This window comes from Ictidomys tridecemlineatus, chromosome 5 (assembly GCF_052094955.1).
Source record: "Ictidomys tridecemlineatus isolate mIctTri1 chromosome 5, mIctTri1.hap1, whole genome shotgun sequence".
Lineage (NCBI taxonomy): Eukaryota > Metazoa > Chordata > Mammalia > Rodentia > Sciuridae > Ictidomys > Ictidomys tridecemlineatus.
In genome coordinates, this window is record NC_135481.1 from 49905462 (window position 1) to 49977550 (window position 72089).

Sequence of the window (72089 nt, forward strand, 5' to 3'; positions counted from 1 at the left end):
GGTGGAATATAGACTCTCAAGTCAAGGAACTACAGTGAGGGGATATTCCTGATATTAAACATGTGGTTAATTATATAAGAATGATGAATGTTATGAATAATAAAATGCAGGGGACTATGGGAATGAAGAATAAGGGAATTTAATCTTGCCTGGGATGAAAAAAATAGCGTCAAAAGCAGAAGTATATGGAAAAACCAAGGCGTGATATTTACCATCAAAGCCAAACCAGGTATCACCTCCAGGAAATTGACCCCAAAATTGGGTTGGTTTCTTCTCCTGTGTACTCCCATAATACCTGTGGGTTTAGTCCTTTTCAAATCTGAAGACTTTTTCATAAATTCAGCTAGTGTTATATTCCAAAGATCAATCACCAACAAAATGAATATTTCTGAATTAAAGCATTTAAGAATTTGTCTTTCCTAGTAAGTAAAGATCCTAAACAAGGCTTATTTGCTTTATTTCCATTGTATATAGAAAAAATATGTATATATTATATGTAACATAAAGAAATGCCACACACCAAAAAAGAATATGTTTATATTGGCAGGGCAAGAGCCATGGAGTCACCATGACTAATTGGGGACACTGAAGTGGGACTTCAAGGAGGTGGTCCTTATGGACAGTATATTGACTACTTAAAGAGGGATTGAGCATATCAGTAAATATACTGAGGTCATTAAAACCAAATTCTTTCATTAAAGAAAGGGTTTACCAATATGGAAAGAAGGAATACTAAGAACTGCTCATGTATAAACTCATGGATTTTGAGATTTATAGAGATAGATATTGAAACAATGTAGATTCATGTAAAGGTTGTGTGTAAATGTGTGTGTGTGTGTGTGAAAGAGAAAGCAGGTGAGAGAGAGAGAGCAAGCGAGAGAGTTCAGGAGTGTCCTGTCTGTAACTTACTTTCAGTTGATTCGGAAGCATACAGGCAGGGAGAGAAAGAGGTTGTAAAAAATTTTTAATTGGGGAATCTGGGTGAAAAGTGTACTGAGTTTCTTTATATTAATCCTGCAATTTTTTGTAAGTTTGCACTTAAAAATTTTTATAGAAGCTTATCTTTAAAATGTGATTACTGACAACTAGTGATGATTTTAAAACATGTGTTTAAAGATTTTGCTTTCGAGAGCTTTTAATTTTTTATGTTATTGGATCATACCTTAGTACAATGTACAAAAGGCATAAGTTTTTTAAAAAAATATAAAACTAATAATTTATTAAAAGCTTAAAACAGTTACTTAACTTTACCAACATAGATTCAATATTGTCACTTAGTTGATAGAAGAATCTAAACCACAGTTAAGAAGTGGGTATTGTAGGAAGGTTGAATCCTAAAGTTAAGCCGTTATTTAGGAAGAGCGTGAGGCAGCCTGTAAATATCAATAAATATGATTTCATAATTTAGGAGTAGAAAGACTGTGGCAATAACAAGAGAAATAGAAAATGTGGCATTTTTCCACATAGAGCTTACAATCTAATCCTGAGCCAGCTCAAGTACCTTGACTACAACTGCTAAAGGGCTTCAAGACCAGTATAAATTCCAGATGTGCAAACTGAAACCTCCCACATGAGGGGATGTGGGGCAAGAGTGCACTGAGCTAGGTGGGGCTAATTCGTTCAAGACATTTTTATTAAGAACAAACTAAGCTCAGACCTTTCTTCCAGCCGTGGGATACGGCAGTGAACAAGAGAGAGACAGCCCTCCTGTACTTCAGGCTTGGGACAAAACAGAAGTTATGAAATGCACAGTGACCCCCTAAATTATTTAGTGATGCTTGGAGTGTCACAAGTCAGAGCACTGTGAGGCTGTAGTAGGACACTTAGGAAAGAGTTCTCAGAGGACTTGAGTTTCCATCTTTGACAAAAAAACAAACAGGAATTGATCCAATTAAAGAAGGGAGAAGCTTGATATCTTTCCACAGAGGGAGACTCCATGAGGAAAGGAAATTGACACCTTTGAATTGGAAGGATAGTGTGTTGGTGCATGGTGGGTTAGAAGAGAATGGAACAAGATATACCGGATTATGCGGACTCTGTTGCATCCTAGAAATACTGGAGAGGGGATTGTAGGAGAGGAAGAATGGGAACCAGAGTGGAAAAAATCCACAGTTGAAAAATGTTATGGATGCCCAGCCATCAGTCAGTAATAAATGCTTCTGGAGTATTAGTAGAGAAGACATGCAGAGATAAGGATGCAGATACATTCATTGTCAAGGTAGAATCCATCAAGTGATTACATGTGGGAGATGATGGAAAAGGATAATCCCAGATGACCCCAGAATTTTGATTTGAATGTGTAGGAAAGTGGTCAAATCATTTATCTGTGGAGGAAGGAAGGGTTGGGTTTAAGACCAAGATCATGAGTTAACCAAGGATACTTCTCGAAGGAAATGAGAACGCCCTCCATAAATGTTAGGCAGGAAAGTGGGAAGGCAGAAAGGCCACCAGCAGACCTAGAGAAGCGAATAGAGAGAAGGTCTCTGTTGAAATAAAAGGAAGTAGAAGACAATATCAAAGGAGAAGCAAATATATTTAAATTCAACCTGTTGCATTTCAGAAGAGATGGTAATGAGAGGGACTATGTAGAAGTTAAGTTAAAAATTATCATGATATCTTTGCTCAGGATGGCCCATGGTGGCAAAGGCAGGAGAAAGTCACCTCTAATGTGACACCCAGAAGAGATTCAATAGTGATAAAAGTAACAACTACTCTTGGGCATTCAGCCCTGCTGAAATATTAGGGTGGCAAAGGGATTATAAACAGGGAGAAAAGGACCCCAGATATCAGAAATCCTATAGAAGCTTGTCTGACAAAAAGAATAACAGCAACAATGAAAACAACAACTACAACCACGACCCATTGTGCCTTTAACTTGTGCTCACAAAGCTCTTACCTTGCTTGATCTCATTTAATTTGTGCAATCACTTTTGTGTTGAATTTCTATTTCGCAGTTGGAAAACAGAGATAGATTTAGCTTACCAAGCATGAAGCAATTAGGATGCAGAAGTTACAGATCTACATTTGATTAACTCTAAATTCCTTGTTTTTGAACCACTAATCCTTCCAAATCATTTTTGGCCTAGAGAAACCTTGGGAGGCCCAGGTTTATATCTGTTCCAGGGAGAATCTGGAACTGCCTCTGGAAGCCCCTTCATACTGTTTTTCTATCTCCATTTGGAGTCCCGTTGCACTGGAAGGTACTACCTAGAAGAAAGGCTGGATGTGAGCATAGGAATCAAAGAGTTCACTTCCCTCCCTGTGACCTTAGTTGCCTGGCTAAAATTCACTGCTTTGTTTTCTTTTTGCAAATTCCTAAAATAGGAAAGATCCCTTGTCTAGGCAGCAATTCTCCCCACTCTGTATGCCTGCTGAGGAGTGGTTTTGCTAGGTTTGGAACCCAAGTGTGGGAGATCACCCAGGTACATGGGCTTCTCACACACCAGTGACACAGCCCTTCTCGGGCTGAGGTAAGTCTGCCAAGAGGCCTCTGAACTCAAATGTTTGGAGACAGTGGCTTTCAAGGAGGGCTGTGACTGGAATCTACAAATTTAGAACTTAAAATGGCACTTCACTGGCCACGATTGGTAAATGACCTCAGCTCCTTCCTTCTCTATGGAAATCCAGCTTATAGGTTCTGTCACAAGAATTTCAAGAATCACCATTTCATACTCTCAGCTATTTCATAGTCTCAGTTATGTCATTGTTAAAAGCCACGTACCAAAGTATAGGATAGTCATGATGTGGCAGAGGACGGGTTTCACCAAGTTTAAATCGACTGAACATTTTGTCTTAGAAAATCTTGAGTTTTAAACCAATTCTACTCCTTGGGAATTTGGATTCACATGCCTTTGCAACACACAGCTTCCTGCCACTATGGGAAAAGGCATCTAGAAGACTTACAAGACTTCACAGACTTCAAATAAGTCTTATGAAACAACATGTTCACGTGTTAAGTGTAAATGAGTCAGAAACATAAGGATTAAATTTCCCTTAAAATACACAGGGGTTTGAAAATGAAGGGAAAAATGCTGAGGGCAAAACGTGTTTTGGATTTTGGAAAACCCAAAACATTTGAAAAAAAAAAAGGTTTGATGTTTGATGAACCCTAAACAGAAGAATTTACTCATCTTTCATTGTGATGAAGACCAATAGACCATTTTTGTGTGAAAACAGAGAATCCCACTGGAACTTCCTGTGGACCCCTTACTACTGTAGAACTTGACTGATTTTCATGTCACTAATTCACAAGATTTCTTACTCACATGGTGGTTGGTAGTCTCCCTCACAAGAGTTCTCAGGAAAGACATAATGAGAGAATACTGGAGATGACGTCTGGGATTACTAAGATGTCATTAGTCTTATAAAATGCACTTCAGGGCATGACCACGGTACAATAAAACATTAACATAAATCATTAAAATGAAACCATGCCTTGTCAAGATAAATAAGAGGTGTGTGTTTTATGTGGCATCATACTTATTTCTTTAAATTGGTTTGTTCACTTGCTAATTTGCAAAACTGAACAATCAGACATTCTGTGGTATGAATTGAAGCAGTGAGATTCCTCCATTCATAGATTTCCCATCAATGGTCTAGATTCCAACTGCAGTTTCTAAAGTCATAAAGATGGGAATAGACTCTGGCAGGTGTTGTAAGGGATATGACAGTGTTAGGAGGTGGAAAAAAAGGGGGCAATACTTTTTTCTTCTGGAACTGCTTTCTGAGGAACTATGTGAGATCAGAACTCAAAATGACATTTTTATCCCTCCTGTCTTAGATCTCTCATTGTGTGCAAATGGTGGCTTTCTCCTTAAAACTCTTCTCTCTGAATTAGTTGGGTTGACCTTTGATTTCAGCTGAACTTATTTTACCTTTAAAATGCTCTGGTCACTAGCCACTCTTTAAAAGACTCTTTCATAAAAATATGTGTACCAAGAAAGGTTTCAAAGACATAAACTTCTTGAGGAATTGCCAAATTGTTTCCCAAAGTGACTATGCCATTTTACAATCCCCTAGCAACGTGTGGAAGTTTCAAATTTGCCACATTTTTTATTCTTCTTCTTCTTCTTATTATTATTATTATTGTTATTATCGTCATTATAGCCATCCTAGTATATATGATGTGGAAACTCACTGTGGTTTTGATTTGCATGAACCTAATGACCAATGACGGAGAATACATTTGCATGTGCTTAGTGGTATTCATATATCTTCTTTAAGGAAATGTCTGCTCAAATCCTTGGCCTATTGTTTAATTATTTGTCTTTTTATTGTCTATTTGTAATAACTCTTTACATGTTCTGAATATTACACCCTCATTAGATATTTTATTTGCAAATTTTTTCCCCATTCTGTTGGTTATAAGTTTTAGTTTTCTTGAAATTCAATCTATTATTTTTTTCTTCCCATTGGTTGCTTATACTTTTGAATATCTAAGAAATCTTTGCCTAATCAAAGTGTATGGATATGTACATCTGTTTTCTCCTAAGAATTTTACACAATTGGCATTTATATTTGGGTCATTAATACATTTTGAGTTGATTTTTGTATATAGTAATATTTGTATATATATAGTTAATTTTTGTACATAGGGGTCTACTTTTTTTCTCTTTTACATGAATAACTAGTTGTCCCAGCACTATTTGTTGAAAAAATTATTCTTGCCCTCATTGAATTGTCTTGGCCCCTTGTTGCAAAGTCACTGGCCATTGATTATGGGGGTTCACCCTGATGTTCTTAAGTAGAATAATTCCACAGTCTACAGCACTTACCTCCAAACTTAGTTCTAGATGTTCCTCTACACTTGTAAAATTTAGCTGAAGTGTGAAAATACTGTTCATAATTGTGCCTATGATTAAAGTCTTAGACAAAAAAATAACTTCCAACATTCTGGAAATGAGGAGTGAAGAATGGTTTGACCTTCCCATTACACAAGAATTAGTAATACAATATAACAGGCAAAAAGATAATGGTGTGATTTTGTTTCATAATTTGAACTCTCTGAGCCTCAGGGTTACTTTCTATAGTATATATCTCATACTAGTATTTTCACGTAGAAGTTCCTTTCCAGAATTTCTTAGGAAATTGTGCTTTCCTGAATTTTGTATGCCATTAAAAAAAACTCAGTGAAGAGATCAGGATGACTTATCACAAATCTCCCCTGATAATTAAAATTTATTAATCAACCAAAAAGTTATAAGCTTTAAGATGCTTCCAGATGTCACATTGAAAGCAAGAACAGGAGATGCAGAGTGAAAGTTAATGCAGACATTTCTGGGATAGGAAAGGACTCTGCGAGGGGAGGGTAGCTGCAGTTCTATCCTGTTCAATCCTCTGTATCGTGGATGGTTCCTGAGTGCTTGAAATGTGGTTAGCTTGAATGAGATGTGCTCTACATGTAAAGTATGTGTCAGATTTTAAAAATTTTGCTTTTTGGGAAAAAAAGGTTAAGATATCTGATTACATATTGAAATGATAACATTGGGGATATGCTGAGTTACATAAAATACATTATAAAAATTTATCGAGTACTTTTTCCTTTTTAAATGTGTCTCCTAAAACATTGCTATCATACAAGTGGCCAACATTTGTGGCTATGGTCGTGGCAAAGTTGGGGGAGGCAAACTTCTAAGATGACCTTGAGATTCCAGGCCTCCTCCGACAACACACAGACCTTCCTTCAGTTATTCCATCAAACACTAATCTGTGTACTGCTGTAAAGGGATTTGGGGGCTGTAAACAATGAACCAAATCAATTGACTGATTTGATTAGGATAGGGAGTTTATTTATATGGACCTGGTCAGGTGAGCCTTTTAAAAGCTGAGAGTTTTCTCTTGCTGATCACACTCCAACTTGCCTAGGAAAAGATAAAAAGTACCCAGGTTGCGAACTGACTGTGGAAGCCATCTGGCAAGGAACTGTGGGAAGACTCTAGTTGCTGAGCCAGGTCTCCAGCCAATAGCTGGAGGGAAAATGGGAACCTGAGTCCTGCCTCCAAAGAATGTGTTATTCTTCCAACAGCCAATGAGCTTGGAGAAGCTCCTGAGCCCTTCATGGGTACTGTGGCCTCAGCTGACATTTAGATTTTGGTCCAGTGGCCCCTGACCTACAGAAACTATGACATAATACGTTTTTTTGTTGTTTTAAATGGCTAAATTTGTGGCCATTTGTTACACAGTAATAGAAAACTAATAAACCATGTTACAAGCACTTGTTTGTGATCCTCTCTGTGACTAATGGTGAGTTGTTCTTGTGAGTAAAATAAATTTCAGCAAGTCTGTATGGATGGTGTACTTTACACAAAGCCCACGAGTGGTGTTCCAAGACATAACATGTTTAGATGCAAAATAACTCCTTAAATTAGCCATCTGACACACGGTTCTGTGTATTATTGTTAATTTTGCTGAAGATCCAAATGTTAGATTTTCTAGCATTATCCAATAATTTTTGCTGGCAGTTACCAGTTTTTGAATATTTGCTATAGTCCAAAGTTCTTTGTAAATACTACTAAAACACTAAAAAAGCAGCAAACAACTACAACACCCCCCTACACACAAACACACACACATATAACACACATAAAACATCCAACCCACTAAACCAAACAACTACTAAAATACCAACTACTATATTTTCCTTGGTAAATACTAGAAAATACAAAATAACCAATGATTTGGAAAATTCCCAAGAGCTCCTAGGAATTCTGATTTCTTGTTTCCAATTCCCAAAGATTGAAATCTATTGGGAAATTGGAAACCCTGGTTAGTGTTGCTATAAGGATTAAATAAATTTATGCATGTAAAGGACTTGGTCCAGGGGCCACAGTCTGGCAAGTTAACAGCAGAGCTTGACATCGTCGTTAATCTCTAGTTTTTAATACATAAGTAACTGGAACATCAGGTTGACAGTGAGCATTTGTGGACTTGATTAAGTTTAAGTTTTATTCTGAATTTATACAGCCTAGATCAGAGGACTGAGAGGAATTTTTTTTTGAAAAATCAAAATAGGAAGAGATTAGTCTTAAAGGCAAGTTAGCCACCTGAAGATTTTTTTGACTTGTGAATTATTTTTGTCTATTAAAGAATTTATTGAAAGGAATAATCAAGCTATGTAGTAAAGGCACTTACTGGGATGCAAAGAAAGATTAAAAAATATATAAAAGCAATTGGTAAACTTTTCCCTAAACCCAAATCTATTTTCTTATATTATAAGAATTCAAGTTGGGTTTGAACAGTTTGATCTGATTTGGCTTGCTTGTAACTAACAGAAATATTTTGCAGTACCTAACAAACCACGTGATTTCTTTGAATTCACTACTGAAGCAATATCTGTTCTTCCTCCACTTACTAGGAAGATGGGTTTGGGTTGAAATTAAGGCTAAAGAAACAAAACAAGAAGAGAAAATGGATTTGAATTCATTGCCTTAACCTCCTTTGTTTTCATAGGAATGGCTTCCCTGTTCTATCCACTGGTGATGTTACACTCTCAAATCAGCTTAAACCTCAAGATTCCCTGGAAAAGTTGTTCCTGATCAATTCTTTCATGTATTGTCAATTTCAACTCACCCTACTCAGTCTCTGTCTTTCAGCTGTGTTTGGGTCTGGAATAACCACCTTTGAGATCTCCTGTATTCCTTTGCTCTATGGGTGCTATTTTACACCCATTAAATTATGAAGTCCTCATGGCAGAATAGCAAGGCAAGTATTTTTTGTCCCTTTATTTTAAATTCACATTATTCTATACCCAAGGTATATTTAAGAGGTGTTATGGTTTTGATTTTAAATGTCCCCCAAAGGCCATGTGCTAAAGGGCTGATCCCCAGGTGATGGTACTATTGGGAGTTGGCAGAAACATTAGGAGGTAGGGCCTACTTGTTGGAAGGAGGTCACTGGTGGAATGCATGTCTTTGAGGGGTTTATTTTGTCCCCTGCTCCTTGTTTGTGCCCCGTCTCTCTCTCTCTCTCTCTCTCTCTCTCTCTCTCTCTCTCTCTCTCTCTCTCTCTCTCTCCCCCTCTCTCTGCTTCCTGTTTGTCACAAGGTGAGTAGCTTTGCCTAACCATATGCTCCCTCTGAAACAGTGATCTAAAATGAATCTTTCCTTTTTTAAGTTGATTTTCTCAGGAATTTTGTCATAGTTATGGAAAGCTGACCGACACAGGTGGAGAATGTCAAGTAACTATAAATGTATCACAAATGAGGGATAATGATACATTGTAAAATGTTAATTTAACAGATGGGGAACCCTCATTTTCTGTTAGGTCAAGATTCTCAATCACTATGAAACATCCACTTTTCTAAGCATTTTCAAGTAAGATGTCTTTCTTCGGTAGCCTAAATCTTTGCTGTTTGGTCTTAGATTCTCAATCCTTCATTACTCCTTATATTCTTAATACAAATGAAAGCTTGATAAGAACATAAGTTGATCAGAGATATTTCAACCTTTGTTTTAAGAAATAAAATAGTTGTCATATGTTACTGAGTAGATGATGGACTCAAGAAATTTGAAAAATTCTTTTAACATCTAAGCCTGTTTTAAATTTTGGAATATGCTACCTCCTGCTGATTATTATTTGAATTTTAGAATATCCTAGCTACTGCCAAATTATTAACTGGATGAAGTTCACTATCTTAGGAGCTTGAAGTCCCAGTATTCATTATTATTCTCTGCTATTCTTGAATCCTTGTCAGTGTAGGACACACTGTGTACATTTTGGCAGGAGCTGGCAAGTGCCAAATGTGTGATGTTTTCTCCCAATCCTTTATATGAACAAGAAGACTTTCTATTCCTATTAATTCAGTCTTGAACTTAGTTTACAAGCAGCTAGGAAGAACCACATTTATCTTTGTCCTTATATAAGTGACCAAGAATTAAGGAGATCATATGGTTAGATGGTGGCTGAAAAGACCCAGTTCATTAGAGATGAGCAAACTTTGAAAGGGTTGGTTTGATTCTGAGAGGGCCCCTGAAGTTTGGCTCTTTCCCTGAAGGGTAATCAAATTAATGACCTGTACATGGTGGCACAGGATCTCCCAGGAGGCTATTGCCTCGTGAGGTTGTCATCCCTTTGCATGTGATTGTCTTTCCCAGTGAGGGATCCGTCATGGGAGAATTCAGACTTAATAGCATTATGCTGTGACCCTGCCAGGCTCCTTCCCCAACTCCATCCCCCTGTTCTTTTTCAGAAATGATGGGGTGGGCCCTTTGAAACAGAGAAAAATTCAGGACTGGAAAATTCAGAAGAGCGTCAAATCTTTATTGTTGTATTACGGAGATGGTCCTATGCTGAGTTTGTATAAGTAATAAAAGTAATAATCATTATATAATGATGATGACGATGATGATGATTGCTTTTTTGGAAAAAAAAAACATCTGGATTTTAGAACAAAGAATTAGGCATGGTCTCTGGTGAATGGATTTTCTAAGCCTATGACTGGTGATAATTTCAAAGTGAGGTCTGTGCACAGAGGGAGGCCTTGAGAACATGGAACACAAAGTGTTATATGACCTCAAATGTTTCTCCAGCTTGCTTTCCTTTTCTCTTTCTCCTCAGAGCCAGACATGTAGTTTTTTGAGAGTCAGATCCATCAAGGGAATTCCATAACCAGTGAATTATCCTATTATTTGAAAAAAAAACTGTATTTCAATATGATCTACAACCATCTGTTTCATTCACTCAACATGAGTTCAGAGTGGGCAGGAGCCAGGATGTGACAGCACCCGCCACTTAGTCTGACTTTGTCACCTAGAATGCAGATATTTTCTTCCTCTTGTTAAAAGAGAAGTCAAGGTGACTGTCTTTTAGATATAATTTTTTTTTTTTTTGGTTTGCTGGTGGGCTTTATTCTGTTTATTTACCTAAGTCTTTGGATGCATAGCCGTTTGGGACCAGGAGACTACAAGTCAGATTATTTTGAAATTTGGTACCCTTTGAAATAAAGGAAATGAAAACAACAACAATGAAAACATTGTCCCATTCTAATCACAATGAAAATATTCCTCAGTAATTATGTTTGCAGGAAACGAAAAGTATTATCAACAGAATATGCTTTTCAAAAATTTATAATCCTTTAAATGGGCAAATCCTTTCTCCGGGATTAATAGCATGGTTTGTGTCCTAGGAGCCAAATCCTATTCTCTGATTCAATCCTCAAATCCTTTTTAACAGTGACTATATTGATTTCAGACCCAATTTTGTTTAGGACTCTGAGAAATTAGTCTTGTGTGTAGAGATCCTTAATAAGGATTTTTTTTTTTGAAAAGTGTAGTTTATCTAAGACTTAACCTCTAGTTCCAAAACTTGAATTCTGACGACTCAATGAGTGTAACAGATGTGCTTATTTCTTGGCCATCCTTTGTTTCAACCATACCTAGAGCAACTCACACTGCCCCATTCTGGAAGAAGAACCAGTCAGGTTAGTGCTGATCCCCAAAGTTTACTGGTGACTCCAGGTATTTCCTTAATTCCAAATATTGGCCCTAAATGAATATAGTCAATTTCCCTTCTGTAATTTTTAGGGTTCTAGTGACTTTACCTTTTTGAACTCAATGTTCATGTGAATCTGTGTTTATATACTGGTCTCTACAGAAGTCAGATGTTCTCTGTTAGGAGGAGTATAACTGGTGTTCTGCACTTCTATGGGAAGATGAAAGCAAATGCCTATAAAGATGATGCCTAGATAATGAGCACAGTAAATATCCTAAATTGACCTTTCAAATTACTAAAGAGTGCTCAAATGTGTTCTATTCAATATTAGCTATTTGAGAAATGATTATCTGTATTGTGCGTATTCGTAGTTTTCTATAAAACAGAATGTTTAACTTGAACCCAACGTTTCCTACCTAGGGGAGGTAAATTTGCTATACTTTACCTCCCAAAGTTTTATCTGAGAAACAAACTAATATATTAAAAAAAGTTGTCTGAAATGTAATCTAGGTTCCATTAACTCAAGAAACCCGAGAGCAAAGAGGTGGTAGGAGGATAATCAAAACATGGCTGCAGCATAAATGCCTAGGTAGAATAGAATTTTAAAAAGAAAGTTAACAACATCACACTATGGCTAACCATTCTGTGTATGTGATTTGTATAGTAAGAACATTATTGAGTGTGTATTATAAGCCAAAAATGGAACAAAAATATGTATAGGAATTGTGTTGTTTAATTCTCAGAACAATCTTATTGAAATAGGTACTATTGTCATTATCTTTGATACCCAATGAAAATGAAAATTAATGAGAAATAATTTATCCAAGCCCACACAATTAACCAACGCAGCGTGGATTTCAACTCATTTGTGCCAAGCTCCAAACCCCTTCTTCCTAACCCAATTCCTTGGGCCTCCATTACTCCCATCCCAGCCTTGTCTCTCAGAAATGTGTTCTTTGCATTCCTTCTTCCCTGTTTTGCCATCCATTTCTAACAGTCTTCTAATGGACAAATTCAACAGTGACTTGTTGGTGTCAATCTTCCTTGAATGCTATACTCTCTTTCCTGAAATGTAATAAAGATAATTCATGCACATGAGGCTGTATTTGCAAAAAAACAATTGCAATAGTATGAAGATGGTTTCAGAAATAACCTTGTTATTAAAGTGGGAAGCTGTCCAGGGTCAATGTACAAGCTCAGGCTATATGACCTTGGATAAGTTGTTTCACACAGCTATGCCTCATTTTCTTCAACTATGAGGTATCAACCATAGTACTTGTCTCATTGGGTTGTTGAGAAGCTTTAACAGGGCAGCGCCTGAGAAGCTGTCAGCACTGTGCTTGTTCATAACTAGCATCCAATAGTTGTTATTATATATTTTTGCATATTTAGAAAAATTATTATTTATAAACATACCATGTCAATTCTTCCTTCTTTATTAAACGCTTACTTCTTGATCTACATGATATGGCTGTATTTTGTCTTTCTACCTTTCTAAGGGTTCTCTCTCTGAGCTTCTCTAACTTTTTTCCTTCCTTTCCTTTTGTACATTTTTCAAGACTTACTCTGCCGTGCCTTTCCCTCTGCCACCTCAAGGATCTTACACTCCCTGAATGTTCTGATAATAATGTCCTGTCACTCCACCCTATGCCCACCAAGCCACTGTATGTCTTCACCATACCCTCTAGTTACTCATTCTGTACCTGTTCCCCAAATCTGCCAACACCTCTCTCTGTATTTTATTGATTCCCAGACTGGGAAAATCTTTTAGGATGAAAATCCTTTCCCTCCATACTTAGCTCTTCCAAGCTTGTGATTCCTATGTGTAACATAGCAAACGATTCTGGAAAATGGATTATTATTGGAAATACTGGAAATCACAAATCCTTGCCACCTGAATTCAGTTGTATGTCCAGGTTTAATTGGATATCCTTTTATTCATGTTGAGCTAATGCCATATCATATTCCCCACAGTAGCAGTTCTAAACTTTTCCATGTTCCTTAAATGCCCAAAGATCCTTCCATAATCCTGATTCTTTCTACTCTTTCCCAGGAAAACCAAGAGCATCTGATTTGAGTCCTCATGTGCTTTCTGTTCCACTTCACGGTTCCTATGTCAGAGTTCTCAATTTCACCCTCTTTCGCCTGCTCTTTGATCTTCATCAATTATATACTTGTTTTCTACGTATTTTCAATTTCTCTTCCTCCAGTGCCTTCTTTATAATCACTTGGGTGTCTCTGTTGTAGAGACTTTTTTTTTTTTTACTTTGCTAGCATCTCCATGTTTCATCGTACATGTTTCCTACCCTTGGCCTTCCAATTTCCCCAGAGAGCAGTCTCTTTAACCTCCAGTCATCTGGGTTCCCTGATCCTCCCACTGAGTTTGTTCTTTTGAAGACCACCAGGGTCACCCAACCCATCACAGTATGGTCCTGCTCTTTGTTTGCACCCTCATTAACTCTCCTAAAGCAGATGGACTTGTTCTATGCCCTGCTTTCTTTACTGTTTCTCCCATGGCACAGCACGATTCTGTCTTCTTAACTTGTTTTTCAATCTAATTCTATTCAATCAACATTTAATCATCATTCACTCATTTCAACTGAGGTTTGTTTTTAAAAAAATTTTTTTTTGCTATTGTTTTATTTTTCTGTATGGGGTATGGGAAAGGAGCTACAACATTATTAGCTTTCCTTTCTCTCTAATTGACTAAAATAATAAATTATGTCCTGTTCAACAGCTGGACTTGAAGATTTGGTTGATGGTGATGATGAAATTTCTTTGAAATAACCTTACAAAAGGCTCGTTGTGCCATGTTTTATCCCTAGAGCCTAGAATAGTGCCTGGTATTTTAATATAACAGACACTATATAACATGTGCCAGGCAAGATTTCAAGTGCTTTACAAATCCTAACTCACGGGATCTGAAAACCACCCCTATCATGTTGAATATTTTGATTAATACTATTTTACAGATGAGAAAATTGAGGGACAATTAAAAACAAATCCAAGATCATATAGCCAATAAGTGACGGCTAGGATTTGAATCCAGGTGATGTGACTGTAGGTGTGGTGCTGCATAGGTTCTCAGTAAATGATTATTGAAGGAAAAACACTTGAAGTTCTTTTCTGACTAGCTTCAAAAGCTAATCCAAGATCTTTGCCCTCATTTAGTTTATTTCCAGTACTCTACACATCTATGCTACTTCTTACCATCACTCGAGAAGAAAATATTGTTCTTAAAATTTAAATATTGAAATGTGTACATGAGACAATGTCATTGGATTTCCAGATAAAAGACCATGTCAGAATTCCCCTCAGTATGCTGGCTCTTAAACAGACATACTAACAGGGTTCAGCCCATAAATTGACCTCCCTGTAGGCAGGAGTGAGTCTTTGGTGGCAGGAGGTCTTATGCCATTGGCACTACTATCTATAAAGTAGAGGGGGAAGACATTCTTATCAAGCAGTTATTTTTTAAACATGAATTAGCTATTGTTCTATTTTTCCACCAAAGTGCTTGTCTGTGGCTACAAAGACTCAACTCTGTGGCTCATTCACCATCTTTCTGTTGATCATTCGTTATTTTTACATTATTCTGCCCTAGGATTTCTTTCAGAGTGCACGTGTTAAAAGGGCATCTGATCCTTGTGATGTCTTAAATCATTGGATGCATCTTCATGTTTGTTCCATGGACAATGAGCTTTATGCAGCGCTATTCTTCCCTGATTTTCCCATTACGTAAATATTTCCCTGTTTAGATTTTATTTCAGTGATTACTGTTTGAAATTCCTCAGAACCTAGATAAGGAGAAACCTAGGTGAAATTCATTATTAATGCTAAATGTTGTCAAATTTAAAAATAAGACTGATGATTGTTTCTGCTTGTCTAAATATCCATTGTATTAGATGTAGATGAATCACATTTGTGTGAAGAGTCTATTAACTCAGGAAAAGTTTTCTACTAGTGCATTATATTTTTACATAAAGATTAGAATTATAACAAACCTAATCTCTATTATCTGCCACTATTAATAATTGTTTATTAACGTATAAGTTTGAGAAGATGTAATTTCTCCCTAATTTACTAGAAAATGAATTTTAACAGGTATGTTATCTATCACACTCTATTTATAGCCATTAGAAAGTTATAAAATTAACTTTACAAAAATTACTAGCTATTATAGACAGAATCAGTAAAGCATTTTAATTTTGTCACAAGTATGTTTTATATACTAACTATACCAATTAATGTATGTATATATTAACATAGTATCAGTCAATTTAAATAGACTAGTACTGTATACTAACATTGATTATAAAAGTACAATGCTTTACTAATTAATTTTAAAGCAAAATTGTTATGTGTTACTAGCACATAAAGCAAATATCTTTTGAACTATGGTGATATTTAGAGTACTCATCCATATTTGAAAGTGAATATTGAGATGTTAAAAGTAAGTCTGATTAGGTCTTATCTACTTTTTGGTGTCAAAATATCCTTTTATGAAATGAAAGGATTGTAAAAGAAATGAAAGTAAATGTTTGTCCTTTCTAATGTATTTGCTTAGCAAAATTTTAAAAAATGTTAACTCTATTAAAAAAAATCTGAATCACATACCTTCATCAGCTTACTAGGGTGTTGTGCTCACTAGATATGATTTTAACCTACACAATCACAGAATTGCTGATCATTTACAGTTTCAGGACCCTAAACAGTGATACTAAAGTAGAAACTCAGCTATTTGGCTTTCTAGGAATCAAGGTGGATGCCAGATACTTGATTTAGTCTACATCTGAGGTTTAGTGCATATCTAAAATTTATCTCCCACCCCAGAATCCATGGCTTCCATCTTCTAGGTCTTGAGTTCTTTGGCATCTTCATTCTTTAGTGATTTCTTCTGTAGATCTTTTATGAGGTCCTATTCATTTGACATATAATCATTATTTTTTTTTTTTTGGTAATAGTTCTTGGTTCATGCCTTGCATGGACATTTAATTTTGGTATGCATACTTCTGTTATCTCCAGCTTGATATTGGACTGGTTAAGGATGGGGTGAACTTTATTTTCTTTAGATCCTGTAGACCATACCTCAGTGTGCCTGAGAACTTCATAAAGAACTCACACTTTGTGAATGAAAAAAAAAATGAATGACACAGTTCAACATACATTAAGCATCCAGAGAGGAAATAGCTGTTGGATCCTGAAGGAGGAAGTCTTAGTGCTAAATAGATGTCCCAGGCTCGGTGCCCATGGCTTAGCATGATATGACAAACTGGCTGAGAGCTGAGTTGCCCATGTCACGTTCTTACAATGTTGATCTTGTGACATGGAAAATACACAAGTATTAGATCACAAATTCAGCTTTGTGAATGCTAGATCCATGAATGTATAAATACTCCATATTTCAGATATCTCTTGATCAAGAAGATGTACCTGGACTTATATAGCCCAAGAATATAACATAAGTGACATAACCAAGATTTGCACTTCACCAAACTGCTCCAAATTTCCAGTTTTTATTTGCTACACTCTGTTGCATCTCCATGATGTAAGCACAGAATCAGAGAAAGCGTCTTGTAGCCCTCATGGGACCTATTAGCTAAGAGAGAGGGTCAACCTAATGTCCTAGTCAGTGCCACAGCACTCTTCCAGGGGCCAGACTCTTGTTTTCTAGACCACCAAAATCTAGTCCCGAAGGGAAGATGATGTAAAGTCTCTAACTGAAGTTCTAGAAGAAACTGAGGTGCCCTCAGTGAGGTGCTGAAGTGGTTGAGACAGTTGGAAAGGTCAGTGGGAAGGCCATATCATTTGCCGTCCAAAGCAATATGCTCCTGAGAGTAACAGGAAACTCAATACAGAAATCCTCTCATATCCATGACTTCATTTTCCATGGTTACCTGTGATCAGTCGCCATCCAAAATATTAAATTGAAAATTCCAGGAATAAACAATTTATTGGTTTTCAATGGTGGGCTTAGTAGTGTGATGAAATCTCAAACTATCCTGTTCTGTTCAGTTGGGTTGTGAATTAACTCTTTGTCCAGCATCTTCATGCTGTATGCACTATCTACCTGTTGGTCACTCAGCTATCTCAGTTATGAGATTGACTATTAAAATGTTGAAGGGCTTGTGTTTAAGAAACCCACATTGTTTTTATTATTAGCTACAAAGTACAAGAGTAGTGATGCAGGAAATTTCATTATCATCTATTTTTATAATTGTTCTACTTTATTGCTAATTACTGTTGTTACTTTTTCACTGTGCCTAATTTATAAATTAAACCTAATCATGGTATATAGATATAGAAAACAATACATATGTATATAGGTTCAGTACTATTCATGGTTACAGACATCCACTGGGGGTCTTTAAAAGTACTACTGTAATAATTATGCTGAGACTATAAATCTAAGCTGGAATAACCCCAGCAGTGTTAGGTGGCTGAGCATGCTAAAACCTCCAAGAAAAAAATTAGTAAGAAAACTTAACAAATTTTGTCTGAAAATTAAAAGAAAATTAAGTTGGGACAAGGACAACATACCTAAGGACAGAATGTAGTTAATGATGGTCATAAAAGAATCAGGCAAGCATATTTGGCAGAAAGAAGCAAAATATTTACTTAGATACATGGAGCTCTGGGAAAGTTGCTCACCTGTGAGAGTCAGGGAAAAAAGTCAAGAGTGCATTTCCAATAACTCTGCTCATGGCAGGAAATCTGTTTGGGGAAGAATTCAGTGAGGCTGTATGACAGGAAGAGACCCAAGATTCAAATTCAAGATGAATGTGAGTTAGGAGTACATTTCCAGTTCCAGAGTGTCAGAAAGGTACATGAACATTTGAAAAGAAATCGTTGGCTGTTCTAAGAAAGCTGAGGAAGTTATAAAAGTAGGATGTACACTTCTGATCTATCCACCATAAAAATTACACAAAGAATTAGAGTTCAAAAAAAGAATGACCAGAAATATCATCATTCGGGGAGCACAGATTCTCATGAAATTTGGTGGAGACAGAGAATTGTTTATTTGTTTTCAAGTATCACGAAGAATATGATGTTCATTATTTTGCTTCTTCACAATAAATAAGATAGTCAAAACAGGCGGATGCTGCAGCAAGAGAGATGTTAGTAATGCTTATGGAAGAGTTTCATGACTGAAAACTGAAGCAAAGAAGTGCCCAAATCTCTGACCCTATAATCTCTTTATGATAGATTGAAACATCACTAGTCCTGCAAGATACTCAATATAAGAGCTATGGGGAGTGAGTAGAGGAATTTGAGAGAGAGCCAGGGTATCTTTTCACAAGTCTGAAGGTTATAACTGGTTGGAGGGGGAAGGGAAAGTCAAAGTTCATTAATCATTAAGAACAACGAAGCCAATCTCTATCCCTGGGTCTTGGGCATGATGAGATGGTTCCTCACATGAGGAGGACTGTTCCTCCCTTCTGAATCCAGGTGATGACACTCTACCCCTTTCCTCTGACTTCACCAAAGTCATTCCTAATTATTCAACCCTATTCCCAGGTGACTCACCTGGGTGGGGACCCTGCCTTGGCTCTTGAGGACGCAGCTGTGATTTAAGCATCACTTGTCCCTTTGGAGCTGGGAGGAGCAGCTTCTACAGCTGTCCCACCCAGAAACTCCACGCAGCTTCCTCAAGCCTCAGAGGTTTGGCTTTGTCTGGCCAGAAACCTAGGACAGATGCCTAGTGTGGTCTAGAATGGTACAGAGTTCTATTAAGAGAGAAGAGACCCCTTTCAGCAGGTAGCAGCCAGTATCAAATCAGCATCAGTTAAAGTCTAAGCTGTTGTAATGGTACTCTTGGAGTTTTTCTTGCTGTCAGAGAGTTCGCATAGGGTGCAGCATCCTGAGTGTCTCAGTCTGGTGCACCAAACTGAACTTCTCTTTCCTCAGATCTTGAAACTCAGAATCTGCAGATCCAGAGCTGCACAGCTGTCCTCAGCATTGAAGTGCTGCTCTCCTTCACTGCACAGGCTTTTTTTCTAATTATGAGACAGAATAAACACACAAGCTAAAGATTCGCAGCTTGTCACCAAGACAGAGAAGTTCTGTAGAAGAGAAAAGATGCACAAACCTACCCATGAGTCCATGCATAATCACTCAGACCTTTGCTCCAAAAACACTAAATTGAGTAAGAAAGGGGAACTGGAACATTAAGAGCAATTTCTCTGCTCCTGGAAATGACAAAGAAACTCTACTACTTTTCCATTCTAAGACTTTGTTTTTGTCTCTTTGTTATTGAGAGTCCTAGATTTCTTGAATTTATTCACTGAGTTGCTCTTACATTGGCACTGGAGATCCAATAATGAATAAGATAGAGAATGTCTCACTTTCATGGGGTTCATACTTAGTGAGGGTAGACTGATTATATACAGTGAGCACATGAGAAAATGTCAGATTGTGCTAGGTGATAATAAATCCTGGTTGATGAAAACTTAGTGCTGGGGTGAGGAAAAGAGATGCTGGAGATGCTGGGAACAGGCTCACTGAAGACGTAATTGAAAAGGTGAACCAGCAACTTGAATGACAAAAAAGAGCCAACGAGGTTCTGATGCAGGGACTGTCCATGCTAGCAGAGCAAATCACCCACGGAAAGATGCTAAGTTGGTGTGATCTTGGTGTTTTGGAGTGAACAGAAGGAGGTCCATGAGGTTGGAGCTGAGTCCATAAGGAGCCCGCGGATATGAGATGAGGGTGAAGAGTCTGTTAAGGGTCTTATGGACCAGGGATATAGTGAATCCAACATGGTCTAAGACAGTTGGATTAGACTCCTACTCATAGGGCATTAAGTCATATACTTTGCCCTTCTCACTTAAAAAATAAGGAACTAGAGCCTGGATAGGTGAATTTTGTCACTAAATTTGAGCCTGCCAACTGGGGTAATGCTATGACTGGAAATAAGATATTTTGACCATGCTGTCCATGTCAGTTTCCACTAAACTCTTCCTTAATGCTGAGAAACATTGGACTCCTTCATGTATTTGAACTTAATGTCTTTTAACTCTTCATGTTAGAGACTGGTCTTTTAGAACATGCCACAGACCATCTTTTTGACTCATATTCTGTAACTAGAAAATAATGAAGGTGAAGTCAATTTTGTAATGTAGGTTTTTATTTTCCATAGAGAGGAGTGGTTTGAATATTCTGATTAAGAATTAAATATTTTTTCAAGAAAACATTTTCCACTAAACTCCTCTGTTCAAGTACCATATCTGCCAAGAAAACCCTTCATCATCAGACCCACACTTCAGACCTCTTGGGTTTGACCCATAGGCTTGGGTAGGACCTGAAGAATAAGTGTTGTGCATTCTTGTGTATATATCCAATGGGAGGAGAGCAGGGGAGAAGTATGGGTATGAGGAAAGCATGGGTATGGGTTAGTGCATTTGGGCAGCATGGCATAGTGACCAAGCATACAGATTGTGGCACTGGACAGCATGGATCTGAATCAGCCTGACCATTGATTAGCTGTGTCAATTTGGACAAAAACCTAATCTGTTCTTCTGCTTCTTTACCTTTAAAATAGAGTGGTAATAATATCCTCCTCATAGGGAATTAAATTAAGGGTAGTAAAAGCATCTAAAATAATACTTGCTGTATAATAAATATTAAAGAAGTGTTTTGAAGATTAAAAAAACCACTAATAAAAAGTGTAGAATTATTTTTCACCACCCCCACCCCTTCTAAGAAAAAAAAAAAAAGGACTAGTAAATACCTTTACAAACCAGTTTTACCTTGTCTCAATGCTGAGGGCTTAGTTTGGCCATTTAATGTCAGAAACCAAATGCAACCTCTTTATTCTGGGATTAGGTCACCTTCCTAATTAGGTCACTATAGGACACATAACACAGCTTCTATGTCTAGGAGGAGTTAACATTCCACAGTATGTACAAACATTCAGTATAGAAATTTGTGTTGTTAAGTTATGTGCACATATGATGTGTATGTATACATCTTAATTTTTAAATACCAATAACATTGCCAGAGGGAGCAATAGCTTTCCCATCCTCCTGAGTTAAAAAGAAGGGTTTATTGAAGAAACATATGGAGGGAGATTAATTTTGGAATCACTGAGATCTTTAGTTATAAAAGGATTGGGGGCTGGCTTGTTAAGTATGACCCATATCAAGGGATGTGCTGGTAAAATAATAGCATATGGCCACTGATCTGACCCTTGTTCAGGATTTACAGCCCAAAGATCTGCCACTATTAAGAGAGAGTAGCAAATTCTGTCCTCATTTCCTGCCCTGTGTCTGTCCCAGGTTTTGTGCTGCTGCCCTTTAGGCCTCCTTGTGATTCTCTTCGTTAACGGACAGGTGGACTTGGAGGTATTATTTATTTTTTCTCTTCTATGTTCTTCCCCTTTGCGATGGTTCAGATATGAAGTGCTACCCACAAGCTCATTTGTGAGGGAAATAAGAAAGTTTAGAAGTGAAAGTTTAGGGTTATGAAAGTTTTAGCCTAATCAATGCATTAATCTACTGATATAAATAAACTGGGCGGTAATTATAGGCAGGTAGCAGATAACTGGAAGAGAAAGGTCACTGGAGGCATGCCTTTGAGGTTTATATTTTGTCCTGGGTGGGTGGAGCGCTCTCGCACTCTCTCTCTCTCTCTCTCTCTCTCTCTCTCTCTCTCTCTCTCTCTCTCTCTCTGACGAGCGCGCTCTCTCCCCCTTTTTTTTAGGGGGGGGCGTTACCAGGGATTGAACTCAGGGACACTCAACCACTGAGCCTCACCCTCAGCCCTATTCTGTATTTTATTTAGAGACAGGGTCTCACTGAGTTGCTTAGCGCCTCACTTTTGCTGAGGCTGGCTTTAAACTCTTGATCCTCTTGCCTCAGCCTCCTGAGCTGCTAGGGTTATAGGCCTGCACCACTATGCCAAACCTCTCTTTGCTTCTTTGTCCTGATCTGCTTTCCTTTGCCAGGCCCTTCCACCATGATGTTCCACCTCACCTCAGGCTCAGAGCTATGGAGCTGGCCATCTATGGACTGAGACCTCTGAAGCCATGAGCTTCAAATAAATTTTACTCCCTCTACATTGTTCTTGTCAGGACTTTTGGTCACAGTAATGAAAATTTTGGCTAAAACACCCTTTCTCACTCTCTCTGGGTGAGAATGTAAGGGAGGAGGGTCCCACTCCTTCTATGGAGATCTTGAATGGACAGGAAAAGCATCTTCCTGTCTTTATCTAGGGTGGATGAAAGGGTAAATGAATTGATGGCCCAGAGTCAAGGATAGTAGGACTGAAAGGAACCTTGGAATCCACCGGAAGACCTCCTTACTGTTCAGTTTTCATGGTGTGAGTGAAAAAGGGAATATTTATATACAGTGCACAAAGGGAAATGCAGGCAATTGCACCCTAGCTACCCAGGATCTTGCCTTGTCACCCTGAGGGCTAAGGGGTCCCAGGTTTAACCAAAGCTTTGTGTCCTTCAAAGGCCACAGAGGCATCAAAGTCCAGCTAATGGTGAAGGAAATCAAGTATGGTGGACCATCTAGGAGGTTTTATGATCCAGGCCTGTTTGCAAAGTATTCATTTGACTTTGGTCCATATTCCTTTAGCTAGAAAACTTATGGAGTGTCACAGTGAAGATAATGGTTTTGGAAAAGCTACTGGGGACAAGAAAGGGGCATGGCAGAATGAGTCAATGATAGGAGCCAATGATTTTAGAACCTGTTTAAAATTCAGTCTTTTTTAGGGTTGGGAGTAGAGCTCAGCAGTAGAATACTTGCCTAGCATGCTCCAGGTCCTAGGTCCAACCACAAGTACTGCAAAATGGCTATGGAGTGCCCCGTCCAATTAGAATCAAAAATAGTCTTCATGTGGAAAAAAACACAGACTGTTTAATATGATTCCAGTGGACTATAAGTCAATGCTACGCATAGGAAAGGCTTGTTGGGTAACATGTAGGAATTGCACAAAAGAAGAGTCAGCCTTGCCTCCCAAACGACAGAGAATTTCCCCTGTACCTTGAACTCTGTTAAAAAAAAAAAAAAAAAAGTCAGCATCCAAATCCTAAGCCTTGCTTTTTCTTGCTTCAGTCCTTTCCCACTTGGTTGCTTCCTGAGGACCAGGGGGGCTGGATGAGGGTGACTGCACGGTTCACTGCTAACACCTGTCTCTCAGTTTTACCTCAGCGTTTGATTCAGATGTTTGCACTTCCTCCCCTTCTTACATTTGGCCCTTTGGTCTCTGTCCTCTGAGCTGACTTTCATCATCCAATTAGAAATAACACCTTCCTCTTGCTACCATTTCTCTGGGAACTGTAGGGAGTAAACCCCAAGCCTCCTGCACTCCCCACGGGGCCAGTAGTGCTTCAAAGGAGTGTGTTGGCGGCACCACCTCACGGCTGGGCTTCTTTTCTGTTTGAACAGCTTCCATTGCTCACTGCTGATCAGTAACTCAATGATTCATTAAACACACAAACAATGAGTGAATCTGTTCCATTAGCGAGGCCACCTGTTGATCTCAGACATTCTCAGCTGAACCCAGCGGATGCGAACAACAGAATGCCTACATCAGTGGAGTGCCCCGTCCGTATTTGATGGCATGTTAGAGCAGGAAAAGCAGAGTCCAGGCTTTGGTGATGCTTTTATGCTTTTCCTTTTATCTGGTGGCAGGGCTGCAAGACTCTAATGTAGAGCACAATCCACCTCTCTATAATCAAGTGGAAAACTCCAAGGGCCTGGTCATCATTGCCGTCTTAGTTTTACAGAATTAGAGAAAGAGGAGAGCACCCTTTTTCTTGTAGGTGCAAAGACAACAGAATACACCAAGCTCTGGGAGAAAAAAAAAAACAAGAAAAACAAAAACTAACACACACACACACACACACACACAAACAAACAACAACAATAATAATAATAATAAGGAAAATTGTAAAAGAAATACCATCAAGTGCAATGACAGCTTCTCTGCCCTGGGTATAAGACAATCTCTTTGCTTTGTAATCTCTGGTTCTTGCAGCTGCTCCAGGCCCTTAAAAACTGGTTGAATAGTGTTTACAAGATGTTTATAAGTCAAGACTGCTAAAAAGCATATGAATCTGATTGAATTAAGCTTTTGATGTTGGTATCACAGTCAACAAAAGTTAATATTTTAAAAACAGCATTTTTTTCTCTTATGTATAACTCCGCATAATGTTAGAATAAAGAGGAGAACTTTTGTCAAGTGAGCAGGGTTTGCTTGAACCATGAAAGCTGTACTTTACCAGGAATAATGAGATATTTAATCTCTTCTCAGTTGAATATTAAATTGCCTCTTTAGGATGAATTTAATACTTGAACACACATGTTCGGTAGGATTTGTTCTGCCTACATCATTGTTAGGTTTAAATTATTTGATTAGATAGCTCCACTTTTATGTTTGTGATAGATTTATTCTAGAATATCAGTAAAAATAACTGCTGTACATTCTTTTAAGAAAAGGAAGATGAAGAGGTAGAAGAAAGTAATTCTTCAGGAAAAACTAAATTGTCTAGTAGTTTATCATAAAAATCATGACTTTTAAATTCCCTGACAGATTTCAGAGTTTCCTTCTGAGAGTAGTCAGTTTACTTTCAAGTTTGTAGCACTGGACGTGACAGAATGCCAGGTGACAAATTCAATTTGTGCTTCTTTCCCGGATATAGTTTTGCTTTTGGAGGATGGGCTTAGAGCTACACACTTCCAGAATGAACCAGGTAAACAGTCTGAGGCAGACAGACCCTGCTCTTTGGATTCTCTATGCAGGTGTGAGAGTATCTCCCTCATCTAATATATAAAACATCACATGTATTTTCAAAGGGATTTCTGCAATCCTGGTCTTTTGACAACCACTGCTACGTTTTGATTGCCAAATGCAGGTGGTTGTGCAGCTGCCCAGTTGTACAATCAAAAGAATCTTCAGATTCCTCTGTACAAAAGAAGAATGCGGCAAGAAGTGACTTTTAAAAAAGACAATGAAATCAACAATTAGGTGGAAGACTACTAGCTATACGCTCAGGGGCAAGATTAGTATTGTCCAACAGAACTTTCTCAGTGATGCCTATACTGTCCAATATGATAGTCACTAACGACATGTGGCTGTTGAGCATCCGCAATAGGGTTAGTGTGACTGGGAAAATAAATTTTGATCTTAGGTCATTTAAAGAGGCACATGAATTTAAAGGTCTTCATTGCAATATTCCTAGTACCTAGGTTGGTATCTTACTTGTATTTTAAGTTCTTAGTAAATATTTCTCATATAAAAAAATGTAAATGTGATCCTAGTTCATCTCCCCTAATACTCTGAGGTACTTCTAGCAGAGGGCTCCAACTTCTAGCAGGTCCTGCCATCTGTATCCTCTGCTCCAGTGCATTCAAAAGATGTTTCTCCATCTTTTGACTTCCTATCTCTGTGCTCTTTCAGGTGCAGTTCTCTTTGTCTGGAATGCTCTCTGCATGCCTGTCCACCTCAGCAGACCTGAGCTTATCTCTCCTCCTGGAAATATGACTTTCTTTGGGAAGTCTTCCCAATTACCCCCAATAGATCCGTTAGTCACTGCCTTCCCTTGGTTCCCATGGTGGCGCGGCATAAAAGCAGGGCAGCAATGTCTTAGGGCAACCCTCAGATCTGTGTGTAAGAATTTACAAGGAAATTCCCAAGGGAAAGTAGGAAATTATCGGGTGGGGGCCAGAGAGCAGAGAGGGGAGGAAGCAGGATGTGTGCAGTCACAGGCAAAGTCACTCAAAGGGTAGCTTTTGCCCAATTTACAGGGAAACTTATTAACTCTATAAATCAAACCTCACAATTGTCCTTCTCTAAGACAAAGGAACTGGAGTTTTCCTGTTCCCACATTCAGCAGGCATTGGTTAAGGACTGTCCCGAGGGACAATGGAGACTCACGAGCTACTTCTCCAAGAAAGAGTGCAGGTGCTGGCTGGCAGTAAGGAGTACTGGTGGAGTGGGGCAGGTAGCACAGAAGTGGTAACAAGGACCCTAAAGGATCTGGGAAGAATGCAGCCACTACTCACAGCCATTACCCACTAAGGAGGGAGTGTTAAAATTGAGTCTATCTGGGTTGCAAATCCAGGTCTATTGTTTCCCAGAAAAAAATAATTATCTTCAGACTTTGAGTTTCCTCCTCTATAAAATTTAGAAATGAATTATAGATATACCTTTCAGGCTGAAAGTGAAAAGTAGGTAAGCTAATGCCTGTAAAGTAGCATAGTGTGGAATTTCTAGTAAAAACCTCTTTAAAAGGAAGCTATTATTTTAAAATGTCATTTTAATATGATGGCATCTCCCACTTCCCAGAGATTCTCCAGGACAGTGACCTACTGCATTGGTGTTCGGATTACTGGGGCCCAAGCCAATGCCTGACCCAGAGTAGATGTCCAACCAATATTTCTTGAATCACTGAGTGATTCTCCACTTGGAACAGAGGTCACCTCTGTTACCAACTTTCATGATATGCTACATTGAAATTTGTGTCTGTTTGGCCCATTGAACTGGATCATAAGGTAGTTTTTTTAATTATTATTCTTCTTCTTTGATTTCCTTAAATGTAGAGCAGTCTGGTACATGGCAGTTGCTAAATAATTGTTGGTTGGGTAGATTTAGAATAGTCCAATGGCAAGTCTGTTAGAAATTCTGAGGGCTGTTATCTCTTTTTCAGGGTCTGTTTGCAGATGGTGATCTCAGATCACCTATGGTTCAGTGTTGGAAATCAGAAACTACTCCAGGCTTTTCAAGAAGAATGTGATTTAATAGAAGACATTGGGTGCTATGGGAGCAGAATTTCAAAACGGCCTTCCAGGTTCAGATGTTTCACTCTAATTCCAGAAGCTGGGAATATGCTGGTACATGGCTCCTGTGATTATGTGAGATTATATGGCACAGTCTGTTTTAAGGAAGAGCTATTATCTGGGAGAGCCTGATTTAATCGTACAAGTCCTTAAAAGCAGGGAACTTTCTGTGGCTGAAAACAGAAAAACAATTCGAGTTGCAATGTGAGCAGGATTGACTTGAAGGGTCCGGCTGCTGGCTGTGATGTTATGACAAGGCTCATTGTGCTGTCACTGACTTGAAGAAGGGAGAGGTCACATGTGAAGAAATGTGAATGGCTTTAAGAGGCTGAGAGAGGTCCCTGGTTGGCAGCCAGCTAGGAAATGGGAACCTCAGTCATGATACTAGAAATAAATGGGTTCCACACACAACTGAGGTAAGCTTGGAAGCTGATGCTTCCCAGAGACTCCAGATATGCACCCACCCTTTCTGACCCCTTGATTTCAGCTTCATGAATCCCTGAACACAGAACCCAGCTGAGCTCACCTGACCTCCAGAAGAGCAAGATGACAAATGGGCATTGTTTTAAGACACTATGTGATTTACTATCCAGCAAAAGAAAACTAATGCAAGTGCTTACTACATGGAAAAGACTGGAATCAAGAAAGTAAGGTGGGCTATTCCTAGCTTTAAGATTATGGTGCCCAGGCTGCCACCTGAGATCAGGAAGCTGGAAGAAATGACAGCTGGCCCCCACTGCTGCAGCTGGGCCCTGGAGGGGAAGTATGGAGATCAGTGAGCTGTGACACTGGTCATATGTGTGGAAGGCCACACTCAGCCACCATCACCACCATTGACAGAGGAAGCAGGGCCTCTTGCTCCCAGCCACCTTAAAAATATCCCACAAATGAATCTCATTGTCAAACATAAGTCATATCTAAAACCTTGGCAGAAAGCAAGACTAGGATCCACAGTTCCCCAGTTTCTAGTGCCTGAGATAAAAATAGAACAGATAGAAGGAGCTATGGATAAAGCTGATTGACAGTGAGTTATACCCCATATGAATGGCTCTCCAAATTGTCAGGATGCCATTACATCGTCCACCTTCTCATCAAAGTTATTTTGATATTACAGATGCAAAAACTGATTAAGTACCTTGCCTAAAGTCTCAATAATAACATGTGATAAAATTAAGATTAGAACCTAGGCTTGCTTCTCCCCAAGCTGACATTTTCAGCTTCTGCAGCTGATGCTGGGGATGAAGTTCGTATCATGGGATGACAGTTGGTCTTACAGGCTCCTGTGGACTCAACTAAGAAGGGAACAGAGGTTGCAGCAATTTCATTTTATTTTTTTTTTAAAGTTTTCCTCAGGATCCTGGTAAAGGGCTGCTCCTAGACTCTTGCTGGAACCCTGTCTGGCTTTCTCCTCTCCTCTCCTGTCATCCAAGTCTCCTCCTGGCTTATATCCTTTGACTTTGGACCCAGACTTGCAATGTGTGCTCTGATTTCTGGGTTTCTTTTGGTGAAGGGTCCTGCCCTCTTTCATGGGGCAGCCCCTGCTATTCTTTTAAATCTTGTAAGTACCCAGGATCAGCCCTTACCCTCTGTGCTCAGGTTTTCCTGCTTCTTCCCAGGTGGAGGCTGGTGCTGGGTGGATGAGTAGTGGGAGGAGAATTGGCTCCTAAAGGGAGTCCTGTAGCATTTCCTCCGGGAGGTTCTATCTTCCCTGCATACCGATCCACTTACAAAATAATTGGCCCACGGGCTCAAGCACAAGAGCAATTTGGCCTTCTCTCTTCTTTTTTTTCTGACAGTTGTAAACCTGCTTCGTTTAAAAACTCAACTCTGGAGGGGAGATTTTAGCCCTTAAGCCTTAGACAGGTGGGACTGTATCATCCCAAATATTGAGGTACAAAGAAACTCAGAGGAGAGAGAGGGAGAGAACATGACTCAGCTCTGGCTCTCTGGTTTCCTTTCTCCCTGACTGGCCACCCCTTTCTCCCCTGGACTTTGCCTCAGTGATGACGAATTCATTCCTAGGTTTCTGGAGGGGAAAGAAGAATGTTTTGACTGTCTTTCGTAGGCTTAAAAGAAAAAATGTTTATGAAAAATATGCTCATAGTTTTATATACCTGAACTCACATAAAAGAAGGGTCTCTGTGTGGGTTGATGGATAGGCGATCCCGTATTTAGTAAGCCCAGGATGGGAGTAGTGGGATCAGCCAGGCTTTCTTTTTCTCCCAGGGAATCCCAACAGGAAAGTTATCAAGGGGTAGATGCATGAAAGAATCTACTTCTTCTGCGTCTTCAAAAGTCTGTATTTAAACACAGTTGAAATCCATGCTCCCAACTCAACTAGAAAGCAAAAGAAGCAAAGTGAAGTTGTATATGTAGGGCTTTTCTTTTCTTTTTTTTTTTTTTTAGGGTTTTTCTTTTAACCAAAAATTTCTAACTCCTGGTTTTCTTGAAGGCTAATAATTCTGGGTTGTATATTGACATTGACTGAGTAAAGTGTGATCCATTTGTGACCTTTCTTTCCTTTGTCTCTTTGAAGGAAATATTAGTTGTCATTTTCAATCACCACAGCAACCACACTGGGCAGGTGAGGGCCCACAGTGAGTTTCTGTCTCTTTTGAATGAGATGCCCACCTGGCAGTGAGCCTGAGGCAACTTCCTTTTCTCACTCTGGGTCCTCGTGGAAGAGCCTCCTCCACATAAAGCATGACTTTCCAGCATCCTCTTCTTCTCAAAAAGGTGTCTCAGGTAGTTTTCAGAGTGATTCAGAATCACTGAGATGCCTACAAAAGCATAAATCAGAGAATGGATCAAAGATAAATACTCTGCAAAGACTGGGGGACACATTGGTGACTTGGGGAGATGTCCTCTGGTGGGGAAAGTAGACAGATACAGGTTGAGTAGTGGACAGATGCAGGCACTTGGAAGAAGTGCTGGGATGGGGAGAGACGCCACAGGTGCACAAAGAAGGAATATGCAACCTGACTTAGCAGGAAGACCTCCTAGAAGAAATGGCCACTGGATGTGAGAATGCTAATGACATTGCTATAGACTCTGTTATGAGGTCCAGAGACTGACTTGCATAGAGATACAGGAAACTTGTCTGAGGAGCATCTCCATTAGGTCTACTTGGTAAGACAGCCTGGTGGTCCTGCCAATGGATTCTGCAGTTTCATTTTGATGACCTTTGACTCTCTATCACTAAGTTATTCAAGGGGACAGGGCTACTCCTCCTTTATTTCCTGTCCCTCTTAACAACAGCTGTGTAACTCAGTGCCCCTTCATGAGGAAGTGTTAAACAGTAGATGATAATCCCTGGAGGTATGTGGGTGAGTAGGGTGAGCCTGGCACTTTCCTGTACTCAGTATGGCACCTGCCTCACCTCATCTGAGCTCTCAGCCCTCAGGTCATGATGAAAAGGAAGATGCTGGAATCATCCTGTCCAACTGTCAACTTGGAGGGGTGGGGGTGGATGGAATATCCACTAGGGATCTTCAAGAAGCCAGAAATCTCATATTTACTTTCAAGTAGGGAAAATTTGAACCTATTTCTCCAGATTTGAAAGTTCAGGATATTAATTCATTGTGACATCTGGTCCTTCTCTTTGATATTTTAAAAATAGGCTAGAAACAGAATTGTGAATCCATGCTCCAAAGGACTATCCTGAGATTCTGGGAAAGAATGCAACTCTGAGTTTATCTTGTTTATCCAGCTAGTGTCTGGTCATTTGTGTAACACAATATTTTATCCATCCAATGCTCTAAACCAATTTCAAGGACAAGGTTCCCATTTTGTTTTAATCATCCATGAAAGCAAAGAATGTGGGAATGTCTGTCTTGCCATTTTCAAGGACTGTGGTGGCATCAGAAGCTGGCTGCTGGCTTCTGGTCTTTGTTGTAGCCACTAGAAAATATGATCTGACTCTCTCAGAACCCTAGAATTTTACAACCAGAAAGAAAATTCAGCAGTCTATACCAAGAACCACAAAAAATGATCATACTTTTTGAGCCAATCAATCCATTCCTATGAATGTCAAGGAAAGTCACTCAAATATACATTTTTAAAGATATTCACTTTAATATTTTTATAAAGATAAAAAATGAGAACCCATCAAACTGTTTAACATTATAGACCTTGTTTTTAAATTAGGACACATTAAGGAATATTATGCAGTTCTAAAATAATTATGGATGTGTGTACTTATGAAATACATAAATGTTCAAATATTTATTGAATGGTATAATAAGAGTATAAAGATTGCAGTATAGAAATTCCTCAGAAAACTTGGAATGGAACCACCATTTCACCCATTTGTCCCACTCCTTGGTATATACCCAAAGGACTTAAAATCAGCATACTACAGTGACACAGCCACATGAGTGTTTATAGCAGCTCAATTCACAATACCTAAACCATGGAACCAGCCTAGGTGCCCTTCAACAGATGGATGGATAAAGAAAATGTGCTATATATACACGATGGAATACTACTCAGCCATAAAGAGAAATGAAAAAGTATAAAAGTAAAAATAAAGGCCAGATGTTCTCTCTGATATGTGGATGCTAACTCACAATAAGGAGGTGGGGTAGGGAAGAATGGAAGTACTTTGGATTAGACAAAAGGGAATGAAGAGAAGGGATGGGGAATGGGAATAAGAAAGATAGAATGAATCTGAATTGGACATTACTTTCCTATGTGAATATATGAATATATTATCAATGTAATTCCACATTACATACAACCAGAAGAATGGGAAGTTATACTCCATATATGTATAATATGTTAAAATACATTCTATAATCATGTATAACTAATAAGAACAAGTACTTTTTTAAAAAAAAGAGTATGCAGATTGCAAGTCTGCATACTCTGTGATGTTACCTATGTTAAAAGTACATGCCAATATCATAAAATTTGCAGAAATGTTATTAGTCCACAGGGTTATGGATAATTTTATTTAAAAATTTGTTACATTGTCCCAAGTGTCAGTGTACATAAGAATATGATAGGTATGTTAGGAGTACAGAAGAAGGTGTTGCTAGCGTTGAGAAATATTTCTCAAGGTTTTTAAGTTTTAAGAGTGATCATGCATTCATTCTGGGTTCATGTTATAGAGCAACTACTATCTACTAGAAAATACAGCAGTGTGAAGACAGAAATGTAATCCTTAAAAGTTTTAGTCAGTGCTTTAATGTTTTATTTAATAAATATTTGGATTAAAACAGTCACCCTTATAATCTATGCTGATTTCCTTCTTTCCAATCTCCTTCTTTTTCTCCTCCTTCCTCCACAAATGTGACACGGGTCGACTTGTCACAGAGTCGGTAAATTGTCTAAGGTCACACATCTTGCTTATAGCAAACCTTATACCAGAATCTGATTGTTTTCCTACTATCTCTTCTCCACCTTTCCCCAATAACCTCCACATCTCTTGCTTATTTGTTGGAATGATAAAGGGGACCAGACAAATTTAGACATTGGCCAGAAAGTAGTGAGTGCTTCTCAAGCTAAGTTGCATATAAAAGTCAAAGAACTTGCTCAGAAGCAGATTTTGATTCTATAACCTGTTGGGATTTATAACCTGCTGTCTTTCTCATAAAATCCTAGGTACTACTCATGTTATCTTTTCTTGAGTTGTAAGAATCTAAAAGATAGAAATTTTGAGCAATGAATAAATAAGAAATTAATTTTTAATCAGTGCTCTCTTTAGTTTTATCTCAGGGAAAGTGTCAGTGTGCATTTTTCACAAAATCTAAATTTTCTTTCACTAAATGATAATGCATATCCTTCCCCATCTTAGCACTTGCTCCAGATCTAGGACTCTTATAATGTGGCCATGAAAGACAGGGACCCATTCTAGACCCACACTACTAAGAGATAAGGGATCATGGACAAGTGCCATGGTTGTCTAACTCCTATGCTCTAGGTCTTACCCACCAGGATGCAATGGCCTCACCCTGCTTCTCCCATCACAAAGGCCAGGTATTTGGAGTCAAGGCCACATCTGAGTTGAAAGTCTAACTAAGCCCTGAAGATGAGGGACAACTTACCTCATTTGTTTGGGTTTGCATTTCCTCATTATAAATGTGGATAATTATACCATCAATCTATTAGAAGTTTGTCTAGATTAAATGAGATCAGGTACGTGAATCACTTAGCTTACTGTCTGGCATAAAGTAAGTGCTCAATAAAGGTAGATATTCATTATATCTAGTTGAGTCTAAACTTTATTCTAAATTCCTGATCTAGAAGGTCATAGCCTAGTGTCTAAAACAGACACAAAATTAAACAATCACATTTACTTTAAATTTAATATTTAATCAAACATACTCTAAATATAAAAGTATAAATTTATGAATAATAAAAAATAATGAAGATATCTAAAGCATATATTTCTAAGAATATATACATATTTCTTTAAATATATTTTAATAGTAGTTAATGTAGCTAACTAATTATCATATTTATCCAATAGCTATAAATGCATAGAAAAATTAGAGAAATGAATAATAACATGTATATTTACATATATACAAGCAGAACAAAAAATGGATATAACAAACATGTGATTTAAATAATTTAAGTGTAAGTATATTAACATAATTAATATATATATTATTTTATATGTCATTACATATGCAGTATATGTCTGGGTGCATGTATGTATGAATATAAATGAATGCAACATTTGCTAATGTACAGGTGTTAATGAATGCTATGGGAACCCAGAAGACAGGGTTACTAGCTTTCTGGGATGAAAAGAGAAAGGGAGCATTTTAAGTGAGTTTCTTTTCTTGACTTTTTTTTTTCTCTCTTTTTTTAAAACTGTAAATGTAATACATGTTTATTGTAAAACATTCAGATAATATAGAGATTATTTTTTTAAAAATTAAGATGATCTGGGACTCACCAACCAATGATTATAACTGACAATACTGATTTATTTTATTTCAGAATTTCTGCCAAAAAGTATGGAATGCTTCACAAATTTGCATGTCATCCTTGCGCAGGGACCATCCTGATTTTTTTGTATCGTTCGATTTGGGGATGTGCTGCCAAAGTGAGCTCTTGAGCTTCCTCTAGAAGGATTAGGTGGATGCGGAAAAGCACCTGGGCTGAGGGTGGTGGAGGAGAAGGGCAGTGGGCAGAGAGACTGTAAGGAGAGTTAGGGCTAGGCTGGAAAAAAACCCAAATCATGAGCTTTGTCTCAGGACTAAGCTAAGAGCTTTGTCTCTGGAAATCTACAGGAAGATGGTTTTAAGCAGACAGGGATGTGATTCACTGAGTACTTTAGCCCGAAACTGTAAGGTGTTTTACTTGGTTAGAAATCCTTTTGCTCTTTGTTTCTTTCAGGAGTCTAAGATGTTTTCCAAGAATTATCAAACCCTGAAATACAGTCTTACAAAACTCTCTAAGCCATTGAAAATTTAAGAGGAAAATGGTTACTGTGTAATAGGGCATTTTCCATTCAGTTTGCCTCTGGGTAGAAAAATTTCACTTTCCATGATGGGGTTTGTGGCAATTTCCTTGAAGAGGAAAAAAAAAGATGAATTGTTGATGTTCAAGGCGTATGGAAGGGAAAAATATCAAAGATTTTTTTAAAAAGAAGCAAATATAGAGAAATGTCTTATTTGTGTTCTTATTGTTAACTACTGACTTCTTCCTCTTAACTTGACCTTGAAAAGAATAAACTGAATATGATTAGATGACAGGTATAGACCCAGGTAAAATGCTGTAAAAATTGAGGGAATTTTTAATTCTTTTCCTTCTTCACTGGCTAACTCATGCAGCTGGAAATTAAAAGAAAGAAGGAAAGAAAGAAAGAAAGAAAGAAAGAAAGAAAGAAAGAAAGAAAGAAAGAAAGAAAGAAAGAAAGAAAGAAAGGAAGGAAGGAAGGAAGGAAGGAAGGAAGGAAGGAAGGAAGGAAGGAAGGAAGGAAAGAAAGAAAAGAAAATAAACTTTCTAAACTTAGAATCTGATGAAACCCTTCATATCTTTTCCACAGGGAATCACTTTATAGGCTGTTTCTTGGCCATCAGAGGCAGAGATCTGCATATCTTTATTGGCCTTTGTCATAGCAATAGCATCTTAAATGCTTGTCCATAACATAGCATGCAAAAATAATTATACTTTACAACTCCTTTCATCTAAGGATTTTAATCTTCTAAACATTAATTAATAAAGACTCAAAAACACCCTGTGAGGTAAGTAAATATTCTTATGCTGTTTTATGGATGGGGAAGATGATTAACAAGGAGATTAAGCAATTTGCCTGCAACAAGGTGAGTTTGTAGATATGGGAGTCAAATTTCTTCCCTCTGAGACAAGCACAGTAATTGCCAAACCAAGATAAAAGCCTTTACTCATTCTTTTAAAATGATCATGCAAAATTGAAGCATGGGTTTCACTTCCAAGTTACCCAAGAATCTAGAGATTCATCCAAAATTTAAAAAGTGATCATGTATTTTTCAAAAAAAGGAGAATTTCAGATTTACCTACATAGATTTTTCTTTATCATTTAACAGAATCTCAGGTCAGAGTTTTGTTCCTTAAAACTTTGTAAGTACATCATCATCTTTTCAAAGAAGGCATGGAATTGTTATTATTTAGAATACCAGCTGAATTCTAACTCTATCCTGTATTTTGATTTATTTCTTGTGGGATGCTCCTAACCTGTCACTTTGCTATTGTGTTAAATGAGAATAATTTCATAACACTTGTTGGAAAGTAGGATTCTTGTGCATTTTCACTAGTAATACAGTTATACTTTATTGAATATTACAGGGCACACACTTTGATAGAAGTTCATCATACTTTGAATTTGTTCCTTTTACAATGTGAAAGGTGTCCCCATTTGATAGGTGAGAAATCTGAAAGGTTACACAGGTTTGAAAACTTGCTCAGTAAAGATAGCACAGCTGGAGGTGATGGAGCTTGGAATCTGTCCCAAGATTGCCTGATCCCAGATGAAAGCACAAACACCAGCTCATGACAGAAAAGTTGCACAGGGTTGGAAATGACTATAGCAAGGCATCAATCTTTAGAATAGTTCTCTGATCCCTGGAGTTCTCATATTTCTTCATAGAATAGGGTCAAAATATTCTGTTGTTCAATAGTATCCTCAATCTCCCCAGCCACACCCAGTGTCTCCCCAAGATACATACTTGTGGTATGGTTGAAAGTTCATTTCATTGTTTCAAAGTCTTTTTCTGTCTGATATTCAATTTTAATTCCTTTCCCTTTTTGACTTCTCCATAAAATTCTGGCAGTCTCTGAAGCTCCGTTCTCTCCTGATGGTGATGACATTCCAACTCTATTACTCTTTACCCCCTTGGTTCCATGGGGGACTTTTCTAAGGATTGTTTGTTTTGCTGGAGGACTGGTAAATGATGTGTTTCAGAAGTGACATTTTGACTTGTAGAGGCCAGGCAATCTGGACATGGAGAGAATTTCTATAAATCCCACATGTTTTTCTGGATTTCAATGCTGTCATCTTAAATGCAGCATCTGTAGCATAAAACTGCCAAAGAGGGTCATATTTTTATTTTTACCAATAATTCTAGGAGACCGGCTATTGCCCAGATCCAACAACTTAAATTATTTACTGACTTTCTATTAAATTGGGCCATTATTTGTGAACACGAAAGATTTGGTGTAGTATAAAATATCTCTTTGGCACTGCCACATAAAAATGTATACACATGCTACGTCCAAAAACAGTCTCCTTGAAGAACAAGATGAAAATATAATGGCAGCTTTAATTTTAACTGAAGACACTTACAATATTACACTAGCAAAAAAGAATTCACCACCAGCTGCACGTCGGAGAGACCAAGGGACTGATCAAATCTATCACATGGACAACATTTAAGTCTTTGAGTGGTAGGTGTGCACTACAGCTTTCAGTAAGTCTGTTACCAGATGAGCCAACTTCAAAGATGTGGTGGGCGGCCCAGAGGATAGTGGGAGGCGGTGAAGCATCAAAAGCTTCAAACAAAATTGAGGTTAGTTTTTTTTTTTTTTTTAAATCTCAAATTCACTGAGCACAAAGATATTTTGAGATATGTTGACAATGACCTAATATTTATTTTCAGTTTTTGTGACGTTAGTATGCAAAGACAGATTAAATAAATAATGCAAATTAATTGCATTTATATTTTAAACAGAAGAGTACTTCAAATGCAAATAGGAGACATCCTGTCTACAAGGATTTTTAGCCAATTGCTTGATACATGTGGCTGTGTAGAGGATTGAGTATTATCCAAGAGACACAGATGGGATGATTTAGGCACAAACAACTTTTATTTTGTTACTTCTGTGCAAACTCTCGACATACCTGACTCTACAAAAATTATAGTTTTGATGTACATATGAAAGCCTTCAATATATATCCAGAAACTATATATAAAACACTTTCTTGGCTAATATCTAAAGTCATTAAACTTTAATATATTACAGATTTATATTGTTTACAGATTTGTTGCGACTTAGACTTAGACAGTTTGAAGTTATGAACCTTTTATTTAAGATTTCGGTTAAAATAACATTTCCCACCTGATTTGAAGCAGCAGTTTCTAGGATTGTTTCTGTTCTTTTTAAAAAATGTCCTGCATATATACTGTGGATGTATGAGAGAATAAGCTTAACAATCTTTAAATACCAAGAAACACATATGTTCGAGATGTTTGTAAAACTTTTTCCTGAGCCCACCAAGTACCCACTCAAGTATTTGCCTCTTCCAAGTGGGCCACTAGGAGCTTAGAGCCAAGTTTGTGGCCCACCTCCAGGAAGGTATAGAATTTCATGACGTACATGTTTGTACACTAGCCTCAATCCTGGCTTGAATTTATTTTCCTACCCCTTTTTCTAAACTTTCTTTAAAATTAACTTTTAAAATCTTAAAATCTTTATGATCTTAAAATTAAATAGTTTTAAACTTTAATCTTATCATACTACGTAAGCCACTTTAAAAATCTTTCTCAAACCAAGTAGGGAAAAATAAATAAATGAAATAAAAAATATGGGATGTTTTGACACCTATAGCTAATTCATGATGTAAATACCAAAACTTCAACTCTGCCTTTTTTGCATGGGTGATGTAGAGTTGTCTGGATTTTTAAGGGTAAAGTGGAATTAGAAATATTATTCTCAATGATGAACTCATCCAGGTCATAATGAGGATAATTATTTTTGTGTATCTTTATCCCTCTGGGATATGCAATAATTGCCTCTGTGCTTTGCCAAGTAACATTTAAATATTGTTATTGGTTGAAACAAAATGCAAACCTTTGTCTGGTCTCATTTGATGTATCCCAAAGCAAAGAAAGATACAGAGAAGGTAACACCCGGATTCGCATTTACTAAGGGATTCCAAATAATGCCCTAAATGACTATTTTGGAGCTCAGTTACATGCAGGTGGTAGAGGATTTATGCTGTGAATGCCTAAAATACTTTCTCCACCGAGAGGAGATTATTAAGTCCTAGCGAGCCTGAGTGTTCAGTGCCAATACTAACCATTAGCTTTTGGCTCTGAGCCATGACTGTCTACTCTGCAGTGGATTCTGCCACCAAGGGGAAGGTCATTAAGGGCTGTTCTTTATTCTCGTTAGTATGTTCCAACATAATTAACAGAAGTTGTTCACCAGATGGCTTCCTTCCTGTCAGCAAGAACCTCCAGCTTAATGGGCTATGCAGGATTCTTTACTTTAAGTGGGTGAGGCGGGAAGCAAATTCAAAATATATCATCTTTGATCCTCCCACTTCTAATTAGTTCTAAAGGTTTTAGATAATAATGTAAAGGAGGCAGGGAAATGAAATCATTCTAAAAATCAAAGCCTCACAGAAACCCAATAGGAGTTTTACACATACCTGGGGGTGTTTCTTCCCTCCCCCCCCCCTGCTTGGTCTCCACCCATCACAGAGAGAAGTGCAGAAACGGTTGTCAGTCTGCCACCAAAAGATATTTCTAGAGCCTTAGAGCTGAAATGGATTAAAAAATCTGATAATATAATTCAATAAGTGCTTACTCAGTTCCCACTGGCTTCAGAAATGGTACTGAGTGCTGGTGATAAAATATTGCCCCTCTTGTCCTGCAAGTTAGAGAGTCTTGAGAGATTCTGAGACATAATAGGCACTGGGCAGTGGAGTTTGGTAAATGCTGTGCCAGACACCACCCTTAGAGCTTTTCCTCTTTATTGAGAAATAAGCCGAGGTCTTCCTTGGGTATGCTGGCTCTTGCACATGGTGTTGGGCACAAGGCAGGTCTGCTCTGAGCTAATCTTAACTGTTCTCTTGCCAGTGTTTGGCTTAACAACTGGACAGATGAGCCATGCTGGCCAATAAATCAGGAGGGACAGTTTACTATAAAGCATTACAAAAAACATCCAAGGGCTCAAATCAAGTGGCTTCTCTATAAGCTTGTTACATTTAGGAAATAATTTTAATATAGCAAAATAATAAAAAGATTTTATTCATGCTCATTATCTCAGTTATTATAAAAACCTTGTAAATCATAGGAGATAAAAACTATTCCCTTTCTACAGAAGGGGAAACTGAGACTTAGAGAGATTAATGTGTTAGGTCTGGATAAAGCTACCGAGCTCTGAAATCAAGTGCTGTTTTGACCACATCTTCTTGTTTCTTACTTAAATAGTCAAGGCAAAACCTTAGTTGCACAGCCAAGAATGCAACATGATCATAAAACCTTTTTTTTTAATGCTTGAAAAATACTAACTGCTTCTTTTGAGCTTGTATCCTGAGGATTTTAAGTTCAGTTGCTTTTTCTTCATGCGTAAAGAAATATTTGGAGTCAAGTAAGGTGAAAAGGCTTTCTGATGTAATAATTATCATTGAAAATCAACATAGGCTACTCATGATTGGTGATTATTTTAAAAGGTGTTTGAGGAACAAGATGAAATGGTCTAGTGTTGAGTGTTGCACACCTGCATTCCACCTAGAAAGGGCTTCAACAGGGATAAAGAGGCTAGTAGTATGCTCCATATAAACACTGGCCAGAGTAGCTATAGGCTTAATCATCATTTGCTATAGCTCAGTTTTGAAGACAAATTGTCTTCATTCATTTACTATCAGTGTTAAGACTCTTTTGTTGTTAAGTGACAGAAAGCCCAACTCCATCAGTTTAAGTGGTTTCTCTATAAGCTTGTTACATTTAGGGAATAGGAGATGTATTGGCTTACAAAATTGAACAATATTCAGCAGGCAGCTCTGTCTTCAGGAAAAACTTGAATTGGGATGTCCAGTCCTTGACACCAGATTCCATGTATAGGCTTTCCTTTCTCTGGAGTGACTCGATTATGACTCTAAATGGTGGTCCCAAATGTTAGACTTACTTCATCATAGCATGCTATTCATTGGAAATAGTGTTTGTTTCTTGGAGAACTCAAATGAAGTCTATAATTGAATCCCACTGCCTAAATTGTATCATTGTGGTAGATTGAGTTATTTATTGGTCTTTGTTATGGCTTCATGGTTGGCAGTGTTCCCTTATCTCCTTGGCCATGACTTGACCATGTGACTTTCTTGGTGAAGGGGATATCAGCAAAAACAATACAAAAAAGGAGCTGGACAGACACAGTTGAGTTTGCCCTCTTGCTGCACCCCTGCCTTTTACTATAAGAACAACATGCCTTGTATAAAAGACAAATTGTGCGAGGCAGATGAAAGACACATGGAGCAGCCCTAGACATTATCATTGGCTTGGAGTTGATACCACGCAAGCCAACTTAATTAGTCAAACCTCAATCATCCGCAGAAAGGTGAGCAAGAAATAAATGCCTTTTGTTCATAAGCCACTGAGTTTTGGAATAATTTGCATGGTATGATTATAACAACAGCCAAATGATATAGTCACTAGCTCACTCTACTCATTCCTATACCAACCACCGAGGCAGGAGGTTGGAATAAATTGGGTAAATCCAGACTATGGAGTCTGCTACTGGAACCCAGTGCTGGATCTGGCTGGCCTTTGGAATAAAGGGTAAAAGTGTAAAGAAATAACACTGCCACTGAGAGGAGATTGTGATGAGCAGAAATGACGGCTGTCTCCTGCATCCACCATCACTAAAACTTACTTTTAAGTGATGGATCATATCAAGGTGCCACACCTTCCATTCTGAGCCATTAGAGTAACTGACAACCTGACAGTATGTGGCAAACTGATCAATGAAAGGGAATTGAAAGGGGAGAAAAACAACCCTCCGAGACTATGTCTTATCTTGCATCCTAGTGCCCAGAACAGAGCAAGTTGGGGGACTTGTTACCATTGTGCTCTTTGGGAAAACCCTCAAATGTTGGGTTTGGTTGTGAGCATCATATTTCAAGAGGCACATTGCTAAATCAAAACTTGTCAAGAGCAATGCAGACATGCTAAAAAGAAAAAGTGGTTGTCTTATTGGCAAGGCAGATGTTGAAGTGAGAATCAGGGTCAGCAAAAGCACAGATGACAATTATTTCTAATATCATAAAGACTGGTGTATGGAAGAGAGATTTTTCTTAGTCTGCATTCCTCCAGAGGCAAACTCTTCTGACATGCAGAAATGTGTTATTTCTGAAAGCATATGGGCTTTGGGACTGCAAAGATAAAATCTAATTCCAATTCTGTTCTTCTACTTTTTAGTGGTATGTGCTTACTAAAAAATTCCCTGTCAATGTCTGCGGCTGCCTCATCTGCAAAAGCAATGTAAGTAGACTTGTAATGTAAATAACAATGTAAATAGATTTCAAAAGTTATTCATGTAAAGCTTGGCCCTTTGTAGAGGCTCAATAAATGTTAGTTATTTTAACATTGATGATACCATTATTATTAGAACTATGATTAGTGCCAATATGCGGAGTTTACAGGGAAACCAATTTTGGTAATATATAAGGTAGTAAGAACACAATGTCCAAAAATAGAATAAATGTCAGAGTGAGTCCCCTGTTCTAGAGACTGTTTCAGCAGAGGCAGGACATCAGGAATGAAGTAGAGAGAACTTTCTGAGAAACTATACTGTATAAATTTCTGGGGTGCCGTATAACTTCAGGATACCAACATTAATTGAACTGGGAGGCAGTTTCATTAACACTAGCCCCCAAATGAGTGAGACTGAACAGTATTATAAAGAGGCTACACATCTGGACCCACTGGGGACAATCTTGGTTTAGACCTATTTGTCCTGGGTGACCCAGTTTGAATGATACCATTATAGGGTCATCCTAATTATAACTAATCCAGCAAGTAGAAGTCAAGAATATTGTTATTTTTTAAAATAAGCTATCCCCTCCCAGAATTTCTACTTGTCCTGAGTTTGTCTTCCCAGGGAAGTGGTATTATCATCTTCAGTAACTCGGCCACACACCTTTAGGAAGCTACTTCAGCATTCTGCCCTCCTCTCTCTCACCTTCAATCAGTTGCCAAACCCTTTTGATCCTGTCTCCTAAACGCCTCCCCTATCTTCCCCTTCTTTCAAGTCTTCCTGCTTTAATTCAGGCTCTTGTTACCTCTTGCCTGGAGCCTTGAAAAATCCTCCTAACAGCTGTGGACCCATCCTATTATCCATAAACCCCACTGCCTCTGGCGTGCACCTTTTAGAGTGTGCCACTGGTCTTGCAGGTTCTTTTCACTCACCTAGAGAAATAGAATCAAGTTTTTGTTGTTTGAGTCTTCCTGCGTTGTGTAAAAATAGATGGGAATATTTTCATCAAACATAAAGGATATGTTTGGGATGGTAGGATTTAAAATGTAGCATTATGGGGACTATGAAATCCCCAGAAGGATCTCAGGAAGGCATCTCAATGGTGTAGGTTGTTAACCTTCTGAGTAGCTGGAAAGAAAGCGCAGGATCCTGCATGAGTCCTCCTGGAAGAGATACAGCTAATAAGGTCAACCATGGACAAAGAAAAAAGAATGGCTTCCAATCAGATCCTAAGTTGAATGTTTAAGGGCAGGTTCTCTAAAGGGCTGATTCTGATTTCATTGGGTATTGATTTTCTTTTTTTTCTTTTTCTTTTTCTTTTTTTTATTGGTTGTTCAAAACATTACAAAGCTCATGACATATCATATTTCATACATTAGATTCAAGTGGGTTATGAACTCCCATTTTTTTCTATGGAGTGCTTTTCTCTTCTATTTTTTGGAGGCGGGTGTAACAGGGATTGAACTCAGGAGCACTCAACCACTGAGCCACACCCCCAGTCCTATTTTGTATTTTATTTAGAGACAGGGTCTCACTGAGTTCCTTAGCACCTTGCTTTTGCTGAGGCTGGCATTGAACTTGTGATCCTCCTGCCTCATTCAGCCTCCCAAGTCTCTGGGATTATAGGAGTAGGCCACTGCACCTGGCTTCCATGGAATTGCTTTTATTGTGTGCAACCTAAGACTGTGTTTGCTGGGGTTACTTACACAAACTTGGTGGATGATTCCCTTGCACAGTACTGAGTGACCAGCTGGGATGGAAAAATTGCCAGATGGGCATTCACTGTCTTCTAACCCGGCCGTTAAGTCTACGACGAAAGCCTATTCTCCAGATACAATGTACAGACCATGTTTTGTCTTTTACATGTGTCTACATTTCCCTTTTTTGACCAGGGTTCAGTTGCCCTCCCCATGTGACGATTCTCCTATCACCTCTAAATGCGGGAATGTTCCTCATGAATCAGGGCTCAGCAGATGGCTCTCCCGTCATAAGATTCTGCCAGATGATGGGGGGGGGCATTCAAAATACCCTCCTACATTACTCTATACTGTTTGTTATCTATGTTTTAAGGTAGCCACTTGCCTAGATATGTGTCTTTTAACGCTTTAGGCCTGCGAGGAGAAATACTGTCTTACTCATCTTGGTATGCTCTGTAGAGATTTTCAGTAAATATGTGTTGAATTAAATAATATTTTCAGAGAGGCTCTAACCATGTTTTAGCCACCTTCTCAGCATTTAGAATTGAAATATATCCTAAAAAGAAGATTATGAATGCCTCACTGTGTCACAGTGAAGATCAGACAGTGGGAAATGTCACAGGTGCAGAAATCGATTTTTTTCCTTTGCAGTTAACAAAGAATAAGAGGATCATATCCACCTTTTTAATCTGAGGATTTAAAATTTTTTGAAAAGTAAATAATACGAGGAAATGTTGCATATAATAGAATAATCCTATTTAAACATTTTTTTTTTGTACAGGAGAATTGAATCCAGAGGTGCTTTGCCACTGAGCTACATCCCCAGCCCTTTCTGTTTTTCATTGTGAGACAGTCTAAATTAACCAGGCTGACCTTAAACTTGCAATCCTCCTGCCTTAGCCTCCCGAGTTGCTGGGGCTATAGGTGTAGCACCACGCCCAGCCCTGGTTTTTGACTTTTGGTTATGTTAATATTTAATTCTTTGCTTATTCTAATACTGAAGTTCTTAGATTTGCCTTTCATATGTGTACTATACTGAATGTAGGACTGGGGGAGTGACTCCTTACACTGCTCACCTATTTTGAGCAATAATCTCTAGAGAGCATGAAATCTTCAGCGTAATTGTTGGCCTCAATCGGAGTGATTTTTGAATTACCTTATGGGTTGCAGTCCGTGGGCTATCAGATTGCTTCCTGTGTCCTATGAAGGTTTAAACCAACAACCACAAGGGCCTATCTTTCAAGCATAAAACATTTGGACATTAAAACTTCTTTCTGGCATCATGCCTGAGGTCAGAAATCTGCACTTTCAGCACATTTCACCTGGGATTTCTCAACACACATGGCCTGTGCTCCTTATGCTTACTCCACTTCCAAGCTTGCAGTTGTGATGGAAAGAGCCCAGCTTTGGAGTCAATTGGAAAAGAAGTAGAAAAACAGGACATCACCCTGGGCAGCCAGTGAGAAAGACACCTTTCTGTGAAGAGACAGCCCATGACACCATGTTATCTGGAAATCATTTGAATGGCTCAAGGTGAAACTGAGAAGGGCATTTGCATCTAGGTGGACACAGACACAGAGGGACCATTTCCATAAAGACAGTGAAGGTCGGGCAAGAGGAGACTGTCACAGGACATATTCAGAAGGGCTGTTACTGGATTGGTTAAATTCTGCTGTAGCAGAAATACTAATGAGATCCTCTAATTGGAACTGACAGAATGAAAGAGAAGAAATAATTAGGTGAGTACTCCGTCCTTAAAGAACTGTGGAAGTACATAGTTAAAAACAACATTTGGTCCATTTTAAAGGGGGTGACCAAGGCACCTTCCTCTTGAGGAAGGGGAAAGAGAAGGGTTTGATGAAAGTGCCAAGCTCTGTTGGACCAGTAACCAAGGATGGAGAAGCCCCAGGGAGTGCTCAGAGGGGCCAGGAAAGTTGCTCTGTGCAGATGAAATCACATCCAGCTGTGGCTCTTGCCAGGCATGCCCAGAGTTGTCCCCTTCTTTTCTGAAACCTTTAGAGTCTCCTTAGAAGTGAATCCCAGAGGGGACTTAGAGATGATTTGATTGGACACTGTCCTTCACAGTGGAGATGAGCACAGAGAAGGTGAGGAGCCCAGCAACACAGTTCACAGAGCTGAGTCTTGAATCTGATTACCAGATTTCTCACTGGTGCTTTTTCCTTTGGAGAACGTGCCTTCAAATCGTGTAGTATCCCCACCCCAAGGCTGACTCTCCCCTGAGTGGTCATCAATTTCACATCAAAGAAAAGAAGGCACAGGATCCTAAAGAGGGCCTCCAACGAAGAAAGTGTAACTTTGGTGTTTCGTCTTCTTTCCCTTCAGAACAGCATATATATTTATTTCCAAATTGATGCAAGAGTCGACTTGAAGCACCTTCACAACAACAAAATAAGTAGGTGAGGCTGTCGATGTTAATTAGCATGACTTAATCACTTTGCTCCATGAATACATATAATTATTATTTATAATTTTTTTTAAAAAAAAATTTAAAATAATCCCAAGAGGTAGTGATCATTGGCCCATTACTACAGGAGAAAGAAGGTAAGAATTTTGCCAAAGGTAGCAAAGCTAGTCAATTCCAGTCTGCCTACCTTCAAAGCCATTGTTCCCGTTTCTTCACTCCCGTGATGAAACCATCTAGCTTCCTCCCTCAACTCAGCTCCTGAATGGGTTCTGTGACATTACCAAAAGTTTACACTCTTCCCTGCCCTTCTGCTCTGGTCCTCACTTCCCTGACCTGGGTTCCTGTGGAGCTCTGTGACACACGGGCACCCCAGACTCAGCAGGCAGGTTTTGTCACTTGGATCTCTTGTTCCCAGTTGAGAAGCTGCCTTTGCAAGCTCAGCTCCAGACACGTAGAGTCCTTTCAGGTTGGGTTTGGAGAGGCCATCCAGTCTGGAGCACCTGGACCCAGGGATGCCGAGGGAGGAGGTCTGTTTTCACAGGAAACTGGAAAGCTTAGAGAATGAAAATCACTGCAGGGCTGGGAGGTGACAACGGAGTGGATAGTGCGATCTTCTCTTTCTTTCTCCTAAGAACAAGTATCAAGAGTAAGACTTGAGGTACAGCTAGCAGCTCATAGTCCGTGATAAAACAAAAACAAAAATAACACATTGGTCCTCTGTCCCCAGAGAGACCTTAAGCCAACCTCAACATAGAGGGTTTTCTAATGAGGGTGGGGATCATCACAAGCTGGGATACCTAGTGGCTAGGATCATGACTATGGAATGGTGTGGGCAAAAGAGGGCTATGGAGAGTCTCACGCTGGGAATGAAGCATCTGTACCCTGGGCTGTTGGAATTAGAAATACCAGGTCCCGGTTGGGTTGCATGGAGGCAGGAAGGAAAGATCTGGAACTGGAGAGATGGGCTCTTTTAGCATGTAAGCAAAGTTTTTTTTTTTTTTTTTTTTGAGTGTTTCTACATCAGAATGGTTTCGGCTTTAAGCAATAGGAAAACCAACTCAAACTAGCTTATAAAATAAGGTTTCCCTTTAGTTTATGGCTGGGCTTCAGCTTTACCAGATCCAGAAATTCAGCCATGTCATCAAGGACTTAGTGTCTTTTCATCTTCCACACTGCTGTCCACAGTGTCAGTTCAATCCTAAGGCAGGTCCTCCTGGGGCTGTGGGATGGCTGCCAGTAGCAATTCAGTGGGGGAGTGTTTGCTTTCCTATCGTTCTGTCTTAAAAGTCAGAAAGCACTTCCTCAGAAGCTTCCAGAAAATTCTCTCTTTGGTCATATGCCCATTCCAAAATCCAGTTACTGTCACCGGTGACAGGTTAACCCTTTAGATACATCGGATCTACTCCCTGAGTTTTGGATGAGTCTCCAAATGGCTTTGATTCCATCTCCTAGGATCTGTATCTTTTTTTCTTTTCCAACTTTATACATTGAAGCCTGATTCCCAAGGTGATGGTAGTAAGAGGTGAGAGCACTAAGAGATTATTAGAAGATGAGGGCAAAACCCTCATGGGTGGGATTATACCCTTGTGAAAGAGGCCCAAGGGAGCTGATTTGCCCTCTCCACCATGTAAGGACATAGCACAAAGGCACTGTCTATGAAGCAGAGGGAGACTCCCAGACACTGAATGTGTTAACCCCTTGATCTTGGACTTCCCATTCTCTAGATCTCTAAGAAATTGCTGTGGTGTATAAGCCACCCAGTATATGGTATTTTTGCTGTAGCAGCCCAAATAGACGAAAAGGACACCCAAAGGAGTCTGAAGATTAGGTTGTGAAATGAGTTTTCCTTGGATGGAAGTGGAGGGGAAGGGAGGGGCAGAGGATTAGCAATGATGGTACCATGTGATGGACATCATTATCCCAAGTACATGTATAAAGACATGAATTGGAGTGAACATACTTTATATATAGAGATATGAAAAATTGTGTTCTAGATGTGTAATAAGAATTATGATACATTCCACTGTCATATATTTAAAAAATAAAAGCAATTTAAAAAAACAAAACAAAACAAAACAAAAAGAAACCAAAACTAAGAAAAGTCTAGGTTGGCCACTGGAGGCACTGCCTTCTATTCCAATATTTCTGCCATTTCGTTTTTTCCAATCTTGAGTTTTCCATATGCCAAAAGTATTTATTTAATCCTCTCCTTCCCCATAGCTCCAAGGGGTTGTTTTAAGATTAAGATGTATGTAAAAACAATACTTCAGCTTCTTGGGAAGAAAGAAAATGTGCTATCTGTTGTTATTTCACAGTATTTGGTAACAAGATGGGGATTTTCCAAGTACATGGAAATCTTCTCTTGTTGAGATACAAATCTCCTGCTTATGACAGGTGACCAGAAGTACCGCTTTTTGAGCTCAGCCAAGAAAATAATGAAACTTTAGGCTGCTTGTGGGGAACCACCCATGTCTCTGAGTTGGTCATTGGCCATTGTTCTGAGGCTTGGACTTCCCTTTTGAGTTAGTGAGGGCTTGCTTCGAATCTCATTCGTTAGCTTCTCTGCTCTTGAGGGATTTGATCTTTTCGGAGCAGCAGTATCAGAAAACACAATACTTTTATTAAGTTCATCAAACAGCCGACTCTGTCCTGGGGGCCAGAATATGTCGGTCTGTTATCATGGCTGTGTTCCAGGACTCCTCATTGCAGCTGTTTCAAACACATTTTTGGGCTCATACTTATAGTATGATGCTAATCCTTTTGTTCACTCAATTATCTCTTGATGTGTAATCATGATCACTATCAAACCCCAACATGATCACTATCAAACCCTAACATAGGCTCAGATCCAGGAATAGCACTGAGCTATGCTTTGTTCAGAAGGAATTACTCAGACATGTTGCCTTGGGTGTGATCCTCAGTGACCTGAGGGAGCTCCCTCTGCGCTCCATTCTCTCATAACTGTGTATACCACCTGCAACTTTTATTTTAAAATACCCTTCATTACACCAATGATGACCATGTTAGCACAGGTCACTGTTTTGGACTTTTCACTTCCAGGTGCTCCAAAGAGTCCTTGGCAGAAGATGACCTATAAGCACTCTGGATGCTTCACAGAATTGGAAGAACCTAAGCTCAACAGTAAGAAGTCCAATGTTTGGGGAGAATTGACTTTTGTTTTAAGGTACCAAGGATTAAATTCAGGGACATTCAACCGCTGAGACACATCTGCAGCCCTATTTTGTATTTTATTTAGAGACAGGGTCTCACTGAGTTGCTTAGCGCCTTGGTTTTGCTGAGGCTGGCTTTATCTTGAGATCCTCCTGTTTCAGCCTCCTGAGCCACTGGGATTATAGGCATGCTCCACCATGCCCAAGGAGAATCAACTTCTTACTTTCCTGTCCTTTGCCATGATTCCTCAGCTACTGTGTTCAGCACCAAGTCTAAATTTATTTCCAGATCATTTTATTTTCTTCTGCTGTTATGCCATGATTCTCTGTATATATTCTGTAATCTGTAAATCACCAGGTTATCCACAACCAATTGATTCTGTGTAAAATAAGATGGAGAAAAGAGACAACAAGAAAAATTATTTTTAGAATAGAACAAGGAAAATGTATCAAGAAAAAAAATAAAAATAGAAAACAGGTAGCTATTGTAGTCTTCATATCTGCAGCTGGTTGCATAGTTGTAGTTAGGTTTATGATTTCCTTAATTCACTACTCTCACTCTATGTTCTTTTGGCTTTGACAGTTTTATAAAATCAGAGAACTGACTCACACCTCAATACTTACAAGTCCTGAGACCTTGATGGTCTTTCTTATTTAGAGACGTTGTAATCATCCATTAATCTTTCTAACCTTTGGAGGCCGATGTTATTTCTTCCCTGAATGTTAGAATTCACTAGGGATGACATCTGGGCCTGTAATTTTCTGTCAGAAAAAAATGTTTAACTTATAGATTCTATTTCTTCAATTCATACAGAACTATTCATACTTTAAAAATTACGTTTGAGTTTATTTTGGTAATTTTTTTCTAAAAGCTATGTTTGTTCAGAATTTTCCAACCGATTGTCATATAATTGTTTGTAACATAATATTGTCTGTTTAATGTTTGTAGTATCTGTTGAATGAGCCAATATGAGGACTGCAAACTTTGTTTGGTTGTCATGATCCCTTGACAAGTTTGGGTATGCTATACTTTCATGATCATTTCATCCAAAATATTTTCTCATTTCTACTAAAAATCCTTCACTTAAAGATGATTTTTAAAGAGATTGATTATTCAATTTCCAAACACTTGTTACTGATTTATAAATTAAATTCCAGTTTTTCTATTGTTACTGATTTATTACCTAATTCCAATATAATTAAATAATATATTCTGTTGATTTAAATCTTTAAAAATATGTTCAGGTTTATCTTATGGTCCAGAGTGGTCAGTTTTGTTAATGGTCTGTGTGGTGACGATTAGGAAAAGAAGGTGTTGGAGTTACTGAAAAGAGACACTCCAGAGAAAGGAGGACAGCCACCCTTACATCTGGGGAAGAAATCCCTCAGACCCTTGGAGCACAGGAGATGAACAAATGCTAATGAACTCTATCTGGAAGAATTACTCCAGGAATCTTCCTTACAAAATGCCCCAATTTAGCTCTCCAAATCTGTATAAGTACCTTAAACTTAATTGACTCCTGGGTCTTCCTTCTTCATAAGATGGCTCAGACCATTATCTGATCACCAATTCCCTTAACCTTACTGAAAATACTATTAGAAATGCGAGGAGACAGCCAAGCTCCTGCATTTCCCACACAAAGCTACTATTGACATATCTGGAGACCTTCCTCACCACCATTCAAATAGCCATTAGTCCTGGGGTGATGAATGAAGGCTGCCTTGCTGCTGATGGGAAGGAATACACAGGACAGGTTGGACTTGACTTCTCTTAGACAGTCCCTCCAAAATACAGAACTGAGCTCAAGTATGAGAGCTAAAGTTCCAGCCAACTTGGAAATCATATGGGAGGCAATCAACCTGAACCCTACATTGATCCAGGTCCCACAAAGCTAAAGTTCCCCCAAACTGTAGTCGATTTTAGACATTTATATAGGCCTACAGATACATTATATGTCCCTGGCACTGTGCTTCTTGTTTAGAAGTTAGGTAATATTTATTTTGCCTTCTTCCCACAAACACCATGAATTGCATATGTCTTAGGGGTAATTTAAAAGACTTTCAAATATTTAAGGAAACCTGTCAGTAGATCATGCAGCCCTTATATAACTGGAAATATCTCTGCTAAATGAGGCTATCCTTAGTTAATTGGGGCGCTTCATAAGGAGATAATTGAATCAATATTCATACTTTGTGAGCAGTTACCCATATAGTAGGAATCATTTAACTGTAAGAGGTAATACAAAAATTTGTCCTTGAATTTATCTGAAACCGTCAATGACAGAAGTTGTAGAAGACTGTAGCAGGTATTTAGGGAAGCCTGAACTCATAGGCCAGAGTTGTTATGGATTATAGAATTACCCTAATTTTTTGTTTGTGTTCAATACAAAGTTTGCAATTGGTAATGTATCCACTATTATAAAGTATACACAGTATTATAAACTCTACAGTGGTAAACAATAATGCCCTAGCCCTTTATATTCACTCACCATTGCCCCTGGGTAGTGTATGAGACTTTTTTTTTTTTTTTTTAAAGCTGGTTGGGTCCAGAATCCTAGAGGGCATGGTTGAGATCAGTGCTGCAGGTTGTTATCATCCTGTCGCTTGCAGTTCTGTTGATAGTAGCCTAAATGAAATGCTGAATGAGACAAATTGAATAGATTTGGTCCCAGCCTTGTCATTCATGTTAATCAAGAGCCATCAACAAATGACAAGTTAGTGGGAAATTTTATGAGAAGCTAAGATGGTGTAAAAATTATATTTGTATATCATTGAGTGATAACTCCCTGATAATTCTTCTACATTTCTTCACATCTTGTGAAAGAGTCATTGCCTATCCTCTTTCATATTGTATTTTCTGTTTGTATAGCAAATAGCTTTGGAAGATAGAGATCGAATCCCTTCAGAGACAAAGCACAGGCACACTTTTTGCTCATTATTGAATCTTTAGTTTTTCTCAGCTCAGTATTCCTTTCCTGTAATGCAATGTATTGTATATGCAACTATCTATTCAGAATCATCTGTCTCATCTCCAAGGAACTTGAGGGCAGGGGAAACTGCTGCAAATACAGTATGTGTTGCTCAATGATGAGTCTATGTTCTAAGAAATACGTTAGTCAATTTTATCACTGTGCAAACATCATAAAGTGTAGATACACAAACAGATCACATACCTACACTTGTTGACTATATGGTATGTCTTGCTCCTTCTAGACTATAAACCTCTACAGCATGTAAATACTGCAGGCAATTGTAACACAAGGGCATTTGTTGCATCTAAGCATAGAGTTGTACTGTAAAAATATGGCATAAAAGTTACAAAATGATACAACTATATATGGCACTTATGAATGGAGCTTGCAAGACTGGAAATTGTTTTGGATGAGTTGGTGCATGAACAGTGAGTGAAAATAAATGGCTAGGACATTATTGTTTACCACTGTAGACTACTTGGTTTCAATCCTTCAATCATAGCAAATTGCTCTAACTAGCACATTGTATCTCTGATCAAAATTTTCAGATCTATAAATTTGTCCTATTGGAGAATTCTTACTCTACCTTCCTGAGCCCGGCACCTCAGAAGGTGGTTTCTGTACACAGTTCCACATGTTTGCCCATATACATGAATGATATCTTCCATACCTCCTTCTGGATTTGACTGGCAATTGTCTTTGATCTAATCTCAGAGTCTTTCCAGGTCCCACAGGAAGAGCAGCTTCCTTCAACTTTCTGTGGGTGCTCTGGTTTTGAGCTCATTTGGCTCTGATTAGTCTCAAAGTATAAAGCCTGTTTACATTCAGCTTTCCAGAAATTTCTCAAATATTTGGTAGACTGATGACCTCTCCTCCCTATTCTCAGGACTGTTATGGAGTTAGTCCCCATCATAATCCTTCCAGTCATCTCATTAGGAAGAGAAGGAAATAGTTGTGTGTGTTGTCTTCCATTCTGAAGGGGAAGTCCCCTATTCAGTTTTCAACTGGTGAAACTCACTTATGCCCTACAGATGGTCAACTTCCACTGGTCCATTTCAGACTGATTCTACTTGATCTTTCTGAATTTTGAGTTGATCACTCCTTTCTAGAAAATCTTTGATTCTCTCTTTAAGTACTTGATACTTTCCTGGGTCTTTGACATTTTTTTCCTCCAACTGTTTTATAAGTTTCATTTCTTCTCCTTAACCTCTCAGTTGCTGATATTACCATCTTTCTATCTTTTTTTCTTCTCTTTTCTGACTTTTTAAAATATTTTTTTAGTTGTTGATGGACTTTATTTTATTTATTTTTATGTGGTGCTGAGGATCGAACCCAGTGCCTCATGCATGCTAGGCAAGCACGCTACCACTGAGCCATAACCCAGTCCCTCTTTTCTGCTTTTTAGACTTTCCAGGAAGTAAAAGAAAATCAAATTGCATAAAAAGGAATAAGACCAAAATGGGAATTAAATACCTCATCAACAACCTTACATATTAGAATATGAATGTAAGACTTTAAGATAATTTTCATAAGGAATTTCAGGTTTGACCAAATTATTGGTTGCAACCAAAAGACAGGTAAGAATGCAAAGACTACCACAGATCCTAGTATAATCTGTACGCTCTAACTTCCAAATCTATACATTTAGTTCAAATCTGGACTCTGAGATTCTCACTTATTCAACTAGCTAATGAATAACTTCATCTGAACAGCCTATATGTTTAAAAAAATTAACAACATGCCTCATAAAATCTATTACTTATCTCATATCTTTTTTTCCCAACAAATCTCACCATTATCCTACAACCAAAATTTTGGTCATCACCAAATTCTTCCTTTTCTTAATCCCCAACACTAACAAGTCATCAAATCTCTCAGTTTTCTACTGATTATTTCTCTTTGCTATCACATTTTTTTTTCCTCATTGGTGCTCTCTTAATTCACAGCCTCGTCATTTTCTGTTGGCTGCCCTACCTCAAACCTTGACCTCTTCAAGTCCCTCCCCTACATTATTGACAATTATAAGCTCTCTTCAAGTAAGTGTAATTATGTCTTTGCCTTGGTTCAAAGATTCAGTAGCTCCCCAGTTCTTGTAGGATAAAGTCCCAGCTTCTTCATTTCATGATTCATCTTCTACCTTTCCCTTTTTGCTTCTGATTCTTCCTCACCTCACATTCTTTGCTCCAACTTTTCTATATTATAGTGTACTTGTACCTCTTCAATGCTGTTTCATGCTACCATATTTTTATTTTCATTGTTCCTGTTCTTTCAACTGTTGATGATAGCCCAGTTATCCTTCAAGACAGCATTAGAATTTCTAAGAAAAACTTTTCTAAATCCCCATGTGAACTTGCCTTTCTATACAGATATCTATCACATTTTCAAAAATGTCTCTAGCATTCCCAGTAAACACTAAAGAGTCTACTAAATATTCTATATCAACTGACGATTCCTTAAAAGTATGGACCATGCCTTGCTTATATTTATGTAATCAACACAGTATTTAACACACAATATTATTAAATGCATGAATAAATAAGTAAATGAGTGCATAAAACCTTCCTCATTATCCTCTGTTCTGGAAAATCCTTTTCCAAACTTGACTATTGTCCTTAAGCTATTGTCTAATTCCCTTCTTTCCTTTCATAAACCAAATGCCCCAGATAGGCTCAGAAGGAATCTGAGAATGTCAGGACATATACAAGCCTGAAAGGCATCCAACCCATGAGACTGGTGCCATGAAACAGTTGTAGGGAAACACATTGGAGGCAGGTCTGGGTAGTCTCCCAGGCCCTGGTACACTATACAGTGGTACAGATAAAGTAGCTGAGAATTCTCAAGCTCAGAAGGAAGACAGAAAAACAGAAGAGGTAAGAAAACTAATGGATCATAGTGGGTCTGGATCAGGATCCCATAGCAACAAAAGAGATCAGAGGTAATAGGAAGGCCTGTGGATTCCAGCCTGCTACTCTGAAGACCAGCTTGAATCCACTCTGTACATGCCAAGAAGAGAAGCTGGTGCCAGAGACCAAGCAAGTAGAGACACCTAAACCAGGGCCAGTTGGTGCTAAATGTCCTCTTCTCAATGCCAGGTCACAAGGAAAGTCTTCCAGGAAATTAACTTGCCTCCCAGGAGAAAGGAGAAAAGGAAGAGATAGGAGATAGTGCATGAGATCATAATACTCAGATTTGCTAAAATTCTTAAGGTCCAACAGTGTATACCAGGATGGAATAGGGCAAATTTCTGTCCTAATGAGACAGGAGATTTGAGAGAAATAATAATAATAATAATAATAATAATAATATAATAATAATAATAATAATAATAACACTTTTCCACATCTGAATCCTAAAGTGAACATTTGGATCCCCCTGCTTCTACCCTTAGTTACCTATGGGTAGATGAGAAATCAGGAAAGTAGGAGATTAGAAACCATATACTCCAACCATTCCAGGAGCGCCCTCATTTCAAATATTCTGTTCCCTCTTGGTCTGACTACAATTGTTTAGATACCATGTAGCCCATGTTTTGGTTTAAAAAATACTATGCATTTTTTTTTAAGTTATGGTTTTCCCACTGCCTCATACCTGGGGAGGAGAACAGGTGGTAAATTACATTGGGCTTTCCAGTTTCTTTGGCCAGGATCCTTGTATTGTTAGTAATTTTAGATGGCATGTGCTGTACAGATGAATATGCACTGGTGTTTGAGGACTAGACACATTTAAATCTGTATTTTGGGATAGACAGTGTGTATAGCTTCTGCATTTATTTCATCATTTCATTGGTCATTATGCATAACAAATGTGACCCTCCAGTGAAAAATGAGGATATGGATAGAAACATATTATTAACCCTTAAGGGAAGTTTTTAGGAACGCCAAGGTTAGTTAGTGTCTAGTTAAATTACCCCCTGGAAGTTTACATAGAAATGGAAACAAACAGAGAAGCTCAAGGACCTCTTGCACAGCTAGGAGTGGGAGGAGAGGGAAGTTGTAATTAAGTTTCCTTTGTCATCAACCTCATAAATTACTAGAATGTGTCTTACTTAACTGCTGGCTGCAAATCCAAAAAAGCTCTATCTGCTGACTTGCTTAGAAATTTGGTTTAAATAGTTGAAAAAGTAGGAGACTCTTAGATTCAAACCTTTGGACTTTGTAGAATTATTAATAAAACTTCTAAATTAATCAGAGAAAATGCTTAAATATGTTGGCCTAACAGTCATCTGTGCCATTTTTGCTGGATGGAGAAAATATATTTTTTTCAACATCATATTTAATTTCATTAGCTACTGTTGCTTTGGGGGAATCTACTTATTACACAAAGATAAACATTCTCCCTGTGATAAGGCTGTGTTTATAAACTGGGTTTAGGATGAAAGAAAGCCCTAAACTGATGTGTTTTCCTTGCAGGGTTAATGGTGCTTTACTAATCCCCTTTCTGTGGGCCAGTGGGGCTCAGGCTTTTGAGCATTTCTGGGGACTCTTGCATATTTGCTTCTGGAGCATTGTAACCTGAGGAAGTCCTTTCGCTTGCACAAGAATGTGAAGAAATGACGACCCTAGTATGGCATTATGTAAAAATGTGAATGTGTAACCTATGTGATTCTGCAATCTGTATTTGGGGTAAAAATGGGAGTTCATAACTCACTTGAAACTATTGTTCGAAGTATGATATGTCAAGAGCTTTGTAATGTTGTGAACAATCAATAAAAAAAAAAAAAAGAAATGACGACCCCCCTACACACCCCCTTCCTGGAATTGAACCTTTGTACAACAAAAGAATCTACCAAGTTTACTACTGGGAAGCAAATGAAAATTATTTGTCCATTTAGTAGATGAATAATTTAGGCAGGGCTCCTCTATTTCTTTTTATTTGCTGACCGTGGATATGAATCACTTCTACATTGAGGAGGGGGCAGCAAGTCTATTTCTATGTTGAGAAAGGTCCAATACCATGGGGGCTTCCCCACTTTTCTCAGGGAAAAACTGAAGATTTAGATAAAATATATTGTTAAATATTTCAAAGCTACAAAGAGGGATAAGGAATTATGTAATGAGCAGCTATGTAGAGTATCTAGCTAATGAAATCAGCATTTCAAACAAGATTGAAGTCCTCATGTACACCCCTATCAAACTTCCTTCCTACCCAGACTTCAGTCTTTCTTTCCCTGTCAGATGGAAAATTTTAGGATTTCTCATACATGAATGTGTGCTTAAACAAAAACAGTGTTCCTTTACAGATTTTAGACCATGTAAATAGAATCTTGCTGTCTATATATATACATTGGCAACGTGCCCATTCTGGATTTTTAGCTTTATCCATGTAAATAGTGTTTTATCATGAATTTTATCACACACATTGCTCTGTGACATCATTTACACTATATGCTGTCTGAGTTTTATCTCCTCAGGGAAGTCTTTCTTTCCTCCTAAACAGATATAGGAATACTTGAAGCCTTAATGGGAACTACAGAGGCAGAATCTACAGCAAATGCAGCATCTCCACCTAAAAGGAATCTCACAAAGAAAAAATGTAAAAACAAAGAGTAAATGAACCTTTTGTAGTTCTACCATTTATATTAAATTAGTTCTATTGTCCTTTTTTTTTTTTTTTCCCTACCAGGGATTGAACCCAGGGGCCACATCCCCAGCCTTTTTTTTTTTTTTTTGTATTTTATTGGAGACAAGATCTCCCTGAGTTGCTTAGGGTTTCACAAAGTTACTGAGGCAGGCTGTCAACTCATGATCCTCCTGCCTCAGCCTCCTGGGCAGAGTACTTTCTTTTGTATGTATGCTAGGATGTGTTTCTACAACTAAGTTCACTCTTTCTACACATGGCATTGAATATTTTAAATGTTGAAATAAAAAACTGAGACCCATGGTCACTGGCTAATGTTCTTCATGGACACAACTCTTCCAGTAGGTGAAGCATTCCTGGTTGCTTGTCTTAGCGTTTTCTTAGTCTCACAGGAGAAAAAACCAGATTAGGAGAGTTGGCAAAGTCAGAGGAAGCCTAACTTCAGAAGTGGCAGGTTCCAAGAAGTTCCAGAAAGGCCGCTATTGACAAGAACCAGGGCATCTTTTCTCTTTGCGTCTTAAATTCTTACACAGTGGCAGAATGCAAGAGGCCAGCACGTTTCCAAAATGGTGAGGCAACCTCCTGATTTTAAGGAATGAATTAACAAGTGCCTTGGGCAAGGTCAGGGGGTGCTGACTTCCAGGCCTGGCTTCTATTTCCTAGGCCTTCTATCTTTTGCTCCCTCTACAAGTGTTAGTCATTTTCTTATCTCTTCTGTTGTAGCCTCAGTAAGCCTGGAGATTTTGATCTACTGAAAAGTGTTTATTAAATCCTCCTGAGTATTCCTTTGAAATGCCTCTTATCCTCATCCCTTCCTCTCCACCACTCCCCTTCCCGCCATCACTTCACACCTGGTTGGCTGACATGGGCAACTGGACGAGGTGAGGCCACCCTCTCCCTCTTAAGCCATCCTCATGCTATTCATCCTTCTCAGACACTCTCATTCCACAGCTCCCTAGTCCCCCAAACCTCAAAGGCCCTTATTTTCTAGGACATCAAATCTAAGTTTCCATTCTGAGTTTTCCAGACCCAGAATTTTTTCCCCATCCTTTTTTGGCCCTTACTACTTCTTTTTCATGATACTCAAGTTCAGCTCTACTTTGCCTAATCTCTCTACAATCCATGAATATGCCATTCTCATGCCTTTCTTTGCTGATTTTTTTTTTCTTGGAATACTTTGTTTCTGTCTTTAAGCCATTCATTCATTCATCCATTTATAAGATGTATATTGGAGTTCCTTTGTGCCAGATTGTAGCATTTTCTGAGATCAAGATATTTTTAACCTTAACTTTTTGACTACCTCATCTCTATTAATCTTTTATTTTTCTTAACCACCTTAAAATATAATATTATAATATAATATAACTACCTTAAAATAATATGATATAATATGTTATAATACGATATAATAATGCCAATGTTATGCACAGTACCCACCTCCTCAAATAGCATTCATTTAAACAGCAAGAGGAGTGCAGAGAATTTCAACCTTTAGAGAAGCATATGAGAGAAGAAATATGTGAGGGGGAAAAAAAAGTTAAATAGAATGTGATTAACAGCGATGATTTTGAACTAGATTCCATATAATCTTACTTGTTTACTCCTATTTCAAATATGTTTTATCCTTATCTTTTTGCTGGATGATAAGCTATTTCAGGGCAGAGGCTAAGCCCTCTTTGAATCACCTTGAATTTCTTAAAAATGTGAGACACACTTGAGCCTGGACTAACTTTTAATTTTTTTCCAACTTCCACAAAATGGAATGATTCCTTGCCTACATTCCCAGACACAATCCTGATGAAAGAGGCAGGGAGCAGCCACCTTCCCAGTCTTATCCTCTGTTATATTTCCTTCAGAGATGGAAGCTGTGGATAAGAGGGAGACATCTATGTAACCAGGAGAGCCTGGTGCCCTTTACCCTTCCGGTGAGTCTTCCCTCAGAGATCTGCAGAGATCGCATGGTATTTCTCCAGAAAGATTCGTCTGTGTGTTTGTGTCTTTTGAGGTGCTGTTTTTATGTGTGCTTCCATTATTTCGTCATTCCTCCAGACACATCATGAAATTTTTACCCTCCTCCCTAACCACAAATCCTGCAAGATTGCAAGATTGTAAGTCAGATACTGCAAGATTGTAAGTCAGAGGAACGAAAAAGCATTCCTCAAACTGCTATGAGGAATCAAAAAAGTTTTGGATTGGAGCTGACTTAGTCACCCTGCTACTTTTTCGACCACTGTTCATGGCAGTGACAGATGTAGTTTTTCTTGTCTCAGTGACTTCACTCTCTGTGATGAAAGTTCATTTTAAACAGAATCTCAATGTGGGTTGTTTTTGGACTCAGAGTTGTGATCCCATATGAGCCAGTGCTCACATAGTCTGTCTTTCCTCTTCCAGAACCCATGCTAAGATGTTTAAATTTAGAGTTCTGGGTCTGATCAAAGAAAGAAGCATGACCTTTCAGAAAGGCTGATAAAACTGCTTTTTTTTTTTTTTTTTACTTGAAGGGAAGTAAACAAGAAACATTAAGGAAAGCAGAGATTTATGAGGCAAAATTTTATTTGAGAACTAATAATAAGTAGGGAGTTCAGGGATGCTACAATACTGTGACCACAAACAACCCAAGGGATTTGATCACAGGGTAATCTAAGATTTAACCTAATGGTGGGTCCAAATAAATGAATAAAAGGAAGACTCTTCGTGAATGTTTCTGTTAACTTTTTTTTTAATTAAATAGGCAAGAAAAACTTTATTCAATACTGTTCCAAAATAGCAGATTTATTTCTTTTTTTTTATTGTTGGTTGTTTAAAACATTACATAGTTCTTGATATATCATATTTCACATTTTGATTCAAGTGGGTTATGAACTCCCATTTTACTCTGTATACAGCTTGCCGAATCACATCAGTTACACTTCCATTGATTTACCTATTGATATACTCATGTCTGTTGTATTCTGCTGTTTCTGTTAACTTGAAGGGAGAAAGTTCTAGTCTTTCTTACTTTGGAAAAACAGACAACTCATTATCTTCTAAGAAATTGGAATGTAGTGGGGAGGGAAAGACCATACTAATTGATGAAGACATATTGATTTTCTATAAAATACTTTGGCTTTAAAAAGAGGCAGATTGTATCCTCCTTTCCCCTCCCAACCTCCCTCTTGTTATTCCAATTTGTTTTTGGCCTAACCTGACATTTTGTTGTAGTCCCCATTTTATGAGTAAGGAAATTGGGACACAGGGGTACAAGAATGAAAATTCAATCACATTGGTTGAAGAAACCAGTGGTATAAATTGTTGTTCCAACAGCCGACTGATGCTCAATCTAGAAGATTAAGACATATTTTGAGAAGTATGAGGATGGCCTCATTTGGATGTGTTTTCATAATCTGAGTCTGTTCTCAGGACCACCAGACCTGCAGCCTTGGTGCATTAGAATAGAGCAGCAGCCACAGGAAGTGTTGCTCTAATTTCTCTCAAACAGCACACCTGCCTCTGTGAATGCTCTCGATGAGTGACAGTTGTCATGTGTAATGCCTTCAATATCTGCTATAACATTTAAGCTGAGGCTTCCTTTCCACAGAAAGCCCTGACCAATAATTGAGTATGGCAGAAGTAAGTAGAACCTGACCATTTCTGCAATGCAGGACTCCTCTATGGGCAGGTTTTGCAATGGAGCTTCCTGTTGGGATAGCTGAGACTCTTAGGGCTTTGGCATGACCTGGACCTCTTCCTACTTGATACTTCTACCCTCTTGATAGAAGCAGTCAGAACAGACAGAAAACATTCCTTGTCTACTCCAGCAGGCACTCTCTTTATCATTCATGATTTTACTGCTCCCAAATCTCTTGCACTCTTAACTATATTATGATGTCTGCTTCCTGGAAAGCCCAATTTCACAAAAACAGCCCATCTGCATCATTGGTTGGCAGAGGCCTGTTTGCATCAACTACTTTACTATCATTTCTATATAGTTGGAGGGTGGACTAAGATGTTATGGTGTCTATCCTGACCAAACACTGACAACTGGCACTGACAGTTTTGTTTTATGCCCTTGTCAGTCCTTGTATAGGGGTATGATTATGACCTAAGACAGTGGAGCAAAACTTTTTTTTTTTTTAATTACTAGGCCCAGTAAAATAAACAAGGCAAATATTGAAAAAAATTATAAAGTGTTTTCAGTTTTTTTGTTTTGCCAGTTTTTTTGTTTTAAATATAAAAATATTTAAAATCATCTATATATACGGTCACAGTTTTTTTTATAAAGGAAACATTTTTTTAACAAAAAAGAGGAAGGATACAATCTGAGAATTGAGGATTTTTAAAAAAAAAATTTCAGAGAAATTTTAGTTTCACAGAAAAATTCAGAGTAAGGTATAGAGATTTTCCATTTACCCTCTGCCTATCTCTTTATCAGCACCCCTTGCCAAAGTGGGACATTTATTTCAATGGATGAACCTACATGGCCACATCATTGCCCTCCATCATCCCCAGGTTACATTAGAGTTCATTATCATACATTTTACAGATTTAAATACATTTATAAGGACATGTATCCACAAGTATAGAAGCACACAGAGTATATTTGCCGCCCTAAAAATCCTCTGTGTTCCACTCAGTCATCCTTCCCACTCCAACATCAGGCAACCATTGATATTTTTACTATTTCCCTTGTCCATAGTTTTGTCTTTTTCAGGATGTTATATAGTCAAAATCATACTTTATGTACCCTTTCAGATTAGCTTCTTTCACTTAGAATGCCCACGGGGGTGTTATCTATGTCTTTTCATGGCTTGATAGTTCATTTCTTTTTAGCAATATAAAATACTTTGTATAAATGTACCACAGTTTATTTATTTATTCATCCATGGAAGGACATCTTGCTTGATGCCAAATTTTAGAAATTATGAATAAAGTTACTACAATAAACCTATATACAGGTCTTTGTGCAGAAATAAGTTTCAGCTTCTGAAGGTAAAGTCCAAGAAGTGTGACTATAGGTATATTATGTTTAGTTTTTGAAGAAACCACCAAACTTTCCTCCAAAATGGCTATACCATTTTGTATTCCCACTAACGATGAATTAGAGTTTCTGTTGCTCCAAATCCTTGTCAGTATTTTGTGCTTTCAGCGTTCTGAATTTTAGCCATTCTAATAGCCATGTAGTAGTATCTCATTATTGTTTTAATTTGTATTTTCTTGATGACATATGAAGTGAAACATCTTTCTGTGTGCTTATTAATTTTCTGCACATTTTTTTAATGAGTTGTCTCTCATTACTATTAATCTATTTTTTAATCAGGGTGGATTTTTTTTTTAAATTGGAGTTTTAGGAGTTCCCTGTATGTTTTGGATAATATATCAGTCCTTTATCTGCTATGTCTTTTGCAAATATTATGCCAGTCTATGCCTTGCTTTTCCATTTTTTGACAGTGTCTTTATTTTAATGAAGTCAGATATATCAATTCATTCTTTCATGGGTTGTACTTTTAATGTCTTATGTAAACATGAGATTTGATTTTTATTCACAGTGCACTGAGCTATTAAGCTATTTTATCACTAAAATAATTACACAACTAAGCTAGAGCATTGTTTTCCTCCTATAAAGGATTAACTGTTACAGGAATTCCTCTTGCAGTATAAACCAGACAAATTACATAGAATTACATATTTCAGATATTGGACAATAAGTGTCATAGGACAATGATCTGTGAGAGAAAGGGAATAGATGAGGTAAATGTTATGAGAAGCCAGATTATTAGGTCAGTTTCTAGGTATAAAAGCAGAATAAACCAATATAGAGCATGGTGGTACCACCAAATTGGTTATTTCTTTAAAAAGTCCTGGTGAGTTGGTGATTGAGTACTTATCTGCATATCCATAGGGTAAAATCACCTGAGGCTAGGGAAAGAATCAGTGTAGAGAAGTAGGCCAACCAATTCTCTAAGCTTACTGAGGACTGGATGAGTGTCCATTTTCCTAACTAGAGTGGAGAGACTTCATAGAAACTGGGAACATGAATAGAGTGGTTGTAACTGTCAGGCATTTATTGTGGGAAATTATTTTCACAATGAAGGTTGGCCTAGACCTGTGATAGCACAGCGTAAAAACAAGCCTGAATGGAATCAAATTTACTCACAAGGAACTTAACTGCACACCAGAGCAAATTCTGCCCTTTTTCATGAAATAAAATTTGAACTATCCAGAATATAATCAAAGGCATGCAAAGAGTAGAAAAATATGATCCATAACCAATGGAAAAACCAATATATAGGAACAGATCCAGAAATAATACAGACTATAGAATTAGTATGGGACAATAAACCAATAAACAAATGTGAAAATTTTTTACATTTTTAAAAATATGAAGAAAAATATAAAATGGTAACAATAGCTGTGAAGAATTTTTTTTTTAAATTTCAAATGCAAATTCTAGAAAAACAAAAACCCAGGATATCAGCAGTTACAAAGTGTATGCAGTGGGAATAGTATGAAAATATATGCTGTAGAATGAAATAGTGAACCTGAAGACACAAATAGGAACTACCCAAAATAAAAAGAGAAAAACTACTATTCTATCCTTTTATTAGAAAGACAATATCAAAAGTTTTAACACGTATAACTAGAGTTTAAGAAAGAGAATAAAGTTAAGGGTGTAGAGGACATAAATATATTTTGAAGAAATAGTGACCATTTAAAAATAATTGGGTTAAAATTATAAACTCAGATATAGAAATCTCAGTGAACTCTAAGCATAAGAACAAAGAAAATCACACAAAGATACCCCATAATAAACTATCTTTTCACAAGTGATACACTGAAAAACAAATAACAAGAGAAAAAGGCATATTTTGTATGTACGGAGAAGGGATTTGGCAGATTTTCATTATAAACAATGAAGACTAGGAGAAATGTACTAGGAGAAATGTATTAGGAGAAATATTAAATGTTCTATAAGTTTCAAGAAACAAAATAGTACCAAATGGAAATTTATGTTTAAACAATGGAATGAAGAAGACTAGAAGTGAAAATATGTTAGTAATATTTTTTTTAAAAGACAATTGTCCTCATTTTTGTTATTTTGAAAGATAATATAAAATTTAAATGAAAATAATAACAATGTAAATAAAATAATAAAATAATAACATGACAGAGTACAACATATAGATTTAAAGTGGAAGTATATTTTTATTGGTTGTTATACTATAGATAAAGTAGTACATTATTTGGACTTAAGCTGTGTTGTTACATATATGTGTGTATGTATGATCCAATTATATGTATGATCCAATAATATACATTATTATATTGCTATATAATGTATATTATTTGTATATAAATGTATACATTTGTATATAAATTATAATTTTTATATATGAGATTATAATAGGGGTCAGCAAAAAATAGCCTGTGGTTCCAATCTGGCTTGTCATTTACTTTTATAATTAAAGCTTTATTAAAACACACAGCTATATCCATTATTTTATATGTGTATGACTGCTTTCGAACAAAAGTAGTTGTGACAGAAACCTAAAATATTTAAATATGGCTCAGAAACCTAAAGTATTTATTTTTTGACCCCTTTATAGAAAAAGTTTGCCATCCCCTGTTCTAGACCAACCAATAATGATGATGATAATAATAAATTAAAGCAAAATAAAGATATGCAACTACCAAATGAATAGCAGATACAAAATGTTTTTATAATAAGTAATCAATAGAAAAGAAGGCAGAAAAGAGTATTAAAAAGTCAGATAGAACAAATAGAAAACCTACATTTAGATAGTAGAATTAAACCCAAACTTGTTGATTATTATGTTAAATTTAAAATTCCTGAATATCCCAATTAAAAGACAGAAAAATATCAGGTTGGATATAAACACAAGATATAACTGCAAGAATCCATGCAAGAATCCCACTTTGACTATGAAGACACAAGTTAAGAGTAACACACTGAGAAATAGGTAACATGTGAACCCTAAATATAAGGAAACTGGAAAGTCTATTTTAATATCAGACAAGGCAAACTTTAGAAGAAAAAAATATTCCCATGGATGAAGAAGTATTTTTATAATGATAATGGGAAAATTCATTACAATATTTCTTAATATGTATTCATTAAAAATAATACTTAGAAGTACATAAAATCAAAACTGGTAGGTGTGAAAGGGAAAGGGAACAAATCTATAATTACAGTTGGAGAGTTTATCACTGATAGTAATTGGTATGATGCATAAAATAAATCACTACAACATTCACATTCTTATTAGTCCATGTTCTGATATATGTGTGAATATAATGAAATGCTCAAAACTGGTGTTTTATTTTTTTTTTAAAGAAGTTTATTTAGCATAAGTTTTGGAGGTTCACAGACATGCTGCTGGCATCAATTTTACTCTGTTGAGAACCTCAGGGCAGAAAGTATCACAATGGCATGAAATAAAAAAAGAAATTATACATTGGAACAGGAAGTCAGAGAGAGATTCAGGGGTCAGGCTCATCCTATTATAACCACCCTCACATGTGAAGTAACATGAAAACTACAGCAATTCCTTGCCAAGGCAGCAACCCTGCTGACCTAATTATTTCCCACTCAGTCTCATTCTTAAGGGTTCTATGCTAGCTCCCAACACCATCACACTGAGGACCACGCTCCTACAACATGAGCTCTTGAGGAACATTCTCAAATCAAATCCAAACCACAGCAACTCAGATGACCCGAACAATGCTGTTAACCAACTTAACCTAATTTTTAAAAAGATGTAAATAAATACCTTTATTTAATTTATTTATTTTTATGTGGTCCTGAGGATTGAACCCAGTGCCTTGTACGTGTGAGGCAAACACTCTGCCACTGAGCCACAACCCCAGCCCTTAACCTAATTTTTGTTCATACAACACTCCATCCCACAACAACATTCTTATACAATCTCATCTAAAGTACATGATACATTCAAAAATAGACAGTATTCTTGACCATGAAACAAGTTGCAAACATTTTAAAGAATCAAAACTTTTACAAAGTATATTCTCTGGCAACAGGGACATGAGCTAGAAATTGATTATAGAAAATATTTCTGAAAAATACACACATAGATAGAAATGAACACAAATCTAAGTGACTTGTGCGTCAAAAACATATCACAAGAGAAATTAAAAGTAACTGGATATGAATGTAAAAGATACACAGCATATCAAAAGGTCAGGGTTTGGTATAAAATTGTATACCTGGATAAAAAAATGTATAATATTAAAGGATTTTATTATTAGAGAAAAATGCATAAAATAAATAATCAAAGGTTTTACCTGAAGGAACTAGAAAAAGAAGAGCATTAGTAAGTAACCTATAGAAGTGTTGGGAATTAAACATAAAGAATACAGAAACCAATTAAATATAAGAACATCAAAAGAGCAACAGAGACATTTACCAAGTGTAATGACTAACCATTTGAGAAAATTTGTAAAATTCAATAAACACTATATAGATTGATTAACAAAAAGAAGACACAAATTAATAACTATCAAAAATAAAAATGGGAATATAACTCCAGGAGAAAGAGATGTTTAAAGAAATATAAAGGGCAACATTGTGGATAACTTCATTTCAGAAAATTCACCAACTTTGATGGAACAGATGGAACTTTTTGAAAGACATGAAGTACCAAAGTTTATTCAAAATAAAACAGATGAGCTAAGTAGCCCAACCTCTATTTTTTAAATTGATTCAGAGTTAACATATCTGCTCCAAAGAAAATTCTCAGATAACTTCACTCATTAATTATTCAAGACATTTATGGAAAATAATACCAATGCTATGCAAACACTTCCAAGAAATAGAAGGGAATATTTCTCATCCTTTGTTAGAAGGCTATCTTTAATCTGTTGTCAAAACAATACAAAGATATTACCAAAAAAGTAAAGCATACATCTTATCCTCATGAACATAGATACAAAAATTTTTACAAAAAGATTTATAACTAGAATGTATCAATTAAAGATCAATGAAAGACCGGAAAAAAGAAGTGAAACTCTTGATTAATGCATGACAACTATCTTCTACGTATAAAACCCTAAAGTAGCTCTAACTAATAAATTAGTGAATTTAGCAAAATTAAATGAGGTCAATATTACAAACTAATTTTGTTTCATTTCTAGCAATTAACAATTAGAAATTGAAATTTAAAATGCAAAATGCAATTTGGAGTAGCATGAAAACCATGAAATATGGATAAACTTAAGTGGTACATAGAGATACTCACTAAAAATTACGAAGCATTACTGAAAGAAATGAAAGAAAACAAATTAATGAAGAGATACACCATGGTGGTGGATTGGCAAATTTAGTATTGTTAAGATGTGATTTTTGCCCAAATCTTTCTGCAGAGTGAAAAAATTCCCAAACAAAATCCCAGCAGACATTTTATAGACATGAAAAAACTGATTCTAATAAAACTTCTATGAAAATTCAAAGGACTTAAAGCAGTCAAAACACTTTAAAAAATGACTAAAAAGATTTGAGAATTTACGTCATCTGATTCCAAGATTGAAATGGTGCTTTATCAAGATAATGTGGTATAGACATACAGGTCATCATAACAAAATACTGAGTTCAGAAATCAACTGACACAGGTATGGTCAATTGATTTTCAATATAAGTGACAAGATAATTCAATGAGGACAATCTTTTCAACAAATGGTGTGAAACATATGCATATGGAAAATATGACCCTATAAACTTTACCTAGCATTATATGAGTAAAAATTGACTGCCAATGAATTTTATATCTAAGCATATGAGCTAAACTCATAAAACTTCTAGAAGAAAATACAGGAGAAAAATTTTGTTATTTTGTGTTAATCAAAAATTTTAAATATAGAATCCTGCCAGGGTTCTCATGCTTATAATCCCAGTGGCTCAGGAGGCTGGGTCAGGAGGATTGGAGGGTCAAGGCCAGCCTCAGCAACTTAACAAGGCTTTAAGCAACTTAGCAATACCCTGTCTCAAAATACATAAAGGACTGGGGTAAAATAGTGGTAAAGTGCCTCTGGATTCAATATCCAGTATAAAAAAATAGATAGATAGATAGATAGATAAATTAAATAAATATCAAACATGAAAATCATACACATAAAAGAAAAAAATCATAAATTGGATGTTAGCTTTAAAAACCATGCTTTTCAAAGTACATTGCTAAGAAAAGGGAAGCCATATAGTGAAATATTCACATTACATATTTTGATAAATAATTTGTGCTCAATATACATAAAGAACATGAACAACCCAATTGAAAAATGAGCAAAAGACATATCACTATGAACACATATAAATGCAAGTAATTATATATTCAATGTCAGTACTTATCAGAGAATTTCAAATTACAACTATAAGGAGACTCCACTACACACACAATAGAATGGTTAAAAATCAAAAGACTGATTTTGATTTTGTCAGTAATATCAATTACTGACATTGTTGTGCAACAACTGAAACTTGCATTCATTGCTGGTAAGAAAGCAAAATGTTACAGCCACTTTGTAAAACAGTTGAACAGTCACTTGCAAAGTTAAACATAGACTTAGCATATGGTCTTGCAATTGTATTTTGGGCATTTACCCAAGAGAAATGAGAACATGCATCCCCACAAAGACTTATATATATGAATGTTCACAGCAATTTTTTTTCACAATAGTCCCAAAGAGGATGATATCCAGTGACCATCAATGGATGAATAAACTAACTGTAGTATGTCCATTTGATGGACGGCTACTTAGCAATAAAAAGGAACATGCAACTAACTAGAGGTTTGAATTTCCAAATCATTATGCTGAGCAAAAGAAGGCTTCTACAAAATAATAGATACTGCATGGTATGAAATTTACATGAAATTCTACAAAAGGCAAAACTATAGTGACAGATAGTTGATTAGTGGCTGCGTGGCTTCAAGGATCAGGAGAGGAACTGACATGAGAAGGGTACAAGTGGAGGGAAATCTTGGACACGATGGGAATGTTCTACAGCTTCATTGCAATGGTTTTTCTATATGCCTGTTGACATAGCTTGATATCTATCTGTTTAGTGCTTGCTTTTTTTTTTTTTAATCAGAATCTAGTCCCAGTTTTTCTTCTTCTTTTTTTAAATCAAATTTCACATCAAAATTGGAACTCAATGCTATTTCTCTCAATTTGGAGTCATCTGGTTTTACTCTAGGAAACAGAACTGTGGGAGCATACAAGTTTCTTCCACTGATCCTGGGAGGGCCTGGAAGCCTTGAGACAGGACCACGGACAGGCAGGACTTTGGGAAGGGGCAGAAGCAGACATCTTCCTCTGTTACTTCTCACCCAGAGATACTGGTGTCACCACTCAACTGGGAGCAATGAGGACATCTGCAGTGAAAATCTCATCATTAAGGGTAGGATTAATATTTAGAAACCACTGCTTGGGGCACTTCGGTAGCCTGAGCACAAAGCAATGTTAAGTACTACAGCCAGCCCTTGACATCTATAGGGAATGGGTTACAGGACCCTAAATGGATACTCAGATTCAAGTATGCTCAAGTCCCTTACCTAGAATTGTGCAATGTTCACGTAGAGCCTACACACTGTAGATTTATAATAGTTAATACAGGGAAAAGACTATATAAATGGTTATTACAATATATTGTTTGGAGAGTAATCTTTTTAAAAGTCTGTACATGTTCCATACAGACTCATTTTTCCCCTATATTTTTGATCCATGATTGGTTGAATCTGCAAATGTAGAATCCACAGAGATGGATTGCCAAACTTTAGGGGGAACTTTAACCCCTGTCAGCCTCAGTTGTACATCTCTAAAACAGAGATACTTATAACCATCTCACAACATTGATGTGAGGAGTAAATGGAATAATAAAATAAATATACAGTGCCTGGAACATAGTAAAGTGCTTCAGAAACAGCTTCACAGGCCTACCACAGTTACTGACTGGCCTCTTCTGTCATTAAAAGCACAGGGAACCCTAAGAAAGGTGGCTGAGCTCCTGGGAGGAAAGGCAGAAGCACAGGGACAGTAGCCAAGGGACCAACAATAAGAGGAGTGTTGTCTTCCAGGAGATGAAATTTAGCAGTCTGGGAAATAGGAAGCAGGTATGGTTGGTTCACCTGCAAGACAGGACCTTTTAACTCATGACATCCATGCTTTATTTTTTGTGGTTCATTTATTCTATGTATTAATTTATTTCCTTACATTTAAAAGTGAAAGAAGCCAATATAAAAAAGACATATTCTCTCTGATCTTAACTATACCGCATGCTGGAAAAGGCAGAACTGTAGAGACAATGAGAAGATCAGTGGTTTCCAGGATTATATAAATGAGTAGACAGAGCACAGGGGATTTGGGGGGCAGTGGAACTGATCTTATGATAGTGTAATGGTAGATACATATCATTATATATTCATTCACACCCATAGGATATACAACACCAGGAGTGAACCCTAATGTTAGCCATGGACTTTGGTTGATAATGACGTATCATTGCTGGTTCATTGATTATAACAAATGTACTGCTCAGGTGCAGTGTATTATGGTTGGGGGACCTGTGTATACAGATGGGAAGGAGATATGAAGGAGCTTTCTATACTTTATACTCACTTTTATCTATGAACCTAAAACTGTGCTAATCATTTATTAGTTTAAGAAAATGGAGCTGGGCGTGGTGGCTCATACCTATAATCCCAGCAGCTCCAGAAGCTGAGATAGGAGGATCCTCAATTCAAAGCCAGAATCAGCAAAAGTGAGGCTCTAAGCAACTCAGAGAGACCCTATCTCTAAATATAATTCAAAATTGGGCTGAGGTCGAGTGCCCCAGAGTTTAATCCCCGGTACCAAAAAGAAAAAAATTTCCTATGATACTACCACTTTTTACAAATATTATTATATTTGTATAGTGGTCCTTTTGCACAACCATATACATTTCCATATGGTTGTGATTACTGAAGGATGACCACTTGACCTTCTCCATTTTAATTTAACACAGGATAGTATTTCCTAGAAGAGGCCAAAGGTTTTAATTGCCTAAGCATTTCTGCACCTAAACTATTTAATTTATTTGTAAAATGTATTAGGTTCCAAGACATGATAGAGAAGCAGAAGGTAGAAAGCTAACATTATGAAGCACTTACAAGGCACCAGGCCCTGTGCCAGGTGCTTTACACATTCCATTTTATTTATTTATGTATTTACATACCATGTTAGGTAGGTGTTGTTATTTCCATTTTATAGAGAAGCAAACTATAATTTTAAAATAACTCAATTATCATATTAACCAAACATCATCCTTGGACAAACTTAGATATTACTCCTGTGATTCC

The 72089-nt window shown here is 37.5% G+C and overlaps 1 long non-coding RNA gene and 1 pseudogene across 8 annotated transcripts; one reads left to right on the forward strand and one right to left on the reverse strand.

The window, feature by feature from the left end:
- The first annotated feature begins 11308 nt into the window (after nt 1-11308).
- LOC120886630 (uncharacterized) lies at nt 11309-59465 on the forward strand. 8 transcript variants are annotated; one of them, XR_013438879.1, is made up of 8 exons: nt 11309-11416; nt 27086-27867; nt 41849-41911; nt 44385-45342; nt 45947-46020; nt 49089-49212; nt 50148-53747; nt 56580-59465. It is a non-coding gene; the product is annotated as an uncharacterized LOC120886630 (long non-coding RNA). The 8 variants fall into 8 exon arrangements; XR_013438878.1 differs by lacking the exon at nt 45947-46020 and adding an exon at nt 54117-54206; XR_013438877.1 differs by lacking the exon at nt 45947-46020 and having other exon boundaries at nt 50148-50217; nt 53576-53747.
- Nucleotides 34178-34278, reverse strand: LOC120886979 (U6 spliceosomal RNA; annotated as a pseudogene).
- Nucleotides 59466-72089: the final 12624 nt, after the last annotated feature.